At 45.1% G+C, this 56,938-nt stretch overlaps 2 protein-coding genes across 2 annotated transcripts; one reads left to right on the top strand and one right to left on the bottom strand.

Annotated features, from left to right (window-relative positions):
* Positions 1 to 10,122: 10,122 nt before the first annotated feature.
* WNT8B (Wnt family member 8B) lies at positions 10,123 to 21,110 on the top strand (the record flags this gene model as incomplete). The annotated part of the gene is made up of 6 exons (XM_079535747.1): positions 10,123 to 10,274; positions 16,728 to 16,761; positions 17,641 to 17,779; positions 18,285 to 18,410; positions 19,976 to 20,118; positions 20,553 to 21,110. Exons 1-6 carry the CDS (start codon positions 10,177 to 10,179, stop codon positions 21,108 to 21,110), a joined length of 1,098 nt encoding a protein of 365 aa, XP_079391873.1. The 5' UTR covers positions 10,123 to 10,176.
* Positions 21,111 to 27,331: 6,221 nt separating this feature from the next.
* Positions 27,332 to 54,362, bottom strand: SEC31B (SEC31 homolog B, COPII coat complex component; the record flags this gene model as incomplete). Its single annotated transcript, XM_079536431.1, has 26 exons — positions 27,332 to 27,511; positions 28,265 to 28,336; positions 29,458 to 29,574; positions 29,988 to 30,134; positions 31,347 to 31,402; positions 34,210 to 34,248; positions 35,293 to 35,619; positions 36,019 to 36,229; positions 36,984 to 37,172; positions 37,765 to 37,938; positions 39,442 to 39,587; positions 40,435 to 40,557; positions 41,170 to 41,352; positions 41,771 to 41,879; positions 42,824 to 42,907; positions 43,816 to 43,890; positions 44,883 to 45,113; positions 45,831 to 45,983; positions 46,910 to 47,071; positions 49,332 to 49,431; positions 49,683 to 49,825; positions 50,312 to 50,452; positions 51,321 to 51,416; positions 52,155 to 52,350; positions 52,586 to 52,709; positions 54,284 to 54,362. 26 exons carry the CDS (start codon positions 54,360 to 54,362, stop codon positions 27,332 to 27,334), a joined length of 3,657 nt encoding a protein of 1,218 aa, XP_079392557.1.
* Positions 54,363 to 56,938: the final 2,576 nt, after the last annotated feature.

Here is a 56,938-nt window from a genome sequence, read left to right as displayed (position 1 = left end):
TCTCTCAGGCCACATTCTCATTATTATAGAGCTTATTGCATTTATCTTGTGCTTTAACTCAGCTCAGATGAAGCCTCAGGAATATCTCCTGGTCAATCAGATCTTCGTCAGAACACAGAGTACACACTGGGGCTGGGGTTGTGAGAGAATATGGCAGTGGGGAATGTTCCTGTTTTGTTGGGTTGCTGAAGGAGGTCCTTTCTTTGTGACACGTGATTAAGATGGTGGTCGCGGTAGGAGTTTACAAAACTCTCCCCTTCTACATCATCAGTGCAACTGCTTTTGGAGAGAAGGGAGAGAGAGTGCTAGTTTGGTGGAAATGCTGACAGAATCCTGGTGCCCAGATCTTTTACCTAAGAGGAGATTTGCTGTTAAAGTCAGCTCGGAGAACAAGATGAAATTTGATTAGTCAGTTGTCTTCTGTGCCAGTATGGCCAGAAATTATTTCAAACTGTTCTTCCTTTGGCCAGATATTTGATAGAGTGCCACATAATATATTTATTAAGGGAGTGGAGAAATCCTGACTGGATAAAAATAGCAGGGCCTGGATTAGAAACTGGCTGGCAAGTGAGGAACAGAGCTTCACTGTTGCTTCAGAATGCCTGGTGTCACCAGAAAGATTTTGTACAGTGTTGCGTGGGTCAGCTAAGCTGGGGCAGAATGACACAGAAGGTGCAAGGCTGGTCTGGGGAAGCACAGTGAGAAACACCAGCTCTTTTGGATGACTGGCTGATATTTTGATCAAGAGAGGGAACACAGACAAAACAGGCTTTCACTCAGGTCTGTTCCTTGCAGCCCAATAGAACTGGAAAATATGCCATTGGAGGGGAGGTATATTGAAGGGTTTGCTTTTCTGCCTTGATAGACAGCAAGTTTGTGCCTGTAATATCAGGTGGAGGAGTATCTGTGGTTCTAACATAATGCATGGAAAAAGGACAACCCTCCTCCCTGCTCTGCCCCCCCCCACCCCAGTTTAAAATGTCTTTTAACAGGATTTTTTCTTTTTTCTTTTTTTTTTTGCCTTTATGAACTGGCACCTCCTACCTCCACTGATGTTTCTAGTGGACAACTAAAAATAGGGAAGGGATTGGAAGTTGCATTCTCCTCAAACCATTGGTTTTGCTTCCTCTTTGGATAGGTACAAGAAGTATGCCTCTGTAGCCACTTCTAACAAAGATACCAGTTCATCCTCAAGTGCCAGTGTGCTATGAGCCCCTTTCCCTAAGAAGCTGTTCTCTGCAGAGGACCACCACAACTGCCAAACAATTGCCCTTTGGGATCCAAGCCCAGGAGATGGCTCCTTCAAACACAGAAGACAGCTTCTAGCAGGCATTGGGGGTTGTATACAAATCATGTGTGAGGTGAAGTGTTTGAGGTATGCTTGGAGGGCGTAGTCATCACCTCTGCTCACAACACAGGTGTCACACCTTTCAGTCTCACCAAACTCCAAAGTGGTTTTATACACTCAGACATACACACATGCATACATACAGAGTTTCCTCCATGATTTCTTATCACGTGTGGTTTATCATCAGTAAGGCCAAGGGAGCATTCAGGTAAATTAATGTATATGAAGACTTTGTTGCTGATTATTAAGATAAGGTGCGAAGTCTGCCAAGGTCTGTGCTGTGCCAGGTGCTATACGACCGACACCAGGAGATGTCTGCAGTCTCCAAAAGCTTACAGTCTAAGTAGAGACTTTGAGGAGGAAGACTAGGTTATGTGAAAGAGGGGTAATTTATTCACAGTGAGAGGCTGAGCTGCAATTAGAAGCCCCTGTGTCCTGAGCAGGATCTGATATCTCTCATGAGCATCGCCACCTACCAATCATTGATACAATCTTTAAATAGGCGTAATAAAAAGACTCCCTGAAACCGGCCACACAGAATTCCTGCAGACATTTTGTTCTTTCTCTCATGGTTACAAACCATGGGCGTGTAGGGCTGTTCCAGCAGCTGCGTGCAAGGCTTAGGACGTAGCAACAGCTACAGACTGGCTGTGAGAATGACTCCTGTCGTATGCGATCATCCATCAGCACGCCCTGCGGTGCTATAAAAAGAGCCGTGCTCAGAGAGCACAGCGCTCTTCGTCGGCTCAAGAAAGAGCTGGAACAGCATCGCCATCCTCGTGTCAGAGAGGGAATTGCAGTGACAGCACGTCGCAAGTCGGTGCCTTCAGCTGCACCGAGGGTTACACGTCCCTCTTTGCTCACCTTGATGACACGATGAAGTCTGGATCATTTTTCTGTATTTCTGCAATGTGAGGGGAGGGAGAGTGGGACTCTTCCTCCAAATATGAACTGCTGTAAAAGCTGGCAGCATAAACTCTGGGAGTAAACATGACTTTAAGGGTGGCTACAGGTAATGACAAAGTTACCTGAAGTACCTCGTTCCAAAAAATACAACTCAGTGATGGTTTAATATGAACACTCATCTAATGTGGTGGCCGCTGGGATTTCCTGCGTTCTCCTCAATACCAGTGTGGCACAGATGGTGTAATTAATGTTTTGTGCTCTAAACACAGACCTCATTCCTATTTTGCATGTGTTAAAAAACAGCACAACATCACTATTAATTTGTACTCTGAGTCCAGATGCAGGTCATCAAATAGACTTTGGGGCTTGGGAAGAGCTCACTTCATACAGCATCCTCTTCTGCACCTAGCATGGAGCCATCCCAGCTCCCTCGGGTCTCAGACCCCAGCAACCAGAAGGTTCCCATTTCACAGGACAGTTTGCACCCACCTCAGTAAGGTACCCCCATCTCACCACTGATGTGTTGTTGGGAGTAATTTCCCTTCCCTTCCTCTCCCAAGAAGCATGCCATGCTGTTGTCTGTTTTCAGCGCAGATGTATCATACAAGGCACTGCATCACTGCCTGACTGTGCAAGTTGTTACCTGTGCCGTGCTTCAATTTTCAGCAGCCACTCAACAGCTGACATTTAGTAGCGTACTGAGAAGCTGCAGTGGACTGCATTCTGGTATGCTCTAGTGCTAGAGGTCTGATAAGGATGATTTAGTAAAACACTGGTTCAAGCAAGTGTGGCTGCTATCAGTTGTGACAAACAAACATAGCACAGCCAGAGTAATTTGCTGTTGTGCCTTGACTCCTCTCAGCAGTACCTGACCAGACTGACACCTTCTTTCCTAGGTGTGCTTTGACATTCACACTCAGTAGATTTACTGCTTCTAGTCACAATTCTCTTTCCTTCAATCTCTGGGTCTCACCTCCTTCAGAGAGTGCTATGCTCTAGTAGCGCCCCTCTCTTGGTAGCCCTCATCAGTGGTGAAACTTTGTCCAGGCTGACAGTAGGGAAGCCAAGGGACTTGTTCCCAGCAGGCCAACAAAAGTGCTGCTTTACTGTTTACGTGGCAGCTGTTTTTTTGGGATGCTTTTAACAGAGGCGTCCACAACATTCTACCAACAACCACCAAAAAAAGCACCCCCTCCTTGAGAATTTGAAAGGAGGCTGGATTCTGTCTTTGTCAGCAACGGCATTTATGAAGGATTTGTAATAGATTTTATGATGCCAGTTTACCCTCAATTTCTTGGAGGTGTTTCTTCATCTCAGCTGTCTGAGTAAGTCTCTAAGCTACTGATCATCACCATTTATTGGGGCTGACTGGATATTTTGGCAGAAGAGATGATCTTGGTCAGTACTGGAGCCAGAACCTGAGCCATGGGTTTTATTAGCAAAAGATTCGGCTTTCCTTACAGCTCATTGGAAGCCACAGCACCACACAGGCTGATCCGATGCTCATCACTGAAAGGCAGCCACTCCCAACATGGAAAGTAGCAACAAGTAACACAAGGAAAGCCAAGTGAAATTCTTAGCCAAGGACGGACCAAGAAAGATCCAGAGTTTAAATACAAGCGTACTTAATGCATGAGATCTCTTACACAAACAGCCAGACCCACCACTCAGCCCTTTTGGGGCAGGCCAGGAGGTCTTGCATGCCTCCTCAGCCTTGCTACCTCCAAAGAATGATTGCAAGTTTTTTGACATTTGGTGTTTGTCATAAAGCCTCGTTGCCTGCGGCTCAGGACTCTGGGCTTGCCTTTCACTTGTGAGAACAGCATGTTCCCAGCCCTGCCGATTCGAGAGGAAACAAGCCCCAAGAGTACCTTAAAGGCTTGGACACAAATAGCTCCCACTGTGTATTATTCTCAAGCCAGTCTCATGATTTTGCAGGCCTGACTCATCACAAGTAAATGCCGAGGGTTTGTCATGTTAGTCATCATAGGCAAAGAGGAAGGACCTCACTGGACTTGTACCAGCACTATATTTACCACTATTTTAGGGCAAGGAGCTGAGGAAAGCATGCAGGATTCTTACCCTGGTGATAGTCCTAAGATCCCATAAGTCACAAGTGCACAGAAGTGTGGTTCCAGACCTCCTTTGCATTCCCCTGATGGCTTCGCATCCATCTCCCTCTTGAAGATCAGTAACCTGTGACCCTTCCTGAGATGTCTGTAGAAGACTCGCCAGCAGCAGCATCCTGCCCAGAGGAAGCTTGCCACAAGACACATGGAGGCTGCGGAGAACAGGTCAGGGCTCTGCAGGCCCTTCATCAGCAGCTTTGCTGGGAGATCTCTTGACTTGAAGGTATACTCAGTAAATCTGTGGGTGACACTAAGCTGAGAGGAGGTGAACACTCTCTCAAAGGCAGAGAGGTTGTGAAAAACTGGAGGGCTCCCCAGCTGCATGAAGTTTAACAGGAGCAAGTGTTACATCCTGCACCTGGTACAGGACTGAGCTCTGCTTTCTGGTGGCAGTGAAAGAGCCCAAGGAAACGGCATGGAGCTGTGTCAAGGAAGGGGCAGCTGGGACATCAGGAAAAGGTCTAGTGTGGAATCACGGGTTGAGCTCAGTGATCCTTGTCCTCTCTCTCAATGAGTGACAAGGGAAAACAGTTTTAAACTAAAAGAAGGGAAATTTTGATGAGAAGTTAGGAAGATATTGCTTCCCAAGAGGGTGTTGTGGCCCTGGCACAGGCTGCCCAGAGAAGCTGGGATGCTCCATCCCTGAAGCTGTTCAGGGCCAGGTTGGGCAGCTGGTGGGAGGCAAGGCTGGGTGGAGCCAGATGATCTTCAAGGTTCCCTGCAATCCAAGCCATTACACAATCCTATGACTCTTGTGGGTCCCTCTGAACACGGGATATTCTAAGATTCTGTCATTCTACTCACGGTGACCCGTGGATTTCACCCCTGCTGGGGACTCGAGACGCATAGGTGTGGAGGTGAGATCTTTCGAGGCAGAACCCCCGCAAAGCCGGGCCGTGGCAGCACACCTGTGACCGAGATGCTTCCCAGCAGCAGACGAGGTGGGAGCACCCTCTGCCGGCTGCTGCAAGGCTGGGAGAAACGCAGTCCGACACACACCTCCTCACGCTCATTAGGCTGCGTAGCGTGTTACAGGAGAGAAAGATCACCGAATCCCGTCAAACCCTCAGATGAACCTCTCCTGTACGTGCAACAAAAGGAACTCCAGGCCGATCGGTCCCCACAGCACGGACGAAAAAACGGCTGCGGTGAGGGCTGGCCAGCTGTAAGTCAGCCAGGACTACTTACGGCTCCTGCAGAGCGCAGTCACGCTTTCAGCTAACAAAGATCAAAACGTGCCACTGGGCAGATTTCTTAATGAAAGGGTTTGATTCTGTGCAGTTTGAAATCAGCTTGTTTCCAAATATTCCTGATAGTACTAATATTGAGAGGAGCACAGGAAGCCTGAAGGGGAAACAAAATGTACGCCTGTGGTGCAACAGTGCACCCATTTGAGCAGCTTCTAGGTATAGTTGCCTTGTCTTCCTCATCTCAGAGAGCCACACAGGCAATTATTTACATGACTCTGCTGAGCCACCCTCCTGCTTCACGTGCCTCTTCCTCTGGCCCAGAGAGCTCCAGATCTTTCAAACCCAAAGACATTTCGCTCTCCAGCTTCTAACCCTTCTTTAAGTGCAGTGGGATGCCTTCTGCTCTTCATGGCCCAGTCTGTGGTGGCCCACACAAGGCTGTCCGAAGGATGGTGGCTGTGTCCTGACCAGGCACAGCATGTGGCCTGGGCTCCTGTACCAAAGGAAGCACAATTTTCCTTCAAGGTGCATGGAGACAGGAGCAAGGTGCAGCTGGGCATGATGCTGGAGTTGGCACAGTCCCTCTCATCCCAGGGGATCTCCCTTCCAGACAGCTAGGGATGTGATTTGATTTATTGCATCCTGCTCTTCCTAATTACACCTTCTCAGAGTGCTGCATATAATTCCCCTGCTACTCTCACTGTCCTGTTCTTCTAAGATGATAGATCCTGAAATGGGTCATTCCCAGGTACTTCTTTTTGGTGCCCAGTCTCAGCGTGATGGTAAAAGATGTTCTGGATATCAATTTGCTTTCCAGATTCTCAAAATAAACACTTTTTTGGGAACACTGTGTGAGCCTCTGCAAGCTGGGTTACTCAAGGAAGAGAGCCAGAGTGATATAGAAAAAGAAAAGCCTGCAAAGTCCCTGTCCTCTTTTTGCTCAGACCCCAATGAATCTTACTGAAGACCTCAGGTTTGGCTCTGGGTTTCACCTATGTGATCCTCCTTCCAGCCTGGTCATGGCAATAGGATACCCTGAATTGTCCCTGCATTAACTGTAGGGACAGATTTAATACTGGTAAAACAGAAGCAGACCTCACGGGAGGTCATGTGTCAACTCAGCATGTGTCAACAATGCAGGGAACAGCAACAGAGAACCTGAATGTTACAGAGTTAGGCTTACAGTGATGAGGTCAAGCAGCTATTTACATGTTCCGGTGCATCAACACTATTGATACCGACATGATTTCAGGTTCAAATTGATTAATATATAAACAAATAGGCTTCTGGGCACACCGGCACCTTTCCTGCCTTTTCAGAGTTGAAATACTCAAAAAAAAAAAAAAAAAAAAAAAAAAAAAACAAATCAGCTTTTTCCATTGTGTATCAATCCTTCTAATAAAAGGTATTACATTTCCCCTGCTTTGTTTCCAGAGCCACTTGACTGCAGGAGCAGAATAACACAGGGCACTTTCAGTAGTGGATTGCAAGCGATACTTGCACTTTTTGGGACCCTTAGGGGATGCTTTGACAAGGACCAAATCCTGCTGAAGCCAGATTTGGCTGTTGTAAGAGGCAAAGTGCAGTCAGATCAGTCAAAGCCTGTTTATTGCTGTGGAATAGCAGGCCTTCCTGAGGTGTCTTCTAGCTCTTTCAGGGCTGAACACTGCATTTTCATCTCATAGTTCTGCACACTGGTAATTTTTTAATTCCTGCCTTTTTAATGAGATATCAGTGGGCTGGACTTGAAATTTTTACCCTACACTTCTAAACCTCATGTCCATTTCCATCATTTGCACTGTTATCAACGTAGAAGGCAGAGCATTAGAGACTTTTTCAGTGGTTACTTTTACAAGCTCTTTAAAGAGATCTTCTCTGGGCTCTGTAAATTAAAACATCTTATACTCATGGGGTTTTTTTTTTTGTGTGTGTGTGTGTGGGAGGGGAGGGTTGTTTGTTTGTTTTTTGAAACAAACAACAGAAACCAGAAATGGCTGCAGCTCTTCTACCTGCTGTTACTCCCAAACCCTCCCTGCCTTTCTGAAAGGAGAGCAGTCAGATACGTATTTCAGAACCCCATGCAAAGTTTCCATGGGATCTGCACGAGCCAAAGGGTCAGATGGGGCGACACATCACCAGTCCCTCTGGTTATAAAATGTATTTTAATGCTCTCTGAGCCCATTTTAGAAAATTTACAGAGCTTTTGTTGGTAAAAACAACAACATTTTGAGAACATTATAAAACAATTTCAAATCCCATTTCTTTAGTGAGTACTTCATAGGTTCCATTATACAGCCTTTGAGAACTGTAATTAAGTGCTTTGAAACATGTTTGGGTCTGTTTTGTGTCAGGTGTTGCCTCCAGTCTCTTTGGCTTGAGGAAAAAGCTTATTTATGGGAAAGTTACTATTGCATTTAATGGAAATCAGAAACAGACCGGGAAGGCTGCTGGCTCTGAAGCACCCTGTGCTCCTTGTTATATGAACTTGGGGGAAAGCCTGCCTGCCTCCTGGGACAGCCTGATCATAAAAATATAATCTTTGTTTTGCATTTACCAGTTTGTTTTTTTCCTCCTTTCTGCAATCCTCTTACTTAATTTGCCATGAAGCAAATAACAATAGCTCACCCCCGCAGACCCTCCTTTCCAGTTGGTCAAAATGTATCTGAAGTTTAACCTGATTTCAAAATGCTGTTGCTGGACCCAAGGAATGAGAAAATCCTGTTCAAGAGCACAGAAACAAGCATTTGGACACTCATAAGAAGTACCTACCATCAGAAACGTTTACCAAGTACAAAGCACATTTTGAAAACTGATGGCAACAGTATTTCCTTCTCCCCTGCAGAAGCAAACCCCTTCAGAATCATAAATCAAACCTCCAAACCCAACACATTGTGCACAACATTACAGCATCAAAATAATAATTGAGCTTATCACCCTTACCTTTCAGTTTCTAGGGCTTCAGCCTCTACAAGACATACTTTCAGATTTTTTTCTCAGTGGATGTAACAACTTATCTTTTAAAATGCTCTTAGCTTCAGGAACTGGTAGGGCTTTAATTAGTACAAATACTGCCATCCTGGCAGTACTAGGAGGCAGCTGGCAGACACAGCTGGTCCTGGAATAAGCTGAGGTGGCTGCATTTTTTGTTTCTCCTGGGTGCTTGCAAACAGTCAAGCCACCCTGGCAGTGCTAGGGGCAAAGGTAGTGCTCTGCCTGCAGGCCATTTACTGTGTCCAAGGTCTGGCTGAGCACACATCTCTGCTGGATGTGTAGACAGAGCCACCAGCTAGGGGAATCTTCACATTTTAGGAGCTTGGCAACATCCTCACCCTAGGCTAGTCCAGCTCTTCTGCCTTGCAGTTGTTCCCTAGGTGAAACAAGTTTGGTGGTTCTCAGTACGTGGTTTGGCTGACCATGTCCACAGCTGTGTCCACAGTTGTGAAAGATGGAGAATGTGCAGCTCACATTCAGGAGAAAGCACGTGGCTCAAGGCATGAAAGGACTTGAGGGCAGGCTGCATGGCAATGTTGCTAGTTTTGCCATGGGCACAGGGAAGAGAATAGCATGGAGCTGTCTGCTAGTGTCCTTATGGAAGCTAACCAACCTCCTCAACAGATTCCATAGGGCATTGGGATGTGAACATGAGCTAGTGCAGATGATGCTCCTAGGGCCCAGGAAAAGGTGATGAGTAAGAGTGGTCCCGCTGGCCTGGGGCCAGTAGGAGTGGCAATGTGGCAGTAACATGTCCTCTATGGCCAGGAGGGATGAGCTGGCTGCCCTGCTAAAATTCATAGGACTGTAGAACTATAGAATGGCTTGGGTCTTGGTTTGGGATAGGTCACCATGATGAGGGAGGAACAGATGGAAGTGGGAACAGGCACTGATTCCCCTTACTCTTCTGGGGGAGACTGAGGCAGGGATGGTATTTGCTTATCTGTCTCCTAACGTGAGGCATGGTGGGCTGGTCCCAACACAGCTGGGAGCATCCAGATGTTGGCAGGAGGAGGTGAGGGCACTCGGCAGCCCTTCCCACTGCCCTGGGGGGGATGGAGGGGCAGGGCAGTGCTGATGGAGATTGAGTCTAGTGATTGATTTAAGGGATTTGCTGTCTTTTTCTTTCTCCCTCTCTCTCTTTTTCTTTCTCTCTCCTTTTTCCCCCCTTTTCCCTCCCTCTTATCCCTTTCTTGGTGCATTTGTCTTCGAGGAACCTGGGGTGTTCTTTTCATCAGTTCAATCTCTCTCTGGCACTTGAGTTCTGATTGGCTGAAGGTCTTAGGAAAAAAAAATCTTTAATTAAGTAGATAATCTCTTCTTAGGAAGTTCTGCGGCTTCATTTCACCAACCCCCTTTAGCTCTTACTTTAGGATTGGTTAACCTTCACAGAAGTTGGGATTCAGGGGGCATACGCTTCTTCATCACACCAGCAGCACTGGGTGGAAAATAACTCCATCCGTTCCCTAATTTTACTGTGGGTTTTTTTTTTCTTTTATATTTTTTTTCTTTTTTTTTTTTCCCCCTCAGTGTTGGTACCCAATTTTGTTGGTTGGTGGTTTTTTGTTTTTTGTTTTTTTTTTTGTTGTTGTTGTTTTTGTCTTTTTTTAGGATGTCATTTCTCCCTCTTTATTTGGATTTTATATTTCACATGGACCCTTATCTGGGCATCTTCCTTCTCACTCCCTTCTTCCAGCCCTGCTGTGCCTGGTGAGTATTGGGAGCACCCCAGTCTGTGTGGCAGGCAGGTGCCCTTCCTGGAGACCCTAAGGATATTCCTCCTCAGCTTCCTAAATATTCCTCTTTCCATTAGCTCAATTCTGGTCTTTTGTGGGACCGGACACTTAGCTAAGTTCCAAGAGAACCACTGGCAGAAAAGCTCAATCTAAGCAGAGATTTCCTCTTCTTCCCCCTTCTATGGGACAAATCCTAATCTGGGGTAAATTACAGCAGATGCCCCTAGAGCAGATGTAGAAGACCTACCCCTTGGGAAGGTACCCATTGGGACAGGCAGCTATTTCTGCTTTTCTGAAGGCTCACTGTCTGTGTGAGTCTTGTCTTAATCAAATCAAATGGGGCTTCTCTCATTCTCCCAGGAGAGGACAGTCCCTGATTAAGAGCTCAGAGACAGCAGGGATAAGCTCGATGTGTGTGAGCATCACTCCATGAGAACAGCCTGAGACCCGACTCCCCGACAGGCACAGGGTCAGGATTACATGCATCTGAAATTCGTGTATTATGGTTTGCCGGGGAGAAGCTTTTGCTACAGTTTGGTTTCCAACCAGCTGGGTCTCGGCAGAGCAATCTGTACAGATCTGCGCTCCCAATGCCCTACTTCTCATCCTCAGAGTTGCTTTATTTTATCACCAGAAATCTATTATAGGGTGAACAGAAAGAGATTATGTTTGCATCAGTTCTACTGTCATCCCTTATTTAGTGTATCTAGCCGATGCTCAAATGGAGATGGATTCAAATGATTTGTTTCTGTAGATATTTTTGTTCATGTGTGATTTCTACTGAGTACCTAAACTTTATTCTGCCCTTCTGTGATGCCCTGGGGAATTTGCTCAGTGGGTCACAGACTTATCTCAAGGAAAGGCTTTTCCCATTCAATTACAAAAATTCCCTGCATCTCCCATAACAGTTCTATGGCATTCTTACTGTGGACGGAATAACCAAAATTACAGAAACTCAAGACTAAATGGGAACTCATTCCTGTTAGGGTGGGAGTTAAATCTCCGTTCTCTCAGAGGTCTTCTCCTCCCCTGTGTATTTCAAAATATTATACAATAGCAAACTCGAGATAAATTTTCCTTCCTGAGGGAAGGGGATATCTGTTATGCAGAGAGGCTGGGCATTGCAGAAACTCATGCAGGATTTATGTCATTTTTTCCCTTCTGCCTGTATATATCCCTTGCTTTCCTCAACATAAATGGACTTAAAATACATTAAAAGAGAAAATAAATCAACATTTGTTAGAAAAAGCTCTAAGGGTGTGGATTTTCAGAGCATCAAAGTGATCAAAGTTAAATGCAAAAATCCCAGACATTTTCACTGGGAATGGAATATTTAAATGCCCCGCTTGCCTTTCAGAAGGTTTTATCTCAGGGAAAAATTTGTAACTCAAGATAGTGTCCATCTCCTAGGTCAGAGTTTCCCAAGAGAAAGGAAAACTGCAAACTTCATTTGAAATTATCTTATTTCAGACCCTGTCTCTTAACTCTCACAGAGAAAAAGAAAAGTTCATGGGAATCATGCAATAATCCTGTTTGCATTTTTTGCTGTTTATCATTATCTGATATCCAGCTGCTTAAAATGCAACTATATATATATATATATATACATATATATATATATACATACATACTATTTCCTGTGATTTCATCACAAAACAGAGGAAAGTATTTAGATCAGCAGTAAAATGCTTTTTATATATTGTGCTGCTTTCCTTCTCTGGGTGGGGATTAGATTCCTTCGTATCAGCACGCTTGTAGACTGCCAAAGTATCAGAGTTGTATTTAAGAACTAAAAATAAAATTAATAAATATAATGAAACAGAGAAAAATTAAGTAAAAAAATGTAAAGCCCTCCTTAACGAGTTGCCTCCCAGTTTCCTCGCTTATGGGAATAATATAACAGCCTTTATTTTAGAAACTTGCTTCTAAATGTTTTTGGGTTTGTTTTGTTTTGTTTTTAACTACATCTGTGGGTTTGTCCCTGATTTCTGATATCACTGGTTTTCTAATAACTTGAGGGTGAAATTCAGATCCAATGCGAAACTGTAGTGAAATACAGAAGTGTAAGATAATGGCAGATCTAAATACAGCTCTAGAGAGAGAAAACTGAATCAGCAGCAAGGTAGTGTGAGTGGGTGATCGGGTATCTTAAGTTCCTTAATGGGAGACTTGACATAGAAGTGAGGAGCAGGATGCTGTTATTGGGTGAAGTCGTGCATGAGTAGAAATTGTCAGAGGTTTATTAGCATTTGATATGTGTAAAATATAATGCAACAGCTGCTTGGCAGAGTTGTTTGCTGTTGGGTTCAATAGGATGCAATAGAGAGCCCCTGCTATAGCTATGCATTAGCTTTGAAATAGTTTCCTAGTACCTGACTCAATGAAGCCTGCTTTGCCCCATGTCTGCTTTTCCCAGATGAGCAGAGCAGTGGAAGGGATCATACCATGCCCAGGGCACTGCATGGACCCAGGGCAGCTGCGGCACTCAGAACTGCTCTCCCTGCCCGCCGAGTCTGCTTCTGCTCCACTGTTGCTCGTGTCATGCTGTCCTGCAGTCTGAAAGTGCAGGGAAAGAGCATCAGGTAGCTAGAAGCTGTAAGCTGTGCAGAAGAAGAGAATCATTTCAGGAGTTTCCTGTTGGGTGTGTGATTTCAGCAAGTTGTAAATCTGTGCGGTGACAGTGAAGCCGTGGGAATTGGGCTGGGTGCAGACGCAGCCAGCTACTGAGCCTTGGATTACATTCTGCTTCATTTGGCGATATAGATAATTATTGAGAAAAATAATTACATTGCAGAGACAAAGATGAAGAGAGATTCTTTTTCACAGTGATTTTCTTTGCAGAGATTGTTCTAGGGCCATTTCCAGCATTGTGCTACTTCTGTGGAACAAGTAACTTAATTGCTCTCTGTCCCACTAGATATTCAGCAAAGAGACACATTTTTCTTAGCTAGACCACAGGCACAGGGACAAAATTCACAGTCTGTCTCCATTACCACATTTCGTTCCATTTCAATATAAATAAGAAAACTTCCAGATGCTTTCCAGATATACACTGGCCCATTTTGCAATAGGTATTCAAACTGCCCCATCGTCCCTTCTCTTGAATCCACTTGTAGCTGCAAGAGTTAAATGGAGGGGCTAAGCTTACCGGTCTGAATGAACTCTTTGCTTCTCTAAGCCCTGCAAGCCACCCAGCAGCATGCCTGCCGGCTGATCGGAGGGCTCCGGGAAAGCGCCTTCTGTCTCTCTGACTTAATAAAAACATTGAGAATATCCTGCTGGGAAATTGCTACTGTACCATTTGCTCAGCTGCAGATCAGGAATTGGTGTATCCTGAACTTGGCCCTTTTGTGAAGCTGAAGGTTTATCCTGGGAGGAACAGATACATTGCTGCAGTGCAGTTATGGCACCCAGTGCCTGCTAGCAGACTGGTTTTCGGTTAACCCTGAATTGTGCATTACCATCCTCTCCTAAAGCTACTCCTGCAGCTTCTCACGTGTTCCCAGTCCAAAATGAAGCCAACTTAAAATAAATACTTCTTGCACATGATGAATTTACCTTTTCCTATTAACGAAGTGAGAATCAGTGCAGATTGGATGTATTTGTTGTTTTGGTCAGAAAAGCTATATAAGACGACTTATAATTCTCTAGATCTTCCCAACACAAGGCCATTTCAGTAGAATTTTCTCACAGCTGCTACCAGGGCCTTAGATTCACACTGACATCACTGTGAGCACTTAAGTTAGCATGGTCTCCACGGCAAAGCTCTTAAGAACAAGGCAAAGGGCAGGAGGGAAACCAGACGGAAAATAACTTGTTCGTGCTGCTACCCAGTCGTGCTAGGATGGGGACCCGCAGAGCTCACACAGTCTGAAAAGCCCCGGCTCATGCCCCTGTGTGATTTGGGTTACTGTTGCTCCAATCACTCAGCTGCAGATGCCATCTCACCAGTTCCCAGGAAATATTTAATTAGTTATACAATGCAGAAGTGGCTCCCAGAGGAAAATTTTTCTGCAAAACAGCCACCATCTCCATGTGAAAGCACCCAGTGGGGCTGAAGGACAGCTGGGCCCAAAACAAAGGGGAAGGGTGTGCTGCTCTCACACTGTGCCCTGGACATGGCTTCCTCCCTCCCACTGAGGCCCAGGGGAGACTTTCCCCCCATAAACTGTATTAGTAGATACTTGGTGGACTTGCCAAAGAACAACTTTGCAAGCCAGTTCTCTGAACTCCTGCTCAGTTATGAGCAATAGCAAAGGTCATGTTCCTTTTGGTTTTGAACAAGCTGGAATAGCCAGCCCTCCTTTTTGTGGTGTACCTCTGAGATCCCCGTTAGGGCTGTTCTAACCGAGGGGACTGTGGCACAGCTCTGCTGTGATCCCTGGCATGGGACAGTAATGCCTGCTGTGGTCTGCAGTGCTGGGATGCTGGAGCCAGCCCTGGTGTGCCCCAACACCAAGGCTGGGCCAGGGTTGGCTGAGAAGCAAGGGCATCCCCTGCTGGGATATGACCAGCAAAGTGAGCAGAACATCACGTTAAACAGAAGCTGCAGAGCCTCATTTCTGTCAGTAAATGCCCTAACTTTTGCCCTATTACTCATTGCAAGGTCTCAGTCAGCCTATGTACTCTCAGTGTCCTCCCTGGGGATACAGCACTCAGCCACCTCCCCAGAGTTGCCAGGTGCCCATGGGACAGGCACTCCCCAGGGTCACCAAAAACAGTCATGATGGTTATTTTGCAAATCTGGAGATTTGAAATGAGCTGACTGTAGGATAAACCTCCCTTCTCTTGCTTCATTTTTGGCTAGGGACTATGGGGATTTGCGCTCTGTCCTTTCTGCCAAGCACAGCTAACCTGAATTCATCCTCTAGATCCCGAGTGGTAATCACAGCACCACTCGCAGTCCTGAAACTGATGATCACTTGCACTGAAATAAGCCTTTTTGGCTACAAAAAGAAATTCAGATGATCTCAGTGATCCTAATTTGCAACTCAATCCTGCATATGGTTGCGATGTTGCAGGGGAAAGAGCTCAAGTCTATAGCAATGGGAAAGGCTCATGGGGATTTTTTCCAGTTGAGAAATACTCACTGGATGCTGGCCTGTGACCAGGCGTGGCTGGACAAGCCCATGGCCAGGCAGCAAAGATAGAGAAGCTACCAGCAGCAGGCTCTCAGGCTGTAGGTACCACAGAACACAGCACAGACTGAACACCATTCAGCACAGATTTCAGAATACTCTTTGAAACCCATCTTTCAAAAACAGCCTGTTCTGATGTGCAATTGGCCTGGTACCTCCCAAGCAGAATGCACAGGACAGCCTTAGTTCCCAGGTGAGGACAACTGACTGTCAGGCCACTGCCCATCCCAGCTGGCAGCCACTGCCCAAACGAAGGCAGAAGCTGAGCTCGGTCATCCACAGATGGCAGATCTCAGTAGGCATGGCAGGGCCTTCTGGTCATCGAGCTCCCAGGTGGGGAGCAATGAGAAGAGATTTGCTTTTTCCTCCCCTCCCATTGCCAAGTGTGAGGAATGAGTTAAAGATGTTGTCATGCCACAGCAAGCAAAAATCTCATGATTCAAAAATAAATGAGAGTTCCTTTCATTTGCTTTCAAGTATATTTAGAAAGATGGCCCGCATTTTGAAGTTTTTCCTCTTCTGTACAAGAAATAGAAGTTGCTGATCTACAGAACAGCGGAAATCATGAAACTTGCTGAGCTGAAGGCTCTGGGTACTAAAACAGGCCTAGCACGTTCTCAGTAGAAAAATTTTCTTTTAATAATAAGGATATTAAGTATTTTGCAAGAATGCAAACAGGCACCTTGGGAAACATTTCATCTAACTTTTTCATATTTCACTTGGAAAACATCAGAAAATTTCACTTTGGCACAGCAAGAAGAGAGTGTGGTCAGCCAAATCTGGCATTACAGGAAAACAAGGAACCACAAGGCAGGGGGATGTCACTGAAACATGCACCATGATCAAGCTGTGGTGTGACATCCTCCTCTCTAAGGGAGATGGCCCATCTCTTGGGGCTAGGGGCAACACTACCCTGAGTTAGCTGAGCGGCAGATGGGTTTAGTGAAAAGCAAATCTGGGGGAGCAGAGAAGATGGGGGAATTGGTGTAACTAGCAGCTATGAGAAGAGCGAAAGGAAGGAGCAGTGAGTGAGGGAAATGGAAGGGAAGAAGGGGTGCTAGGAACAGCTGTGGAAAAAATGGAGAGCACAGCCATGGGGAACAGGGGGCCAAGGAGGCAGGGCAGGCAGACAGGACCCCAGTAGGTATGGGCAGGGGAAGGTGCTGAGGGAGCAGAGGTGCCTGCAGCCAGGAGTCAGGCAGGGTGATAGGAGAGCCCTGGGATGCCAGGCATTCCCCAGGCCCCTCCATCATCACCCCCTCCCTGCTGACACTGTCTCTGTCTTCCAGGTCAGTGAATAATTTCCTGATGACGGGCCCCAAGGTAAGAGAAATCTCTTTGATCTCTGTCCCTGATCCCACTAAACCCAAGGGGGGAAGGGGGGCTCCTCCTTCTCACTCCTCTCCAACCAGCTTTGGCCAGAACTGCCCTCAACACCACCAACAAGGCAGGGCAGGGCCAGGGATGTCCTCCTGAGAGCTCTGCAGGCTGCAGCAGCCCTCAGCAAAGGGGCCTGGGACCCTTCTAAGCTGATTGGGTCAGATTGTGGAAATGTGTTTATTGACCCCAACTGCCAATCTTACCTGTCATCCATTGCTTCCTGCTGACCAGCTCAGCATTAGGACCTACGTTCATCCAGCTGGAGGAGCATTTGCTGCAGGCCCTGCAGAACACACTTCCCCAAGGAGCACAGCTAGAACTGCCAGGACTTCATTCAGTGGTTTTGATTCCTCTCCTCCTTGCACCCCTTTTTCAGAGCCTTTATTTCCTAAGTAAGACCAGCTGCAAAATTCACCTCATATTTTTGTTTGTCTTGAAAAAGCACCTTCAAAAAACAAATCCTCTTACACTGAAGAGACAAGGAGGTCCCTAACTGCACAGGGCTGGCTACACATAGCTCCTCACATGGCTAGCATCCCTCAGCTCCATTTTGCCTTCTCCTTCCGGGAGGCTCAGCCTCTGAGGCAGCACTGCAGAGAACACACTTCTTGCTGCTGTTGGCAACCAGTAGACTTCACAGAGCTAAGCTCAGGCAGCCCCCTCAGCTGTGCACATCTTGTCTCTATAGATGGTACTCAAGTCCTTTTGCAGCTGACTGCCAGCCTCGTGGCAAGACTGGGGCCACGCTTCTCAGCACAGCTGGACCCTCAGTACCAGGCTGATGCTGTCCCCATCTTGATTCACTGCTTTGCTTTCTCCTAGGCCTATCTCATCTACTCCAGCAGTGTGGCTGCTGGGGCGCAGAGTGGCATTGAGGAGTGCAAGTTCCAGTTTGCCTGGGATCGCTGGAACTGCCCTGAGCGGGCATTGCAACTCTCCAGCCATGGCGGGCTGCGCAGCGGTAAGGAAAGCACTGGATACCACTACCGGGACCCACTTGCTGCAGGTTAGAGCCCAGCAGCTCTTCCTCTCTTCCCAAGTGCCTCCTTTCCACCTGGGCTGTTCCTCTTCTGGGGCAGGCTGGGCTGTGGTTTGGCAGAAGGCAAGGCTCGAGGAGGATGTGGGGAAGACATCTGACCCTTGGAGAGGGCTTCTTCCTCTCTGGGATGTATCAGTGAGATATGGGGATATTTGGGCATCTGTGCTGTATAACCACCGGTGAGCATGATACCTGGGTGCAAAACTCTTCCTCACTCTTACAAATGGCACTGGTTAGTTTGGATCAAATCTGGTTCAAGCCAAAACTAAGCTCATCTGACCTGTAGGACCTTTTTTCCATCCAACACAACCCTGCTCATTGCAAACATCATCTGACTCAGTCTCAGGAATGGTAGGAGCCGTTCTTAACACCAGTCTTGCCATGAAATCTTTAACATGTTTGCCCTCCTTGTGTTTCTGCTTGACAGCGAACCGAGAAACTGCCTTTGTCCATGCCATCAGCTCTGCAGGTGTCATGTACACACTGACCCGGAACTGCAGCCTGGGGGATTTTGACAACTGTGGCTGTGATGACTCCCGCAATGGGCAGCTTGGTAAGGAGAGACAAGCGGTTGTCCCACTATCAAACCCTGGGCTGCTAAAGGAAGCTCTCCTCCATTATTCCATCAGCATTACTGTTGGGAAAAGCAGCATGGCATCTATAGACCCTTTGAGTATTCATCAGTATGTTGGGCGAGAACTGCTGTGGCAGTGCCCAGCATTCATCTCACCCCATCCCCGCAGCCACTGGACAGCCTTGGTGGGGAATTCCAGGGCTTCACCACTTTGGCTCTCCCCTCAGATCTCATGCAATAGTGAAGTTTGGGTGTTTTGGAAGGAAAAATTCAAATTTCAAATGATCAAAACCTTTTAAAAGCCTCTCCTTGCTTAGCCGTACTTGGCAGGCTGTAGGTGTCAATTTGTCACAAATTCCGCTGGAGCTCCCAGTATTGTGTAATTTGCTTATTGGCTAACAGTTTTTACAACAGCCACTGCTTTGTAGGTGTCTAAGGCCTGGGACAGACCATATCTCTCAGACCAAGACTTTAGGGCAATGACACACCAAATTTTATTTGAGCTAGTCATGCTACAATTTCTTTCCTCAAAACATATTTGTTTTTCATGAAAGTTTTCTAGTGTGAACTTAAAGCCTTGACGGGCAAAGAAAACTTGTGTATGTCCAAAACATCATGGTTCAATTCCAAATATCACTGCGCTGACTCTAAGCTGCTGTAGCTGCATTGGATACATGTTTCTATTCTCCCTTTGATGTCCACTGCAATCACCCACCTTCCCATTAGGTGCACTGCTGCCTTTCCCTGCAAGAAAGCGTCAAGGCAATGGCATGGCCTTGCAGGGACAAAAGGTACAAGACCAATTAAACCGCAATGCCCATGATGCACCACCAAGGCACACAAGGGTCAGAATATTTCAGATTTAAATTCTTCCCAGAGCATTTGGTATTTTTCTCTAGGAAAAAAAAGAAGAAACTGCATGATGTGTTTCCAGGCAGCTGTGCTAAATTATCAAGCCCACACTAGGCTAGAAAAAGTACTTTCCACAATTTCCTGTATAGTTTCCCAATCTGCGCTGACTCCCTTGTTCCTTTATGATAACTGGAATATCATAGCCTTCTGAGATGCCCAACATCAGCCTGGGATTTTGTGTACATCAAAAAGAGGGCTTCCTTCATATAGGTGTACCAGGGCTGGGCAGTTTTTCTGGTGGAGGGGACTCTGTTCTTACTAACCAGGATGTGCACTCAGGGCATCCCTTCCAGCTCTAAGGATTCTTCTCTGATTCTATGCACACAGGTTGGTTAATCCATCTCAGGAATCTGTTATGAACAGGCAAGTTATCCCTGCAACTCAGACTGATCCAGTTAAAGTCATGGTTGGAGGGAAGGTGATTAAAGATCCAAAGTTTCATCTCTGTAGGAGTGCTATCAAATGAATTCTGAATCCTGCTAGGATTCAGGCACCACTAGGCAAAGGGCAGGCTTCATCCCCTAGCCTTCATTCCTTCCATCACTGCTGGCAATCACCCTTTCCTTCCCTGGGGGGCACAGCACAAAGAGGAGCTGGTTCCCTGGCAGCACACCTCTTACCTCCTTTCCTAGGTGGGCAAGGCTGGCTGTGGGGAGGCTGCAGCGATAATGTGGGCTTTGGGGAAGCCATCTCCAAGCAGTTTGTGGATGCCCTGGAAACTGGACAAGATGCCAGAGCTGCTATGAACCTGCACAACAATGAGGCAGGAAGAAAGGTAAGCCCCCTTCCTCCTTCCAGACCTGGAGGCACGTATCTGATGTGTTCTGGCCATTCACTATGGAGTCTCACTATATGTCCTGGCTGAGAGCATGTGCAGAATAGAAGCAATTATTTTGCTGAGGAGAGGGGGAGCAAGGTAGCAATACCGATAGCATTTGTCCTAATGTAGCAAACCTTCCATGCTTACCCTGCTAGCTCCTTCCTGCTGCCCTCCTTCTCCCTCTTCAAGAAGTAGAATACCTTGGAGAAACCAATGTAGACCTTCAACCAACCCGCCCCGGGCAGGTCTATTGTACAAGAAGGGGCCACAGCAGACCCCTCCACAATTATGAGCCAGACTTATCCATAAGCTGCACCACAGAAATGTGATGACCCAGAGTGACCCCTCTGGGCTTCTTCCTACATCCCCTCTCTTTCCTCATCTCCCAGGCTGTCAAAGGAACCATGAAGCGGACTTGCAAATGCCATGGTGTGTCAGGAAGTTGTACCACACAGACCTGCTGGCTGCAGCTGCCCGAGTTCCGCGAGGTTGGCACTTACCTCAAGGAGAGGTACCACAAGGCCTTGAAGGTGGACTTGCTGCAGGGGGTGGGGAACAGCGCTGCCAGCCGGGGAGCCATTGCCGAGACCTTCAGCTCGATCTCCAAGAAGGAGCTGGTCCATTTAGAAGACTCTCCTGACTACTGCCTGGAGAACAAGACGCTGGGGCTGCTAGGCACGGAGGGCCGGGAGTGTCTGAAGAGAGGCAAGGCACTCAGCAAGTGGGAAAAGCGGAGCTGCCGGCGGCTGTGTGGGGACTGTGGGCTGGCGGTGGAGGAGAGACGGGCTGAGATGGTGTCCAGCTGCAACTGCAAGTTCCACTGGTGCTGTGCTGTGCGCTGTGAGCAGTGCCGCAAACGGGTCACCAAGTACTTCTGTGTCCGCAAAGAGAAGCGGGAGCGGAGCGGGGGTGGCGGGGCCAGCCGCAAGCTCAAAAGGAAGCTCTAACTGCCCCTTGCTCCCCCATGGTCCTGTCTGCCCCTCCTCTCTTCTTCTTCCCTTCCTACTTCCCTTGGCACCATTTCCTTCTGGGTTAGTTTTATCTCATTTCCAAGCAAGGCCCCTTCATCCTACATCACTTCACTGTGTGGCTCGGACAAGGCAGAAGAGCTTCTGCAATCCCTCAGCCATGCAGTGCATTTCCTGGTAATGCAGTGGCTGAGGACTTCTGGGAAGGCACTTAAGTGTTAACATAACCAGGTGAGATTTGGTCCCTTCAGCCCAGGGTCACTCTATCTATCCAGTGACTATAGTTTTACAGCTGAAAAACCAGCTGCCCTCTGTAGCTTCTGCTCTTTTCAGCTTGCCTGCTCCCCAGACTAGTACAGTTTACACTGCTTCAAGTCCTTTCAGCAAGTAAGATCAATACTTGGGAAAGCAACTTAGATGGCATCACCAGAGCACTCAGGGTGGTAGTCCCTAAAAAGACTTCTCATGCCATAAAAAAATTGAATCCCTCTAAGAAAAATAGTGCTGCCTTTTATTAAACCCTGCACTATGAGGAAAATGTACGCAACTGCTTCCTGCAGCAAGCCAGCTACCTGGGCATCACCTCCTGCCTTTTACAGCTTAATTCAGCTGTCCTGTGCAGCAAGATTCCAGCTCATTAAATATTTATCCTAGGAAGGAATCACGCCACTCGCTTTTTTATATGCTTATTTTGAATCTTCTAAGCCACCAGTCCTGTCCCCTCTTCTCACCCCAGCCACCCTGACTGATGCCATACCAACACTCTCACACTTGTACAGTCCACCTTCCCTCCCCAATTTCTCCCAGAGAGGAACTGGCAGCTGAGCACATTCCCCTCCTGGGGTACTTGCTGAGCACTCACCTGTCAACTAACTAACTATATACTTCCTCCTAGTCTGAGAAAAAGTCAGTTACTATTTAATGGTGTTGTAAATAGGAAAGTGAAGCACTTTGAAGTTTAATTTATTGCACAGTTACTGTGATGTATACATAACAGTTTTTCCTCTACATCTTATTGTATATATTCTATAGGCTAAGCAAGCAGCAGGAAGACTTAGCTGATGCTTCTCTTTTCCCTTGTCGTGGCTGAGGGCAGGGAGGGAGGAGGCTGTCAGCTGCAGACCCAGGGGAAGCTCACTGCACCCTCAGTGATGTCCTTGGGGCTGTAAATTTATATTCTACTTTGTTGTTTGAAGTATCTTTAGACATATGAGAAGCCAGCAGAGTAAAGTTACTGGCCATTAGACCTGTCTTGTAGCTAATATTTGTAAAGGAATAGCCAATGCAATAAATCAGTAGAAAAGTGCTTGCAAAACTCCGTCGTGTCCAATTAGCTAGCTGGGTGTTTTGTTTGTCCAATTGCATGTGTGGATGCATGCAGCTACAGCTCTGGAGACTATAACTGAGCCCCTTGCTCATCTGTTCAGCACAAAAAGAGCTGATCAGTTCCCCTACCTCAGCCCCTACCACCATAAGAGAGGGCTTGCTCTCTCCTGCAACACACCTGAGCCTAGAGGAAAAGGAGGTGGGAGGGAGGCAGAGGGGCCCAGTTACCCATTTCAGACCCATGGAAGACACTCAGCAGTCTGTATGAATCTCAGTTATCAACTATCCTCTTCATCTCTGGGCTATGTTGTTGGGGATGGGCATTCAGACCCAGGGCAACCTGAGGTCTCGCCAGAGAAAGAGACTCCACAGCACGCAAGAATCTGGCAAAAAGAAATCATCTCAGCCAATTCTCAGGGTTCCTGTTAACATGTGGCTCACCACCCTGTCCTCTGCTTCCCCGTGCTGGGGCTGCATCCTGGGGCAGGAGGGTGAAGAGACACAGAGGGCCTGCTTGACAGAGCTGGCCCAAGGACAGGTGCAAGGCACAGAGCAGAGCTTCCACTCCTTGCTCTCTGTGCCCCCACTGCCACTGCGTGCCACACCCCACACAAGCACCCCGTGCAGGTCGGGGACTAGGCTGGGATGCACCCACGGGATGCAGTGATGCGGGAAGGGCCCCCTTCTCCACATTTCCTGAGCGAGGAGCACACAGGGAGTGCTGCGAGCAGGGCCCCACCAGCACGCATCGCTTCCTGCGGGACAAAATGGCGGCGGCGCAGCTGCAAAATGTGCTGACCTCAGCAGCGGGTCGGGGCCCGGAGAGGTCCCCCTCCCCAACCCTGAGCAGTAAAGGCACTGCGGCCATTGTGCGGTGGGATTGGATGCTTCCATGTATTCATTTCGGTTTAATGAAGGCGCATTCCTCAGAGGAGAAATATTTACACTCAGCTTCCCAGGTGGTCACCTTCGCCCAGATGACACACAAACAGGCACCCCCCGCTCCCTTTTCCAATCCAAACCTCTTTAGAGGTCTTCAGGAGGAGGGGGGCTGCCGGGGAGAAGAACAGAAAAGGGAACAAAATGCTAATAAATCAGCCAGCCGGCCCTTTTCCCCTCCCCTCTGCGGAGTCAATGGAAAGTGTCATTTCACATGCTAATCCCCCTCCGCTCTCTTCACAACACCTTTTCCGAAAAGTGTTTGGGAAAAGTCCTTGTGGCCCGCTTACAGCTCCCTGCCGCTTCGGATTCCTTCTTGTCTAAGGCCGCGGCCCCCGTGTGGGTCTCTCCCTCCAGCAGGGCTCCATACAAAAAAAAATCCCAACAAAGACTTTGGAGTTCATCAGCCTCCCACTGAAATTCACAGCTGCTGAACAAACTAATCCCCTCTCTTGGCCTTTCTTCCTTTCAATGGGTTCTTGGCTTCAAAGACACTTTGGGAAAGGACTTTGTAGGGACTCACACTGCTCCCTCAATAGAAGTTAGTGCAAGCATTATCTTCAGAGCAAGTGGCTTTACAAACAAATACTGCCTAACAATCTCTGCCCCTGCAGCTCCCCCAAACACACACAAACCTAGCCCGCAGACATGATGTTATCTGCAACAGGATTAGAGCCCCGTTCTCCAAGCCCAGGGAACTCTTCCTCCTGCCTCCCCGTTCTTTGTCAACCCAAAGGCCTTCTCATCACTCAACAGAAAACGTTTTTTCCACACTGAGCCGCACAGGGATGCTGCGGCAGCATGTGCACGCATGGGGGGGAAGCATGGCTGCACACTGGCACCTGCTGCAACTGAAGCAGCGGAACCTGTGAGGCAGCAGAAAGCCCCGGGGCCACAGAGATGGAGGTCTGCCACCAGCCTCCCTGGGAACTCTGAGCAGGTCACCTCGCTGCCTGGTTTCCCTAACAAATTTCAGGGATGGAGCTCACCTGAAGCAGAACTGAGCAACAGTGGGACTGAGGGGACAAGAAAGGACTCGCAGCAAAAGAAGGATGAAGAGCTGGTCTCTGCATGAACCCATGAGTGGCAGGAGCAGTGCATGCAGGAGGAAACTGAAGTCCAAGGCATCCAAGAAACACATGGAAAAAAATCCTTACTTCTCAGTGTTACAAGTAGCCTGACTTAAAGAAGCAAAAGGGCTGGGCTGCACAGGTGCTACAATGAAGTCCAGAATGGCAGTCTGCCAACTACCAGGTTTGTTAAATTACCACAAAACACCTAAGAACATTCCTTGTATACTCGCTAGGCAAATGGATGTCACTGGCTACCTGCTTGCTTGTTCAGCAACAGAAGGGTCGCAACATTAGTGCAGTCCTTAATCATCAGCCTGCACCTCTCTGACAGGGGAAAGCTGGGAGGCAACACTGGCTGTCAACTGCTCCCACTTCACTGTGCACCTCTGCAAGTCTCCCTGACACTGAAGCAGAAATAACAAAGGCTGTTTTTCCCTGAATGCATGTACTGTCACTCTAATACCCTAAAAACCTCATAAGCTCTGCTCCCTTCCCTGCAATGGGTCTTCAAATTTTTCCCATCCAATCTTTTTCAACCTTTACTACTAGCAAGCCCTCTAACCACAAGCTGTGTAATACAGCCCTGCACGTTTCAGTTTTCTGCCTCCTGATGGCTGATCTGTACAAGCATACTAGCTAGCCACCTAGTAGCATATAGAAAGATTACAGCATTCTCTCCACTTTATCTCAGTTCTGATGTTCCATTTCAGCCTTCTTACATGCATAAAAGATTACCTGAAATCAGCCAACAGATTTAGAAGTTATTAACTAGAAGCAAGGATTGACAGTTCAGCGGCATACATTTGATTTCTGCAAAGGAGGTCAGATCAGCATGCTAATTTAAGCATAACTGCTTTGGTGGCGTAACAGTGACTTCCAACAGGAGAGGATCTGATCAGGGGCTCCTTACTTACTGATGCCTTTCCAACTCCTAAAGTGAAATATAAAATCCCCAAAACCACTGTGATTCCCCAGGAGAACTCCAGACATCTCCCGGACCCTCTAGTGCCTGACACAGATGGATAGTCACAGCTGAGGACGGTCACTGTAGAACAGATCTCTGGCCCTGCAGCCCCAGGAGCAGGTAAGGCCTGAAGTCTCACCACACCAGGATGTTTGCTGCCCATACCAGCAGAGCCCATGATCTGGTTTGCCCCATACCATTGAAAATCTGCTCCCCAACCCAAGCTGAGAACTCTGTGGGTGACCCTGAAAACTGAGAGGAACAACCCTTTAGTCAGACGTGACAGGCAACTGCCTTCAGATCAACGCTATGAAAAAAACTAGCAGCATCACAAAACGCAGCTTTTATTTCACTGTTCTGTAATCTCTCAGTGCATCAAACTGCAGTAATAGAAACAGAACAAAGCAGCAACAAGGAGGCACTTCGACCCGGAAAGGAGAGAATGAGATGTACCTTCTCCCTTCCTTCTCTGATCCCTCTCCCTCCTAAGTCTCATGGTAGAACAGACTGAATTGTGTAAGTCACTGAACTACAGACCCACGATGGCATTATCACTCAAGCAGCAAGCAGAGGAAGCAGGGGCTGGCTGCAGCCAAACACTGAGAAGAAGCCTCGCTCCCAGCTAGGGTCCAAGGACTGCACTGCCTAGTTAATGTGAAAGAGAGGAGGGTGAGGAAGGAGGAACAGAAGGAAAGATGCACATGGAAGTGCCCCAAAGTCCCATCTGCTTTCCCAGACTTCTTCCACAGGACAGGCACTCTTCATTCACTTACTTTATCCCAGAGGAAATGCCACAGTAATGGAAAGTGTCAGTACAGCCGTGTCCTTGGGACCTGTCAATGCCTCCTACTGCAGCACATTTCTACTATTTTGTCAGGAGGCTTCTTCTTCTGCTCAAGTCTGGGCTGGTCTTTAAGGGGCCTGTACAATCTCTGTTGCTTCTGAAGTCCTAAGACTGCCTGGAAATCCCTAGTTAGGAAACCTTTAGACATCATCAGTTGGCAATAAGCCCACAGTGCTAACACAGAGGAAGTGAAAAAGGCCAGCCAGCGCAGCTTTTAGCCCAAACAAAGCTGCTGGCTCTGAGGAGGAATATACAGAGCATCCCAATCTGCTTGCATTCCTGTATGGGAGAGTCCCAGGAACCAGAAAGGGTGGGGGAAAAAAAAAAAAAAAAAAAAGAGGCTCAAGCCTTCAGCTTATGGGAGGGGAAAAAGGATACTGAGGAAGCTGTCTTCTGTTTACTTTTTATGAAAAGAAGACTGGGTGAAGAAGAAAGAGAGAACCAAAGCTAGCCCAGAGTAGGCTGGCAGATAACTTTAGCTGTATCATGTATCGGAGCAGAGGGGCAAAAGATGAGTTGAAGATTAGAATGAAGATAAAGGAAGAAGAACCAGAGGAGAGATCCTGACTGCAGCCCAATGGAGCAGAGGCACCCCAGCTTAGGTCCCAAAAGAGGCAGCTGCCACTGAGCAGCAGGGAGTAGAGCCTGAGGTGTCTGCTGTTTGTCTCCTATACAAAAGCAGTATCAACCTGGAAGGAGTTTCCCCTTTGTGGATGGGGAACAGGGAAAAGCAGTCTAACACAGAGCAGTCTTTGAGGATTTCTGTGATACCTGGACACCTGAAACTGAGAGCCCTAGGCTGGGAAGTGGACTCGAGGGATGTGGGGGGGAATAGAGAAAGAGAGAGGGAGGGAGAGACAGACAGAGAGCAGTCTCCAGGATATCGACTCCTGGCTGTCTGGAGAGTAGATGGGGCCAGGCATGCTGGTCAAGCACAGTTCCAGGCGCAGACTTCTTTCTCCAGAGTCGGAAGGAAAGTCCGCAACCTGCAGCACATCGACAGGTGAGAGAGTCCACCAGCTCAGCATGTGCAGTGTACCAGCTCTTCCACATGTTACACATTCAGCTTGCCAGCAATGGTCATGAGGACTTTCAGGACAGGCATGAAACCAGACACTTCACTGAAACTGCTGCTGCTCACCACTTGGGTGTGAACCATGAGACCCTGTTGGTAGTTCCTAGCTTCAATGCAGCGGGCAATTTCATGGAGACCCATGAGGATAGCTGGAGAGAGCTGTGGGGAGAAGCAGAAATGAGTCAGCACCCTTAATGCTGTGACACAAAACCCCTCTCCATACCGCTCTCCCCTGCTCTCTACGTGATCTTCACCAAATGCAGCACCTACAAAGCCAGGCACTGACAGGAGGGACAATCCACTTCATCCCTCAGTTTCCTAGCCCATAGCAAACATCAATCCAATACCTAGGTTAAGTTGCAGTTAATACAGGTCTTATGTAATGACACTTCAACATTAAATGAATATCTGATGTATTTGAGATCAGTGGTCCATCTAGCACAGAATCTCATCATTCAGGCATAAAATGGACACCTTCAGAAAATATATATATTATAGAAGTTCTTGCCTTGATTGATAACCCTCCAGCAATTGGCATCAGCAGTATCCTCCTAGCTAGAGGATACATTAGGTTCATAAGTACCCCTAGAACATTCCTTTACTAATGTTCTTCCCCATCTAGAACCTATACATATACAATACACACATATCTCCCAAGTGTACTTCCTAGGAGGAAAACCACCCTACAAATAGTCCCTCGCAGCTCTTCCTTACTCTATTTCTGGGCCAAGGTTAAGGAAAAAGAATAGCTAAATTTGGCTGGAATCAAAGAGCATTATAAGGTTTTGCAATCCCTTTGCTTTCTTAAGAGGCTATGTAGTAGAAACACTGGAACAGACACCAGGGCCCACAGCACAGTTCAGAAGTGGGATCAAGAAACCAGCTTGATAACAAAAGCAGGCATACACTTACCGCCTGCTCACGGAGTTTGTCATACAAGGTCTCCAGCCGTTGCAATGCATCCTCTAGCTTCCTTCGAGTTTTCTAAAGTAAAACAGACATTGCTAGCTCAGAGAGGGCTTCAAACACACTATTCCCAGTATCAGGTTCTCTCGCTCAGGTCTCCCCTCAGCACCCTGCAATTTCAGCAGCATCACAACCTCTACCAGACAGTTGACAGCCAGAGACTGTGATACAAACTGGCCATATCCTTGCAATGTACATATACATGCATGTATTCTCTCCAAAACAGGAGGCTGGATTTGTCCCATTTCCTGCCTTGCAGCCAAGACATTTGTCCCTTCTAATAGTGCCTTCAGACTACATAACAGAGCAACTAGTTCCAAAGCTGAGGAGATGTTCATTAACTGACCCACTGAACATTCAGATAACCTCACCGTGCTTCACCTAAGCAGAAGCTTAGAAGCAGAAACCCCAGCCCTCTTGAGGAAGGGAGGAAACATTCTTCGTACTCTAGGTAGCCACCAAGAAAAGGGTCTGAGTACTGAAGATCTGGTTGTTCCACCTTGGATAATCCACTCAAAGGTACGTTACACTGTGGATAGAAATGCCTAGCTCTGGGCAACGCTGGGACAGGGCTGGCAGGCTTAGGAACTCAGGTGTATTGCATTGCTCTACCAATCCAGCCACTCAAATTCAATATCAGCTTAGAGCTTCAGACTATGAAGTCCAAACCATAGGTTTTTTCATCCCTAGAGGGAACACTTTCCAGGAGATGAGCTGGAGAAGTTACAGTGACTCAAACACAATGCTTGTATGGCTTTCTCTTTCAGTCTGTCTTGGCCTTTCCCTCTGAGAGCTTGTACTGCCAGCCTACTTCTTAGGTAGTTACTTCTGCAGTAACTACCTATGCATCAAAACGATGGAAAAGGAAGCTAAATTAGCCGGGTCATTTCTTCTGCTTTCCTCAAAGAGCTAGGAGTACAGAGCCATTGCTCCAGAGAGGCAAGAAGAGGTAGTGGATAACTGCTGGAGAACACATCTCAAACCCCATGAGATGGACAAGCCCATGGCCTAAAGGAGGGAGGCAAATGGAAAATAACCTAGTTATGTAGCGAAGGCTCTTCCTCTCTTAGGCTGACAGAAATATCAGCCAAACATCTGCAAGGACAAAGAAGACAAAGACCAGAGAAGAAAGGACTTACTGGATCAGTGGCAACAGCAGAACAGCGTTGCACCAACCCTTCAAGTGTGGTCTTCAGACCCTGGTGTTCAGGGGGCACCTCCTTCTTCTCAATTCTCTCTGCAGGTAGCTGGTGATACTAACAGAGAGAGAGAAACAGATGAATAAACACAACAGGAGCACAAAAGGCAGGAGTAGGGAAACTCCCCTCCTGCAACTATGAACAGGAAGAATTTCACTCTCTGGCAAATTCAGAGAATAGCTGGAAGCACAGACTACAGTACAGTTACTGGTCTCTGTGGATTCCCATCTTTCAGGAGGCTGACAGCCTGTCTTGGCCTGCCTCCCTTCTAGTCACAGACAGGTGTCATTTTCAACTCTGGTAGCAATTCTAGCAATTCCTCTAGCACTCAGGCAGAAATGTTTTATAAGGGCTGAGAAGCAGGCACATAAGCCCTGCAGCTGCCAAGAAATAAGCATCTCAAAAGCCAAGACATTTTTGTACTTGACAAGGAGCTGGTGGCTGGGAAACATCGCACTTCCCCTTGATACCTGCAGGCTGCCTTCCTTGGGTGCCCCTGGGGGTGACTGGCCAGATTCTTGCAACCTAGAGAGCTGAGGATGGATCCCTTGAGGCTCAGTGGGCAGGCTCATTACTGGAGCTGTGATGGGAGCTAGAGGAGCAAATTTCTCAGGCAGCTGTCAGAAAAATAAGAGAGATTAAAGACGAAAGAAAAAAAAAATCTGTGCTGAAAACAAACAAAAATACAAGTCCAAGGAAAGAGGGCTGGTTACTCTCTCCACAATCAAATTCAACTTCCTTTCTAACTTTCACAGAGCTTAGTTCTCAAGATGTATAACACATCTTTGTTCTTTCAAGCCCCCTCAAGAGCATGGGGCCCTTTTTGCATCCTAGATGAACAGTCAAAGCAACGGCAAGAAAACCACTCCGGAATTGTTCAGTCAAAGAGATCCGTTGCCCCTGAAAGCACTGGTCCTCAGAAAGCCGCCTTGGCTCTGCAATGGCACGAGTCCTGAATGTAGAGATTAGCAGCAGTAAAGTGTCCAGCAGAGCAAGAGCTGGGGAAAATCCCATGACATGGGGGGAGAATCCTCTTGCAAACACTTCATCATGCCCCTGCTAAGCCAGAGAGTCAGGATAGATTCACTTTGACAGGACTGGATCAAAAGGAGATGGCTTTAACAAGAGGCTAATCCTGTTGTAGTGAGCACAGCCTGAAGCAGGTTCCCAGCTATGCTGCCAGAGAAAGGGTGAGAAGTCTCTTCCAAGCTAAAGAAGAGGAGTGGGGGGTGGGAATGGTGCCAAAGAAGCTTCTTGTCACACCTGCAAGCAGGCAGCAGTAACAGAAACGGGTATTGAGAGCATTTGTTACAAAACTGCTCAGCTTACAGGCCCTCCAATGCAATCACTACAACGCAGGGAGCAGCAGGGCCAACATGGTACCGTATTGGCCAGTGTCAAGCTTCTGAGGAAGATCACTGTAGATCTCACTGTGCCGAGGGGAAATGCTGCCCCCAGCTGTCAGGTGTGAATTGACCATGATCTTCCAATCCGAATAAAAAAAAAATGCATGTACACGGGGATAAGGTTAAATCAGTATTTCTAGCAATAGGTGACTATAGTCAGTCTGGGAAGTAATGAGTGACTATGTTACATCACAGATGACAACCATGTCATAAAACAGCCACCTTGGATAACAGTATATCAAGTTTGGATGGCAAAGAGTTGAGATGATTCAGATTGCAGTTCCAGTGTTGCGCATCATGTAGAACTGGACGGGTCAACACGAGAGTGGCTCGGTGTGACAATAAGCATTTAAAGGAACATATCTATTGCATGGAGTTCCCATGCTAAAAGCCAACCAGCACATATTTCAGCCCAAAGCTTACCTTTTTCTTCTGAAGGCCTCCTCTTGCAGCAGAGGGATCAGTCCAAGATTCCTGAGCTGTCAGGAGAGCGAACAAGACACAGATGTCAGGCTTTGAGAAGACGGCTACAGCAGCAATTCATGTCTTGAAATTCCCTTTAGCTCCAATTCCCCCACCACTGTACCTTCAGACCATTTCAGCTGAGGAATTTAAGGTCCACTTGGCAGACCAGAACACTGTTCTTGCTTTTCTTTCTTAATTACATTCTCAGCAGCTGAGTACATACACATGCTTCATGAGGCGATGTCTGATCAGACTGTCCTGGCACACCCTCACTCCCACACTGAAAGCCTTTTCTGCAACTACCTGAGGCCTTCCACAATCTGCATAGGTTGCAGAAGTCAGTCTCAGTCAGTGTGGAACTCCATACACATGTATTTTCAGGGACTTCCTGGGGTTCCCTATACAGAAAAATCTACTGTTGTGATATTGCAGGAAAAGCTGTGCTATAGGTGAGAAGTTTTCTTGATAATGCCTGCACAAGTGCCTCACTGTGGAATTTCAACGTGGTACAGGTTGCCATAATAGGAGGAGGAAGAGTTCAGAGGTGGGTTGAATTTTTCCCCTTTCAAAAGGATGTTCAGGACTAAAGCTTAGGAAAATATGTTGGCATCCCACCTAGGAAGGAGCAGACTTGGCCAATTACTACTTTGAGGTTTCTCAGAGACATTTTTGTGGCACTTAGCCTCAAACCTCACTCCAGGTAATTAAAAATCTATCAGATCACATGACATCAAAAGATCTGCAAGCACACTTCATTCTGCTAAGGTCAAATTCCAGCTACCTTGTCTGCTGCTGTCTTGTAAGAGTATCTGGATCTCTACAGAAAACCCCAGCGCTTCTTTTGTCACGTTGATCTTAATAACCTCAGGTCCATGAGATGGGAAGAATCTGTGAGAAAGCAGCATAATTCTAAGGGGCAATATCAAAATTCCTGGAGCTCAGCACCACACTTAATGAGCCACTGATCCTCAACTGGGCTTTAAAAATCACAGAGGAAAGATGCTAAAGGTGCTTCATTACTTTAATTACTTTTATTATTAAAATTCTGGCAGCCTCTTTTTGCCTTCCCTTTTCCCATGATTTCAAGACTCACTCTCTGATGAGTTTGGATCAGCAGTTTAATTAAATTGGCACTTATTTGTAGCTTGGGGATTCTGTGCCCTAGAATTCCGCGTTCCCCCACCAAGCTTGTGGCCTAGCAGTCCCTGGCACTGTTCCAGTCCAGTGGCACTTTGAATCCTCAGAGGAAACAGCTATTTAAATTATAGTCTTTAAGCCAGGCACTTAATCAGCAGACAAGACGACAGGACTTTGCTGCATTTTGCTGGGATAAAACCCGACTACCTTGTCTATGCTACTTGTGAAAGACAATTTCTCATCAATTCTGAACGGAATGCTCCATGGCAGCAGTCTCCAGCAACGCTTATGCTAGAAAACCCACAACTGTCACAGGATGGAGTCAGGGATTATCCTAGCCATAAATGAAATCAGCCAACATATTATTATCCTTTGCCCTATCCTTGACGCTCTCTGAGAGCATGGGATTTCTACGAGTGAAGAACTTCCTTCAGCATACTAGAGAGAATTTCTCCATGAGCCTGCATGCAGAAGTTTACAAAGCAGGAAGTTTGGTTAGATTGCAAGATCTTAGAGTTCTTTTTCAGGTTGAAGAAAAAAAAAAAACAAAAAACCTTTCAAAACCAGGACAGCAGCAGGCAAGAAAGCACACTCAAGGAAACTTATCTGCATTGCTCATCCAGGCATGCCGTACAGCCCCATTAGTACTTACTGGGGCTAAATATTGCTAGGAGAAGGGAACTTCTTAGCAGTGAATTACCACAGGGCATCTTCAGCCTGAAGAAGTGTTTGATGTCCTTGCCTTGGAAATATCTTTCCTTTAACAGGGAATCATCGAGCCCTTTGTTTCCCTGTTGGAAGGACAACTCTCTTTCTGGATTCTGTTCTACACAGCAAGGACAGTGAGGATTGCTGGCTAGTATAAGTATGTACTCAGTATTCAGATTTCCTACACAAAGCTGAGACTCTCTGGATAATCTTTTGTGCCTGACAGATGGTCTCTAGTACAATCAGCCCCTAGCAGAGCCACCCCAATAAGACATTGATTCTTACTCTTGGTATAGATTGGGAGATATCTATTTTCTGTCATCAGTGATTTCTAAAGAGTTTAATCCATACAAAGCACCAGTCTAAAAAGCTCAGCAGTTCAACTTTCCCCCAGAAGATGGAGATTCAAATCCCAGCTTTATCCTATAACCAAAGCCAAGAGGACTTTTCAATTTCCTTTGGAAGAGAGTTCCCAGACTGCTTGGGAAGCTCTACTTCATCACTGTTTGTGTTGGACTTCCTTTCTTTCAGTCTTACCAGGGAAAGCACAAGCAAAGCCATGCATGAGTCTGAGAGTGTAACAGCGAGAAAACGAGGTGAGTTACAACCACTGGACTGTTCATTGCCTGGAGAACCAAGTGGGTGCCATGCCCCACTGGCCCACTGGCAGAAGGGACACAGATCGAGAATGCTCTAACTCTTCCAAAACTGGAGGCAAATAGAGAAGTCCCTGTTTTCTGTACTCAGATTCATGAGTAACAGCAGTTTTTTTTCATTTTACTTGCAACACCCACAGTTGTCACTTACCAGTCCCCTGGACAAGTATATGCTCTACCCTGGTTGTACAGCTCCCCAAACATGCAACAAATAGCAGTGAGCATACATGCACACACTAAACATGCACACACCCCCCATGTTTCACAGGAAGCAACAACACTGCCTCCCCAATGGGTCTAGAAACTTCTCTGTGTACTACCTGCATGATCCATGTGGGGATCTAGCCAAGGGAAGAAACCTGAAAATCAAGGCAGGGTGGGACAGTCATCATCACCAACAGCTTTTACTCAGCAAGTAATGTCCCTAGACTACCATCCATTAGCTTTTCAGAAGAAATTTGAACAGCTTTAGATTCTTTGCGTTTAGTCCCCGTAGGCTTTACAGAGTGGGATTTGCTATCTTTGGTTAAACCAGCAAATGATTTGCGGAGGCAAACCTCAAAGCCACAGTTCCTTCATTTCACAGAATATGTATAGCTTGGAAAAGCATCTGCTCAAAGATCAAAGGATTGTCAGCTTTGTTGTTAGGGGTCTCAACAGACTGGCTAAACCTACCCCTGTAGATAGCAAGCACCAGCTGAGATGATGTGAAAAACAAAGAGCAAATGCCCATTCACTGGGAACTAGGACCAACACTGTGCTGCTTCTTCATCATGCTTGTAAGGACTCCACACAACTCACAGGCTAGGCTGTACATAATCAACAAACCCAGAGCGGAAAGGTTTCAGATTTAGTGCATAGAGGAAACCAGAAGAGAATTCCAGGGCAAGGAATTATGGCAACAGGAAACAGTGAGGAGAATTGTAGCACGGCACACAACAATTCTGTCTTGAAGCTAGGCAAGGGGTATCCCATGTACAAAGAAGAACCACCTTGCTGTCCCAGCATTTCAACTGCACTTCTCATTTAAGTTACAGAAGCGGGGATAAGATCAGCAAGCCTTCCACCATGCATTCCCTGGGAACTACCACCCTTTCAGTCAGACCAGATGCCTCTGGAGTGAACCATTGCTTAAAGTTGCACTGGGAACCTGGAAAGACAGCATCTTGTAACCACAGCCCGAGGGACAGAGTGGCTGAACAGCCTGAATAAAACCATAATCACTGCTGTATTTCATCACCATAGCAGGACTCAGCACAATATGCCTATTAGGTTGGCCTCAGATAATATCACATCCAGCCCTTAAGGTGGCAGACCAGAACTCAGAAGGCCTATGTCCACTATTTACAGCAAATCGCATCCACAAGCATCCTGTACACACAGGTCACACAGGCAGCACTTACCTATGGGAGGAGGAGGAAGGCTGGCTGCTGGCAGAGGTTTAGTAGATGGAGCTCCAGGACCTCCCTGTGGGTAACCCACATTCATGGGGCTGCTGAATGGTGCTGATGAAAAACCTAGAGGAGACTGGCTTGCCACTGGTAGAGGACAGGCTGCAAGAAGCTGAGATGATGGGATCGAGGCTGGAGCAAGCAGAGCAGGTCCAGATGGCAGAACACCAGGAGATGTCATGGGCATGGACTGTCCTGACAGAGGCAGCTGGCTGGGGAAGGGAGCAGGACCAACAGGTCTGGCTCCTACTGGGCTGAATGGCTGAGATTGTGACAGAGCTACAAACAAGAAAGAGAGTACATCTGCATCACTTGTTCTATGTCTAAACTACTACTGATACTCTCCTTCATGCCAGTAAGCCTTTTCTTCAAGTCATGCCCTACGCAATCCACAGCAGGAGTATTCCCCATAGCCCAAGCGACATCAGTCAAATTGTGCCACAAAGTTAGCAAAGGCTTCTCCATTTCTATACGTGCTTAACAGTAGGAGGGCAGCAACAGTTTCTAGAACTAGATAAAGCAGAAGTGCTGAGAATCTTCTCTGACTGCTAATTTGCTTTTTGCAAGTAAAACAGACTTGTGAGAAAGAGGCAAAGCAGTCACTTATGCCTATGGCTTTAGTCTAAGAAAACCTAAGGAATTTCTGGATAATGGAACCAGCTATCAGACAATGCTTACCTGGCCCTGAAGCTGTTGCTGGAACCATGCCCACATTATACTGTGGGTATGGCGGTCCTCTGGAATAGACACCTGTTTGTGGACTAGTGCTGGTCTGGGGAGGGACAATATGGTGAGGTGCAGACATTGCTGGCACTGGCTGAGGTGGGAAGAAGGAAGGCACTGAAGGCTGAGAGGGTGCTGAAGGGGCAAATGATGACTGATAGTTGGACTGCAATTAAAAAAAACAAATAAATTTGAAATGGTCAGAGTCATACAGGACACAAACACACACAAAACTTTCTATCTCTAGAAAGCCTCACTTTCTATCTCTGTCACTTCTCAGGTAAGAGAAGATGCTGTTTTTTATCAGTGCTCTGGATGGATTGGATCAGAGGCCTCTCTGCTGTCAGGAGCACAGTAGACCTTCCTCCACCCTTAAGTGTGGTTGGCAGGAAAAGGCAAAGAGCAGAAGCCTGGGTGCTGTCTTCCCTGCTAGTACAAGACTTGATGACCCTTCCTTTCATACCACATAGCTCGTTCATGAAGCTGGGAACCACACACTTGATAATATTCTCAGGCTTTCACAAGGATTAGCCTTTAGGAACTAGTTCCTATGCTGTGACTTCCTAAAAGCACAATCAGAGAAAATAATGAAGAAATAACAATGAAATAATGGAAGCAAAACCTTCTGAATGCGAATTTCTTGTGCAAGAACTGAGATGAAGTGCACTAGTTTTACTGAGATCCAAGGGTGAGGTGGAGAACAGCAATCCCTTTCTTTATCGTGTGGGTAAAGGCTCTATGAAAAGAAGCCATCCAGCCCATTTTTGCATTATCAAAAACCTTGTGTTTAATTCAGGAATGGACATTACTGGTGAGTTCCTCAATGCCTGTAGTCTGCATTATCTCATAATTCTCCACACATTTTCCCCAACCCAGTAGCCTTCCTCCTTCTCCCACAAGCACTTGAATTTCAGGCTTACCTTCTCTGGATGTCTGCGATCTGTTCCGTGTGCTGCTCCTTCAGGGGCGGAGTCCCTCTGGGCTGCTGGAGATGTGTGCTTCGTGACACCTACATTGACACGAGCGTAGGGGAAAGGTGGTGGTGGCTGATCTCCCACATTCTCTCCTTGAGCGTGGAAGAGCCGATCTCGGAGCTGTTCGATTAGGAGCTGAAACAAACCATGCATTATAACTGCCTCAAGAGCCTCAAATGAAGGCTATGGGGAGGCATTCAAAGCAGACTGATCCAGAGCACTGGGCATCAATTTGCAAAACAGGCCACTTACACAATAGCCATCAGAAAAGAAAGAACCTGTAGGTGACAGAATCTAGGACATATTTCCTTGCAGATGAAGTCTCACCAATCCTTCCTCCAATCTCTACAGCATACCTTCTTCAGGCCCCACTTTCATTTTGGCACTGGGCAGATTTACTTTATAAGTAGCCTCTCCATTCACTTCTTCTATCAGGTAGTTTCAAGACTAGATGCAGTTTCCCTGGAAAACTACCTTCCAGTGACATCCCCAAGAACTTTTTACAGTTCTGTAGTTTCCCTCCTATTTCCCAAAGCAAAGGGGCTACAAACAAGAAAAACAAATACAGATGCTATGTCTTAGAAAAACAAAACATCTCTACTCCTGAATTACCATAATTAATGTTAAATCCTAAGTCCTGACACAAGTAAAACCCCAAGCTCACTTGTAAAAAGTATCATTTTCCCCACATAGTACTCTTTCCTACAAAAACCTGTTTCTCACTCACCTCTTTAGAGCTGTTGGGTAGGTAATTCATTGCAGCTGCCAAGCATCCTTGTGATGCCAGAAGACTGGCATACTGGGTGATTTGTTCTGCCAAGACAGGGCCTGGCATTGGTTCTGCTGTTCCTCGGAGCATCTCAATGGACCTGCTCAGCACCATCACTTTCTCTATGAGATCCTGAATAGGCAGGGAGAGGGGGAGAAATGGACTATTTAGAATCCGATTTCTTTTACTGGCCCATCTCACACTGAGAAGCACCAGATGGCTCCTCCCTTTCAACTGCCATTGGGTCCATTGTGGACAGAAGTTACACCATTTGGCACCACGTAGTACCACTGATAACTATTTCCTAAAGTGCACTTTGTGCAGAAAAATCAGGAACCAGGAAGCATATCCTGACAGAAGTTACTTTTACAGTAAAGGAAAAAGAAAGTGAGAAACCAAAGAACATTACCATCAGCTACGATCTTTTTACTAAGTACTTACTCCTGTAAGTCTAGGAGACCGAGGTATCAGCTTGGAAGAGAAAGGATAACAACAATACCAGGAGAAATTCACTAGGACAAACTACTACTACTGACAGACCAGAAATTTTTTGGTTATTCAAAGCTCCTTCAACTCCTACAAATCAAAGCAAAGTTTGTATCTATTTAATGATGTATGCATCATTATGACTGGGAGGAGGCCAGTTTCAATCAGAAATGCTAAAGAAGCCTTACTGTTGCTGTTATTTACTAGCAGGCTTCAAGACCAGGGAATTCTACAGCAGAGGGTGTTATCAGCACATGTCAGAGTCGAAGACTTGACTAGTTCATTCTAGTGACTGACAGACACAACACAGGTTAGCAGCCTTAGCAAGGACTGGTTTAAGTGCAACAGGCAACAATACTGACTTAAGACTTAGAAACCCTGATTCATCTTCAAGGTTTTGCCCATACAAGGTTATTCTACCTGCAGTGCAAAGAACACAAACTGGACTTCATTTCGCCAGACTGTTCTGGATGAAGTAAGAGCTAGATAACCTTAGCATTACAGCTATACAGTTGATCAGTCCAGTAGCAAACATACTCCCAGGTAACTACCAGTCAAATAATAGATTTAGTCTAGAGAAGCTGAGACACCACCAGTGTACAAAGACAGGCATGCAAGCTGTAACTTCCATCCATAGCTGTGTTTATGCATAGCATAATCAGTATTCTGCCAACATACAGACTCATAACTTTTAACAGTGTAAGTCATCTCCAGATGTAAGCCCATAGTCCAGGCTAGAAGGAGATACCTTGGTGACTGCAAACAGCTCTTCACTGTCTTTTGGAAGCCAGCAGCTAGTCTATTTTCTAAGGGCGAGTAGCTAAAGGACAAGGGGAAATGGTTTTAAACTGGAAGAGGATAGATTTAGACTTGATGATAGGAAGAAATTCTTTACTGTGAAGATGGTGAGACACTGGAACAGGTTGTCCTATAAGGTTGTGGATGCCCTCTCCCCAGGAGCATTCAAGGCCAGGCTGGACAGGGCTTTGAGCAACCTGGCCTAGAGGGAGGTTGGAACTAGATCTTAAAAGGTCTCTTCCAACCCAAACCATTCCATGATTCATTCTATGATTTGATGTGATGATGCAAACAGATTAATGTTACCAAACTGGCCTAGAGAAAGTCAAGTCAACATAATAACGCTGGTACCTGCAAGGCAAGGGGTGATGAAGTCTCATGGTTTTTTACCCAGCATTCCACCAACCTCTCCACATTGCCTGATGAGATATAACAGAGGCAGGCATCATTGGACAGGGTTGCATCTCCCTCCAACTCTAGGCGGGAACCCAGCATGTCTAAAAGGAAGAAACACAGCCAATGTTTAACACTTCTATTTTGAAGAGTTCATTAACCCTCACAGTCCTCTCTTAGCAATCTCACACTGTCCTGGCATAAAAAGGTAATGAGAGCTTTGAATCTGCATCCGAGTCTAGGATAACACAGAAAAACAGGCATTAAGAAAATACAAAGTCAATTTGATTGAAAAGAGAAGTCATTTCTTACACATCTATCATTTTTTGTACGTCTGTCTGGTCACATAAAAGAAGGAAAACCCCTTAAAAATAATAAATGTGACAAGAAACTTCAACATTGTTTTTTCCAAAAAGGTGTGGGTATCTCCAGGCAACAGTAGCGTCTGGTGGTAGAGACAGTAAATAGCCCAGTAATTTATCCATGTTTAGCAAAAGCTAGGAGATAAAAGGTAAGCTGGAATGACCTTATCACCACTGTCACGGTAAGCTTCCAGCCCTACAATTTGTTCTGTATTAGATGCCATGTTCTCTTGCATTTCAAGATGTCATCTCACATGTATGAGATGATGGAACCTCTCCAATGGTGCCGAGTCATTTCTGTTTGCCAGGTGCTATTCACCAGCTAAGCAGCATTTCTTACCTGCTTTAGCAGGGAGGTTGGACTTAATGATCTCTTGAGGTCTCTTCCAACCCCTGCGATTCTGTGATTGAGATTCAGTCACTAGATTGCCCCCTAACTCCGCCTTCTTGGAACAACCAGTTGCTGAGCATGTTTGGCTTTTTAACAAGATGGAGGAAACTACTGAAGTCAAACAGTCAACAATCCATCTCTGAATTTAAAAGGGAGGGGAATCCCTTTCAGGTGGAATATACACAACACACTGCATACCACAGAGCTGAGTGTAGTCCTCACGCTTTGAGTATGTTAACAAGATGGCCAATGCCTCCTTCCAGCTCTGTAGATCACATGTGCGAACAATGTCTTGCCAGTTCTGCTGCACAATGGAGGAAACTAGCTGTATAGGGAAAAAGAAGGCCTATCAATCACTGAAGACTAAGAGTGACTGCTCAAGCAAGTGCATCCACAGGAACAGCTTCCTTTCAGCGATACTTCCCAGTAACCACCTCACTGCACATGAGGGTTCACCAATCCCAGCATTCTAATGTTAACAGTACAGTAACAGTAATTGGTACCTTATATTTCTAAGGAAAAAGCCCAAAGCATTTGAGAAATGAAAGTAGCTGCACTAGGCAAGACTGAAAATCTGTCTAACACATATCCTGCTTCAGAGCACCGATGACTGTGAATATAGTGCTGGGCTTTCCCATTCCCTCTTACACTCTGCTATATGGCAATTAATAAGCTAGGATTCTCCTTGTTGAGCTAGAAAGAGGCTGTATATTCAACAGGTTACAAGCATAGGGAGCTAAGGCATTAAACTGTCAAATGAAAAGGAACAGAGAACAGACATTCTAGGCGTCATCATAAAACTACTAGGAGATAAAATGTAATGTCTATCCAAGAGAACATTTGACTTCCTGCCTAAGCATTTCAACATATACTCAAACATCTGCCATGATATCACACATCATATCCTGCTCAGTGGGCACATAAAACTGTCACTAACCAGGGAGAGTTTTGTCTTCTGCTTGGCAAAGTAGCGCTTCTGGGTCTCCTTTAGGAGGTTCTCCCCACCAGCTATAGCTAAGATGATGGCATCAGCAAATCGCTCTGCCCGCATGCACAGATCCACGGCACCCTCAAAATTTCCCAACAACAGAGCTTGGCTGATCAGTCCATCAGTATCTATAGAGGTGAGAAAGCAGAGTCAACCAACAGGGGCATCATCCAGATGCATGATCACGACTATTCTAAAGAGCAGACAGTAAGAAACAGTAACATATGGAAGTCCAAATAAAGGAAGATTTGGAAACAAATCAGGTTTTGCATTTAAAAACCAAAACAATCAAACAAAACCTCCACTGACTCGACAGTAAGTCTTCCATCATCTACATGATTCTCCTACGCTTTAAATAGGTCTCTTGTCTGTGAAGAGAATTTACTTACAAAATACATATAAATGTTGCATGACAGCCGAGTAGGCATTGTATTTTAAAGATAATCGTTTGCTGGAGTGGACCAGATTCTTCCTGGTCTCTGTAGAATTTCATGTTACCTCTGTCCCTTTTTCTAAAATGGCAAAAACACATTTCAGGTAACATACCTTCTGTGACAGGAATCTCCAACATACTCATATTCTGTGGGATGAGGTTGTCAAAAAAGGCTGAAGAGGAGGAAACAGCAGCTACATCATCACTGGAATTTATCAAAAGCTGTGCAAAGAGTGCAAGAGGTTAATTTATTCATTGAGCACACAGATCCTGCCCAGAACAGTTTGAAGGTTTGCAGAGTGAGATGGGACTGCTATGCATTTGGATGAGAATGCTCATATAAGTCTGAATTTCAGCTTGGAAGCCCTTCGTGCCTCCTGCCACTGCTCTACTAATGTGTGTAGTTTTACTGAGGCAGCAAGAAGAGTAGTGCTGCTATTAACAATGCTTAGGAGAATGACAGTGTAAGACATGCACTGACAACAGTACTGCTGTCTAGTTTTCCTGCGTTCAATGGTCAGCCTGTAAGCAAGCTGAACAATTTTGCATGGAACAGCAATAAGCCCAGCAAGAGATGCATATAATTAACAGGCAGGATCACATTCACGTTTGGTGCTCGATAGGAATGCAGGACAACTGCTATCCCTAGAGTATCTCAGCAAGTGTTCAAAATTACTACATTGAGGATAGCAGCTTTAGATTCCTGAGAAGGAAACAATTAACAGAGGATGCTGAACCAGGCATTGGGAGGCATCTGAAGACAGCCTTCTCAAAATCATGTGAAAATACAGTTCAAAGGATAGAAGAAGTGAAAAGGAAAGAAATGCAAAAGAAATACCATAGCAGAATCTTCACAGAGGAAATCCAGAACTGCAGCATGAAGTTAAGCCAGGGTAAGGCTAAGTTTATCATGAAGAAATCAACGCTGGCAAACAAGCCCTCTTGCAGTGTTAATAGCCAGGAGTCCATCTTCATCATTCACCGATTTGTTTTAAAGCCGGAAGGGACAGTTAGGATCACTTAGTCTGACCTTGTGAGAGTCTGACAGGCCTGTGAACTGCCCTATGCGATTCCTGCATTTGAGCCCAACAACTTATGGTTGATATTAAACCTTTCTGTTCATTCTACCCTTTTTCTCTCAGACTGGTAATATGTACAGAACATACCTGATCTGACTGTGCAGCATTTGTATCATCTGTCTCAAGAAGGGGCTGTTTATCTGGGATTCCATTACTCAAACATGAAGTGATCTAGAAAAGAAACAGATATTCACAAGGTAAAGGTTAACCATGATAGCAGCACAGTCAAAATTCCTTGGCTTTTCACCAGTGTGAAAAGTTCTATCTCCCTACTCCTGGCTGGCCACATGGCAGACATTATTTAGCCTTTTCAGACACTTGTCCACGCTGTTGCAGTTCCAACTAGTGTAATATCTTTATCTGCCACTTTCCCGTCTGAGGAACTCCCTGAGATGCAGAGCTCGATGCTAGAAGCTCTCACAGCTGTGCTGCTGTTATACACCTCTTTGAGCATCAACTGGCAGTAAGATAATAGGGCTCAAGACCATTTTCGTCTGATCCAGTAAAGCTACTGCTATACTCTTACTAGTGTCTACATATTCATTTCAATAGAAACTCTGGAAACTTAGGTCCGGTTGACCAGCACAATCAGAAAAAAAGATATGAACGGTCATTTTGGATTTTCTTTCCATCATCCCTCTTTCAAAGCACTCTTTGTGATAAGCAATTCATCTTTGAGCTCTGAGGATAAGGACTCTCTGTAGAGGTTTAGTTATACTTGTTACACATGTCAGCTTGGTCAGCTCTACCATTTAAGATCTAAATAGAGAATTGCTGAGTGCAATGCAGGACAAGGAGGCCTTTGTACAGCTTCAGGTCAGAAGGAATGAATCTGGGCTGATCCAGCATTCCTAATGCAGTCCTAAAAGAAACCACAGAATAACTCTTGCTTACGTTCCCTACCCACTGCAGCAGGTTTCAGTCTGAGGGATACTTCAAGCGCCCTTCAACTGAAATAGCATACAGTTTGGTCCTTCGTGTACCATGAGGACAAGTATTCATTTCCAGTAGGAATCCTATAATGTTTGAGCAGAAGCTTTAGCCCTGTAAAGGTCTCTCTCTAACAAAAGTCTCCTTACCTTTTTTTGCAGGTCTTCTTTGCTGTAGCCCAGCAGCTTGAGGAGTTTAGTTCTAGATTCCTGCTCCAGGTTCACCTGAATCCCAAAGGACATTGAAAAAGAGAAGAAAATGTATAAAATCCTACCCATGGACATACTGCCAATAGCTAGCTACTTCTAGCAGCAACAAAGTCTAGAGATCAGTTTACAGATAAATAACTATGACAAGTACACCCAGTACACAGAAGGAAAACCTATAGAATTTAAATTGTAACAATAAAGGCTTGTGGTAACATTCAAGCTTGTTATAAAGTTACAACTAAGTGGCAACCAAGCATGAGGTCTATGCAGGTGCACATTTAGTGCACTTGGCCATTAATTCCCTGGATGGCCCAGAATTTGCTGATACGATCTCTGCACAGAGACAATGGACCAACCTGAGCTTGGATGAAAATGAAAGTGTGGTTGCATGAACTCCCAGTTGGCTTCAACAGGAGAAGTAACAAACTAGTTGTTAGAGAAGCTTTCTGAGTAGGGATTTCAGACAGACTCAGAAATTCCCTCAGGCTCTACGTAGCCCAGCTCACGTGGTACCTGTGTGGTTTAATGACCGATTAATACCTTGCAAGGAGATCTGGCTATTTCAGTAACTCTTTGAGGCTATTCCTACTACTAAACTGAGCAATCTGTACATAGACAAGATACCTGTAAACAGTTAGAAACTGTTCCTGCAGATGCAGAAATGGTCATGCAGAACATTCTTTTGAACAGAATTAAGATGCTTGGTTTGTAGTTTAAGATAGCAGTAATGAATCTTGCCTGTCCCCGGTTCCACAGGACTGCAGGAAAGCTGGATTATAAAAACTCAGTAGAGTGACAGTTTGAGATATCTCATCCAGTGCTACATGGTTGCAGTGATCCTTGCAATGGAGACTCTTGTCACAACTTAAGACAGCAACTGGTCACCTTATTCATTCCAGAGATCAAGTTTACTATGCAAATGCTGTACTATTGAAAAGGTCCTGATATTTCCCCATACACAAACACATAACAGAATTGACCCCTGTGCTTCACCAGTGGCATCCTACCTTTAGGAATTTCCACAGGTTCTCCTCATACTTCAACTTGGCTGTCTGGATCTTGCCCTTGCAGTAATCAAGGAGGTTTCCTGACTGCAGAGCCATCTGCAGTTCTCTGGACCGAAGCAAAAACTCAGTTTCAGTAGTGACTTGACTGATGAAAACTTGGTGGGGGTAAGTCTGCTGCATTTGCTGCCCAGGAGCTTTGGTAAGACCAAAGGTAATCAGTTTTCCTCCAAACTGAGAAAGACAGAAAGAGACAAAATAAGCATTTTTACAACATTTAACAACTTCACTTAACTCTTCATTTAGCAAGGCTGACTCAAGCTCCAAGCTGTGACCAATAAGAACCCAAAGTTCCATGTACATGTACAGCAGGAACACAGAGGGAGTCCTTCAGATGAAGGATCAGTAATTCCTGCTGGTAAGCACGTCACTCATGTATGCGTTGCCAGGCATTGCTAACTGAAAATGTCAGAGAGGCACAAAGGAAGAAGTACCATTTAGTACTGTTTGTTCTTTTCTGAGAGGCAGGCTGCAATGATGAAAACCATCATGCAAATAGTAGGCACTAGACAGAGAACAAGTCAAGACAGGCTGAGGGAATAAAGAGTTTTGATTTAGGAGGAAAAGGGGGAAAAAATTAAATACTGAATAGAGAGGAGAAAGACAGAATAGAAATGCATATCACAGCCTACAAAGACAGGATTTGTGAGTCTTTCTTAGCTCTGTTAACTTCTACTTAGTCTCCTTTCCTCTGCCCCAGGACACTTTCTTGTTAGAAATACATCCAAACGTTGAGCAAAAGAGCTTACCCAGATGGGAAAACACACTGTTCCTTAAACAAACATTAAGACAACTAGCAGCAGGAAGATCAAAAGGTTTTGCTTAAGAAAGGGGTTACATCACTAGAAGACACTAGGAGCATTTTCAGTGAAGGATACTCCATTTACTTACTGCAAATGAAACACCCACAGGCCTGCGAATCCACTTGGGTGGCTTTTTTAATGGTGGAATCAAGGTGGTTTGAGCTACTTGCTCTGGCACCTGCAAAGGAGGAAGGGTCTGTCCCGTGCCAAATGGATCCAGGTTGTTGAAGGAGGAAGAGATCTAGAATCAGACAGAGAAAAGGCTATAATATATAATTTAATTTCTCTCTGTAATGGACTAAGCACCAAAAAAAAAAAAAAAATAAATAAAAAAAAAATACTGCTAATAATTAATTACTTTCTTCATCAGCAAGGAGAGAGACAATGACAGAACATCCTTCTGAAATACAACCAAGCCCTTTGTAAGACAAAAGGTATTACCGAATAGTCCTCAAAATTATTTCTCAAAGCTTCACCTTCAGAGATTTTCTAAGTTTTCCTTAGCAAGACAAAACTCCCCAACAAATACTGCTTAGTGTAGCATCCAGCTCATAAAAAATAGAGGTTGCAAAATTGTTTTATGCAAGACAGTGACAAAACATGGTCAAAAGTTGTCAGTCTGTTTCCTGTATTGCTCATTGCTGTTTCTTTCAAACGAATTAGTTTTAAAGACTTTCTCAAGCTTTTATACTACTTTGACAAAGCTAGTGAAATAATTTCTCCATACTTTACTGCCTAGATGAGAGTATGTCAAAACTGACCTCTGATCTGGATTTCTGACATTTAGGAAGTTGACGAGAATATATACAATGCTGTTTAAAAGCATTCTTTATTTTTAAAATTATTGGAATAGATTTGGTGTTTGCTAAGGATAAGCTTGACTAGATCATAGGACATAGCTCCAAAATGCAGCTGACTAGAATGTCTGAAAGAAAGCAACACAAACCTTGGCAAGGTAAGGTTGCCAGAGGTTCACAGGCAAGATCTATATGTTTTATTTTTCAAGTCACTCAGCCACTTGAAAGGAAGCTTATTCCAAAGAAAGACCATTTCCTAAAGGAACAGCTAAAATTTAACAGATTGGTTACCCTAAACCTTAAAAGATACAAACAAATCATACCACCACACTACAGAGGTATCAGTAGTATTAACTTCTGGGTCCTTTACCTTGTCAGCCTGTGTCTTCTGCTGGGCTTCTAAGTTCCCACCCATAACAGAGTAAATGTTAATCCATCCATCAAAAGTGGCAGCAGAGAAGACTGAAGGGTTCCTAGGACACCACTGGACATCAAAGCACCACTGACTACGAATGGGCAACTCATAAACCACCTATCACAGAAACAGAGAAGACTGAAGCATATAACATAGTTTGCTTTTCCCAAATTGCTAGCCCACTCTCAATTTACATATCACTATTGAATAAAAGTGTGACACAAGTATTTTATTTTTGCTTCTTGAAGAATGCATTTGCAAGATCAGAACTGTAGCACACTGAGCACAAACAACAGAATGCTGTTAACAATGGGATTCTAATTGTAGAGCACAACTGACTTGTTACTTTTGGATTTTGTTCTGCTAAGTATCAGAGCACAATAACATTGTTGCAACTGCTGTTAACCACTGAACATCAGAAAACCATGCAAGAAAACCAGAAGTCAATAAGCAAGGTGTAACGAGCAAGAACATGTGGGCAGAAATTATAGAAAGAAAAGCTTATGGAAGAAAAAAGTAGAACGAGAAGCGAGGATTGCAATAGCTGCAGACAAACCACAAAGGATATTACAGCCAACAAATCTCTGGTCCAGCAATTAAAAATACAAAATTCAATTAATGGCCCATTCACAGATTTCTTGCCTACCTGGGGCAACTCACTAACACAACCTTGACCACAACCTTTGACCTCATTGGAGCCTTTCAATACCTAAAGGGAGCCTACAGAGGGGAGGGGAATCAACTCTTTGAAAGGGTTGATATGTGTAGGATAAGGGGAAATGGTTTTAAGTTGAGGGAGGGGAGATTTAGGTCAGACACCAGGGGGAAATTCTTTACCCAGAGAGTGGTGAGGTACTGGAACAGGCTGCCCAGAGAGGATGTGGATGCCCCGTCCTTGGAGGTGTTCAAGGCCAGGTTGGACGGGGCCCTGGGCAGCCTGGTTTAGCATTAAATGTGGAGGTTGGTGGCCCTGCATGTGGCTGGGGGGTTGGAGATTCATGATCCTTGAGGTCCCTTCCAACCCTGTGATTCTGTGTAAACCTCTAAGTCCGTAAAATGAAGGTATCTGCTTTGTGCCTCACAGGTAGAAAACTTTCCAGCATAAAGAATCCCAGTTTTGTTCTGTGTGATGATTATTTGTGTTGTCTGTTTGCAGGTATAAAACCTTGCATTTACTTATATTAAAATGCAGACTGCTCTTAAAGAATAAATCCCCTCCCCCCCCCCCCCCCCCCCAAAAAAAAAAAAACCAACAAAGAAACCAATGCTACCCCCAAAATTAGCAGATCAGCCAATCTATGTAAATGCCCTGTCCTTATTACTGAAAACTCCCAGTTCTGGTATCATTTGAAAATTTTCTAATCGTTGGCACAAAGTCAAACAAGCACCCTAAAAATAAGCTGCATTAATGCCTTAGCTTGAATTTAGACTCTGCAAATCTACATGGACGCATAAAGACAAGCCAGCTGCACTAAAAATGCTTTTTTAAGTTCTTCCTCTAAAACAAAGGGAAAAGACTTCAGTAAGAATTACACATTTCAGAGTCTGATTCTCTTCCAGTCATCAGCTACCTGTATGGAATGAGCTCCAAAACCCATGAAACTGCAACAGCACATGTAACGTCTTTTACAAAAGGGGCAACCTTTTTTCATGCCTCCATGGCAAGTGGTCAGACATCAAGTTGTCCCATGAGGTGAATCCACTCTGAAGCTCGCAGGCGTACTTTGTTCAGTATTGTAAAAGTACTTTCCCTGCGCTATCACCAAGATCCACCCAGCAAATTCTGTTCAAAGTTCAAATTTCAGTTTTATCCAGAAACTCAGCACTGAGTGAGGAGGCATGTTGAGAATTTTTTACACAGATTTACTTTAAATGCTTAAATTTAGCGTGAAGCATAATTTTTTCAAAAACGTTAATTCTGAGATACAGGTAAAAAACTACATGTGAAACCACTGTGCTCTGAATAAAGTTTGCAAGCATATTTAATTATATTGTTCCCTTCTGAATGACCGTAAGAAATGATCCTTGCTCCCATTTAAGTTCCCCCCATCTTCTAGTACTCTTGGAGAAAGAAACAAATGGACATTGTGAACACTGTGTGTGAACGCAGAGTAGACTTGATTTGCTTAAATAAAGTTTTAGTCAAAGTTTGTGTCCATGACCTCTGGACACAGATACATCAGAGAAAATCTCTGCTTGTTGTTTTTAGTCAGGATATGGACAGCATTGCCATTTTATCCAAAAAAGAACAGTGCAGAAGACATACTGGAGGAAACAACATTGGCACTCCACACAAATACAAAAAAGGGGTCAAACACATAGTATAGCACACAGGCTTGTATGAAGAAGACAAGGTGTACTTATAGTAGTTAAGTACCTCCCCTGTACTGGGGTTCCAGCACAAGATCCGGTTGTCTTTGGCGCTACTCAACAGCAATTCAGGGTCAGCCTGGCACCAGGAGACAGACAGAATCCCCCTAAAACAGACCGGAAAGAAATCAGTGGTACTTCATAGTCAGCCCTCTCTCTCACTCTGTCAATAAGAAGTGCTGGTGCATGTTGGTTTAAGTTCAGAAACACAAGTTTTCATACCTGCTTCAACCAGACTTATCTGTGAAACAAAACAACCTAAAATAAATAGCCTCACTTCTCCAAAGCCGGTCTTGCAGATGCTGGCCTCTGAAAGATGGAGGTCCTTGAAAAGGCAACATGACAAGCAGGCCCTCACCTAGTATGTCCTTCCAGCTGGCTCAAAGGTGAGGTAGCAAAACGTAAGTCCCATATTTGGATCACTGGCAAGCGGTCATCCTCAGAGGAAAGAACTAGCTGGGTTGCAACTTCTGGGTGCCAGGCCATTCCTGAGCAATGCATCTCGGGACAAAAACAGCACAGGATGAAAATTCAGCAGCGCAAGCTGGCAATGGCACAAATGGCCAAGAGCCACTTCTTTCTGCAAGTAACTTGCCTAGAATGCTTGACATAGAGCAAGTCTAGCAATACCTTACTATGAGAAGCAAGAATTTCTACTTTCTCTATACAGCCAAAAAACTAACCAACTGAAGTTGAATGACTAGGTCAAAGTTGACTGAGGAAGACAGCTAGGATAAAAATGAAGGAGTCTTCTCATAAATGAGACACAAACACAAATGTAAAACAAGGGCACTGTGTACTTCAGGAATAGGTAGGAGACTTGTTTTTGCAGTTTGTTAGGAAGAGAGAGAGAAGTGTGCTTTGATGCTGTAGCTCCAAGAAAAAGTCACAACAGCTCCCACGGTACAAGTACTTGAACCCAAGAGCTGTGCCACTGCTTCGCTGTGGTGCCATGTCATAAGCAAGTCAGAATCAGTCTTCACTCACTCTGTTACTGTGGTCACTGACTTTGATGATAGGTTCATTCTTCCTGAGGTCCCAAACCACTGCCTTGCCACTGGGGTGAGCGGAGGACAGAATATGCTGCACCTGCCGATTCCAAGACACCACACTGATATCTTCATGAGGCTGCAAAGATAGAAATGGCCATAGATCTATTATCTCTGTGCTGAGGAAGCACTAATCACAGGATCTAACACTAGACTAACTAGAACCTGCAAAACATGTAAGATCAGGCTGCAGACTAGAGAGAACTATAGCTGAGAGAATATTAATGTTTTTACTCTGACTCCCACGAGAAACATAAATGGAAAAATGACCTTGTGCAACATTTCAGAAGTGCAGTGAGATGGAAAATGGTACAGCATTCAAGGCTAATTGATGTTACTGTATCTCCTGCAATGCAGGAGATAGATAGGAAAGGAGACAAATGCGAGGCTTATTGGAGAAAAAGCTAACCTGCTTTTAGACAAGTTTACTATGGTTGTCCTGAATAACATGATCATAATCAGCTTACTCCCTTTCAAACTCAGGAAAAATTATCTAGAAATAACAGTTGAGAAGCATTAAATGGCTCACTGGCCATGCTGGGTATATTTTGCCTTCATGGAATATGAAAAGCTTCACATGAAGCCTGAAGTAAATTGACTCCTCAGAGAAAGCACAATAAAGCATCATTAATCCAAAACACATGCCCCAGCTGCACCTTAAGACAAACTGGTCAGGTACCCGATGCAAATTCACAAAGAGCTTACTCATCCATGCAAAGTGCATTGTTCCACAATTTATTAGCCTACCTCACCTTCCTTACAGCATTCTTTCCACCCCCTCAAAATGAAGCCTATCAGTTATGATTCATCTTTCCCCTGACAAAGGTCAAGCTTATTCTCCCTTCACAGACTAACTACACCAAGATGATTCCATACAGTCACACGTTTTGCCTTCCCTACTGAGATATACGACTGCGGGGCTATTGCCTGGAGGAAAACTCATTTACCTGTGATTTAGTTCCTGGAGTCATAGGCACACTGAAATTATTCAAGTCCCAGATGAAAATTTCAGAATCATTGGCTCCAGAAGCCAAAAGATTGCTCTGCAGAAAAAAAAAGAAAAGGTCATCTGAATTTCCTGCTTATGGGGAAAGAGGACAGATTTCCTAAGAATAAGCATAAGCAAAAAAACTCAAGACTTCCACAGCCAAATAAGAGTTGTATTTAACAGATGCCTCTAAGATTATAAACTGAGCATGTTTCTGGCCTCTATGTCTTTCAGCTGTGCTATGACAGAAGCTTATTTAAAATTTGTCTAGCAGGCAACTAGATTTGCAGTTGAATACCTTTAATCATGAAACTTTGACACAGGTCTGGAAGCCACTGCCTCTGGCTAGCTGAGCCTTTGCTCCAGACATCAGAAAGTGCAGGCTTCCCAAAACAGTTTGTGTTCACAGACCAATTTGCCTTTGTGCTGCCACAAGAACTCGTGTTCTGTGCAGTTTTTGCTTATTTTGCAGCCTCTTTAAGTGTAATCAAAACCCCACTGCATTAAACACTAATTAAAAAAAAAAAAAGTCCTGCCTTCAGATGGGTAATGGTCCAGCTTGTAACGGCATTACAAGATATGGTTTGTTTTGAGGTAAAATGAATCAAGGTCACTGTGTAATACAGTAACAAAGATGTGAGCGGTGCCCTAATCAAAGCTCCAAATCAATCTTGTGACACAACTAGCACATCTCTTTCACGTTAACTACTGTTCCTACAGTTAATAAATCTGTATATACAAGGGAAAAAAAACCAAACCCACGTTTGTTTATAAGTATCTTTATGTGACATACCTGGAAAGGATTGAAGTCAAGAGCTCGAACAGGCCCTGAATGCTTCTCTGTCTGCCCAATTACAGGATCACTCTTTGAAGCCAAGATCCGGTGTGCACTGTACATTGTCAGTACACCATTTTCCCCTCCACCAATGATCACTCCAGAGGATTCTGGGGACCCATTTCCAAAGTTACCCCAGATCAGCTTATGAAACCTAAAGGAGAAAATAAAGTCGGCATAGGCTACAGTATTTGGTGGAAGTCAAGAAATTTTGCATTACCAAACCTCCAATGCGATTTGTGTGAAGTCAAAAATATTTAGTCCTTGATGACAGAGATAAACTGATTCAAAAGATCACTTTATAGCCTGAAAACAAATCCCCTCTCTCCTTTTTTGTACCAGAAAAACCCTCTTCAGTTCCACTGAGCAATAGCATGAGACACTGATACCTGTTTGAGGCAGGAAGCGTTCCTTTCTGCTTCATGTCCAGACAGGGATCCCTGAAGTCAACCTCAAATATTTCCAAGGTGGCATTTGTACTGAAGGATGCATCCAGTTGCTGGGCAGATGTTCCTAGCAGAAGTACAAGGGTAGTATTTAGAACTGACACTTTTTCAAGATCACTATATATAAACAAGGCACTGGTAAACTTAGTAGTCAACACATCATCAGTGCTGTGCCTATTCAGGGAGAGGACATATGCAAGTACCTCAGAAACAGGAAGTAGTACAACTGAGACTTTAAAAGAAATTAAAAACTCTTCAAGAAATTCTGGGCATGAGGATGACTGCTATGCAAGTATTTTCCTCTCTTTTAGATAGATATACTTCATGTATCTTATCTAAACTACCACAGTTCCTGATATTAAGTTGTAATTGAAATTACAAATACAGTTGCTTTTTCAGATCCAGGTAAAATTATGCTCTTAAATATTTCTGTATACTACTCAACTTCGACCAGAATTCATGATCATAAGTTCTATACTTAGCCTACAACAAAAGCTCTCCATTCTTAAGCCAACAAAGCATTCCTTGCAACCTACACAGAAACAGTAGTCACTCAGTGATGGCTTCCTTCTCCCCAGTTTAGGGAATAAAAGTTAAAAATAGATTTAACATCACCTAATGAGACACTGCCATGCAAATAATTACCCAGCTACAACAGGGATGCTTTGTAACTGCCTATGGCAAGAGAAGAGCCCAAGGGATCATAAAAAAGCCATACAAACAATAAACTGCAGCTTCTGATCTAAAACAGATTGAAGCCAAGGCCTTTGGTCCAATCAAAACTCTGGTCTTAGTAGAGAAACTCAAAATAGAAAATCTACCCCAAAAACAATAATGCTGCTTTTAAGGCAAAAGCCAAACTTTAGCTGGCTTTTGTAGTCTTCTGAGAGCCATTCCTGAAAAAAAAAAAAAAAAAAAAAAAAAAAAAAGCAGGACAATATGTCAACCCTGCACAACCCAGACAGACAGCAGACAGGCCTGATTACTTCCCACACTGGGTAGACAACGCAAGCTGTAAGATCCACATGGACGCTAAATTCACCTACTTCCAACTCTGTGAACGTGGTGATTTTGTGCTTCAGGAAATAATATGGTTATAAAAATTGTAAATGATGGTTCTGCAGAAGCATTGAAAACTGAATGTAAACCAAAACAAGTGATATTAGGAAGAAAAGAATTTTATTCTTTGGCTGTCAAGCTACTTGATAATGACTGAAAACCAACAAACTGAAAGTGAGCTTAAGTGAACACGATTAGGGTGAATTAGTTCCACAGATATACTACGTAACTTTAACTTTTTATAGCAAGCAGGCACTGGAGTTCATACAGACTTAATTAGAAGCTAGATCAAAAAAGCAATGTATTCACCCTCTGAAAAATGACTGCTCTTTAAGGTGTTAATGCCAGGCATAAAAAATAACCTCCATAGGGATGTCACTTAAAAAAAAAAAAAAAGTGATAATGTTTTCAGCATATTAAGAGATAATTTCAAGAGATAATTAAAGTAGGAATTCCTGAAAGTCTGTTTTTTTTTTTTTTTCTTTTTTTCTTTTTTTCTTTTTTTCTTTTTACCAATACAGCTCTACTTAAAGTCTCTCTGTGATTCATACTCTGAGTTTACTGAATCGTGAAGAACTTTACCTGTTGCTAGATAAATGGGGTGGGTGTTTGCAGGACTCCAAGCTTCTACAGCAGTTCGCTCAATTTCCTTTAGCTTCATTTTCTAGGCTCTAGAAGAAATTTCACACAGCAGTTAAATAGCTAGACAAAGCCAACATGAAAATAACCACAACAGTAACAAAGCATACTCCTTACAGTGGTATCAAGAAAAAAAGCTCTCTCTCTACTGAGAGTAATTATTTGCTGCTTCCTGAGTTAGTACAGTTTGACTGGTACAAATTAATAAAAACACAATTCCTGCTGTCTGAACCCAGAGTTTCCTTAGTGCATGTCTCTTTTTCATATACTCCAGTTACAAGAGAATTTCAGTGAAAGGGAGGGGATCCGAATTAAACAACGCACTCAAGTCTTCAGCCCAGGCTGGTTTAAATCAGCTGCCGAAATTCACTTAAATGTATTTGTAAAGCACCAGTTGCTCTCTCTGAACACGATGGTGTCAGGACACATAGGAAAAAATGGAGCAGATGGAATCTAAGGACAGGGTAAATTCCAAACAGCAAAGCGATGTGGCAACAGAAAACAAAGTGCAATGCTACCACATGCCAATTTAATTAATGTACTTTGCTCTCACACCTCAGAGAAGCCAAAGGAAAAATCATTTGACCTTCTGCTTCAGTTTGTAAATGGTAGCAGAAAGGAGAGAGGAAGTGACGCAGAATTATCCACTGGGTTTCAAGCCCAGCTCTGACCATAATTCTTTTTACTGAGACTGAGTAGACAGACACACACCCATACAAGGGCAACACAACCTCCCAATGTCACTGCAGAGACAGTTAGGCAATAATGTAGCGAAATAATTGGAAGACAAACATCAACAGTGCACAGTCAGGAGACTGCAACATTGAGTACAAATACAACTGCTGTTCCAGGTAGGATCTCATTCCTACTGGGCAGAAAGCAGCCAGCACCAATCAATTCCAGGCCTTTCAGGCACATAACCATTAGCCAGGCTGTTAGTTTAGTCACATCCCGAGCCCACGTGGTCTCTCTGTCCAGATGCAGGATAACAAATGTCACTCATACAGAGTTTGACCGTAGAGCAGAACACGGACTCTTCTTCCTGGTCTCCTTCATAAAGGTAGCTTGCCGTGCCCAGCCCACTGCCTGGCCAAAGCATATTAAAAAAAGTTTTGAAAGTCTTCCATCATCTTGACGGCCGCCAACTGACAGTTTCCCCATGCAGAGACATTTGGTCAGCAGCATTTCTAGGACTCAGACCTCATGTCTAGTAACTCCAGCCTCAGCTTATTCTCTGTCGCCAGTCAGAAGTGTGAGGACATATTCCCACTTCCTCATGTCATGCCAGGACATGCTGTTTGAATGCTTTTTAGCATTCATTTTTTAGGGAGCACAGTCACAGAGAAACACTGTCCTGGCCTGCTCCCCTTTTCAGCAGTGAGGAATGAAAACATCCCCAGAAGGAGCCTCAGGAATCTGCTAGCAAGGGCCTAATGCAAAAACATCCTTACTCCATCAGAACAGGGGTGTCAGACAGCCGGCATGTTTCCTATCAGTCCCCTCCCTCCTCTGCTTGAGCTCCATCAGCTGCAGGAGCCAGATGCACACATAAGCCTCACTACTTCACTTTGAAATGACAACCTCCTGCTGACCCATTAACGTTATTACATTATGGCCAAGAGACCCCCTCTTCCTGGTAAGTAAAACAATAAAGAGTATAACCACCAAACTCCTGGCTAGGTGAATGTTACAGGCTTCCTCCCTCTGCTTACCCTCTGTGCTGGATAGGCTGCAGGGATGACTGCCACAATCTGTATTTAACAGGCAAACTCAAAGACAAACTCACAAAACCATAAAAACCTTACTGACTGATTGCCCAGCTCTTCTTGTCAATAAAGCACTAAACATTTTGCATAAGAAAGTCAGCATTATTGTTCTCTTTTCACAAAATTCTGTTAGAACAAAACTGGAAGGTAAAACATCTTGCCCATGCTAACTCACTCAGATACAGGAAAGCAAACAAGTGGCTTGCCTAATAAATTGGCTGAACATCAACAGGACAACTGCAGGAGTATCAGACAACAGGAACTGGACAGCTTCTATGTCCCCAGCCATCAAGGCAATGCAGCAGCAGGGCCAACAGATTTGAGGGCCCACAGAAGACACACAGGAAGCCAGAAGATCACAGTATCATGCCCTAAAGCAAATTCTACTATTTCAGCTCCATTGCAGCAGTACCAATGCAGCAACACTTCCTTAAGTCCCTGGGCTCTAAGTCCATAAGGTAAGAAGCCCTGACTTGAGTCTTCCACGATCCTTATAGAAAGAAAAGGCTCTTTAGCAACCTCTTGTGGTTGTCTGAGAAAAACTCACAAGTAGCGGACTCTTCCACAGCACAATTTTTAAGGAGAGATTGCCACCTGCTGTCATCTCCCAAAATAGCATCTAAGACTTCTGAGAAAACTCATGTTTTTCTTACGACCTTTAATCAATTAGCCATGACAATTCCACCTCCCACTCCTCCAGAGGAACATCCGATTACAGACACAATGCATCAGCGGATCTCAGCCCAAGTGGCAGCAGCAGAACAGAAGCAGTGCTCCCCCAAAGCCTCTCCCAGCCTTGCTTTCCTGCACAGTGTCCTTAAATGGTAACAAC

The sequence above is a fragment of the Tetrao urogallus genome, assembly GCF_951394365.1.
Source record: "Tetrao urogallus genome assembly, chromosome: 5".
Classification (NCBI taxonomy): Eukaryota; Metazoa; Chordata; class Aves; order Galliformes; family Phasianidae; genus Tetrao; species Tetrao urogallus.
This window is presented reverse-complemented; position numbering and strand designations above follow the sequence as displayed.